The sequence below is a fragment of the Capra hircus genome, chromosome 15 (genome assembly GCF_001704415.2).
Source record: "Capra hircus breed San Clemente chromosome 15, ASM170441v1, whole genome shotgun sequence".
NCBI lineage: Eukaryota > Metazoa > Chordata > Mammalia > Artiodactyla > Bovidae > Capra > Capra hircus.
The window spans coordinates 17,913,399-17,985,487 of NC_030822.1; the positions used below are offsets into that span (position 1 = coordinate 17,913,399).

The following is a 72,089-nucleotide window of genomic DNA, read 5'->3' on the forward strand; positions in this document are numbered from 1 at the left end:
GCATTTTTGTTTTTTCAGATATATATGTAGCAGTGGAATTGCTGGGTCACATGATGGTGTTCTTATTTTTTGTTTTTTTGAGAAGCCTCCATACTGTTTTCCATAATGGCTGCACCAAATCACTTTTTTTTTTTTTTTCATATAACCAGAATGGTTTTACATTTTGAAATTGGGACCCCTGTCTAAGACAGGTGAAGAGGGAAGTACCATGTTGATGCACTGGATCAAAGCTCACAGTCCAGCTGAAAGAGCCTGTCCAGGAAATTGGCAATTATCTAACAGGAGGGGAGCTGGGAGCTTTCAGGCTACCAGCTTGGCAGTGAAAAAGCAGAACCAAGCAGCTCTGGGGGATGCAGGGACTGAGGTGAGGGCGAGGCAGGCAGTGGTGGACTGTACACTCACCACCTAAGAGATGCTGTTCCCCCACCGAAGGTGGGCATCAGGCAATTCAAAGAAAAAAAAAGAATCCCTCTGCTACTCAAAAAGTTCTCCTTCTGTAAAACCATTAAACTCGCTCTGTCTCTGTATGAGTTTCCAAGGCTGCCCGAAAGAAGTCACCAAATTCGGTGACTTAAAACTACAGAAATTCATTCTCTAACAATTCTGGGGGATGAGTCCAAAATTAAGGCATCAGCAGGGCCACGCACCCTCCGTAAGTTCTAAGGAAGACCCCTTCCTTGCCCCTTCCAGCTTCCAGAGTCTCCAGGCGTTCCTTCACTTGTGGCTGTAAAAACGCAATCTCTGCCTCCATCTACATAGGAGTTGCCCATTCTCCTCTCCTTCAGTCTCTTAAAAACTGACCTTGGAGTTCAGGACCCAGTCCAGGATGATCTCACCTGGCCATGCCACGCATGCATGCTCCGTCGTGTCTGACTCTTTGTGACCCCGTGGATAGTAGCCCACCAGGCTCCTCTGTCCATGGGATTCTCCAGGCAAGAGTATTAGTGCATTGCCATTTCCTTCTCCAAGGGATCTTCCCGACCCAGGAAACCGAACCCACATAAGAGGAGTCTCTTATGTCTCCCGCATTCATTGGTAGGCAGATTCTTTACACTGCGCCACCTGGGAAGCCAGATCTCATCTGGAGATAGCTGCAAAAACCTTTTCTCCAAATAAAGTCATCTTCACAGGTTCCAGAGGTTAGGATATGGATATATGATTTTAGGGACCATCATTCAATCCACTATACCCTTTAAAATGTGAGTTTTACTTAAACATAGATTTTCATAATATAATTCATTCCAGATCAGAAAATACAAGGATTATTTTAAATAACATGTTTAAGCAAACAATAAAAAAGCAAAACAACAAAAATTAAAATGACAATGCAAAAATCACTTATCAAACAGCCAAATGATAGAATAAGTATTTCCTTTGTGGAAAAAAAAAAGACCACAGTAGAGCTTTCTACAAGTGAGTGATTAAAATTCTCAAAAACTCAAAAGTATACAGAACTTTTTGAGTTCACATCTATTAACCTTTCACATCTTTAAAAGCTCTGATGAGGATTTTAAAGCCTTCAGTGTGCCCCGTAGGATCACTTAAAATAGAATCTGGCCCTTTGCCTTTATCATGAAATAAGAAGCAAAGAAATGGCCAAGAAGCTTGCCCACTGTTTTTCTTTCAGAAAAGCAAGTGCTAAGAAATTTTGAAAACTTATTTCTGTAGCAGGGATTACAAATTAGAGTCATGCCCTTTTACCTGGGGAAGGGAAAAAATTAATGTGCTTTAAACTAAAATTCTGATATTGAACTTAAAAGCAACAAGATGATTCTTCAAAGTTTCCCTAAGTCCAGACCAACCCTCCTTTTAGAACAGTAAATAAAATATTTTAAAATACCAGTAGATTTTTAGAGAGTAGTGTGCCAGAAGGTAAGTGAAAATGTCTTTTAAGAAGGTAAGAAGGTGAGAAACAAAAAGACATGTCCACACAAAAACACACACACAAATGTTCGTAGCAGCATTATTCATAGTAGCCAAAAAAGTGTAAACCACCCAAATGTCTGTCGACTAATGAATGGATCACTAAAATACAGCTTATCCCTACAACAGGATATTATTTAGCAACAGAAGGCAATGAAGTACAGATACATGATAAAACAGGTAAGAATCTGGATAACATTATACTAAGTGAAAGAAGCCAGTCACTGAAGATCACATGTTGTTATGATTCCATTTAGATAAAATGTGCAATGTAGGCAAATCTATGGACAGATCCGAAATGGCCAAGGGTTACTGGGCAGGATTAAGTTGGGTTGGGGGGGGTGGCGGATGGAGCATGACTGCTAATGAGTACAGAGATTTTTAGGGGGGGACAGAGAAGTTCTAAAATTTATTGTGGTGTTGACTGCACAGCTCCGTGCATATGCTAAAAACCATTGAATCATACACTTTAAATGGATGGATTTTATGGTATGTGAAGTCTATCACCAAAAAACAGCTGGTTTCTTTTTTTAAAGAAAGTGTCAATGATCAATTGTGTCAAACACTGCCGAGAGGCCACGTAAGGTAAGGATGAGAATGGACTTTGGGCTTTGGGCCTGTGTGTGTGTACGTGTGTATGTGGCAAAACATACATAGAATTTACCATTTTTAAACTGCTTTTAAGTATACAGTTCAGTGGCAAATATATTCACACTGTTCTGTTACCATCACCACCATCCACCTCCAGAACTTTTTCATCTTCCAAATGAAACTCTGCTACTACTGCTAAGTTGCTTCAGTCGTGTCTGACTCTGTGCGATCCCAAGGACGGCAGCCCACCAGGCTCCCCCGTCCCTGGGATTCTCCAGGCAAGAACATTGGAGTGGATTGCCATTTCCTTCTCCAATGCATGAAAGTGAAAAGTGAAAGTGAAGTCGCTCAGTCGTGTCCGACTCTTGGTGACCTCATGGACTGCAGCCTACCAGGCTCCTCTGACCATGGGATTTTCCAGGCAAGAGTACTGGAGTGGGTTGCCATTGCTTAGTCAATTACACAATGAAACTCTATACCTATTAAATAAGAATTCCCCATTGCCCCCTCCCCCAGCCCTTAGCAACCACCATTCTACTTTCTGTCTTCGTGTATTTCACTATTCTAGGTACCTCATATAAGTGGCACACGACTGAGCGACTTCACTTTCACTTTTCACTTTCATGCATTGGAGAAGGAAATGGCAGCCCACTCCAGTGTTCTTGCCTGGAGAATCCCAGGGATGGGGGAGCCCAGTGGGCTGCCGTCTATGGGGTCGCACAGAGTCGGACATGACTGAAGCGACTTAGCAGCAGCAGCAGCAGCATATAAGTGGAATCATACCATATTTGTCCATCTGTATCAGACTTACTTCACTTAGCATGTCTTCAAGATTCAGATTCAGTCACGTTGCAACATGTGTCAGAATTTCCTTCTTTGTTAAGGCTGAATAATATTCCATCGTCTGGATATACATCTTGTTTATCCATTCACCTATTAATGAACTCTGAAGTTGTTTCACCTTTTGACCCTGATGAACAATGTTTCACATGCTACACATATCTCTTCAAGTCCCTGCTTCCACCCCTTTTGGGGATATACCCAGAAGCGGGACTCCTAGATGGGACCACTGGATTTTAGTGGCATGGAAGTCATTGGTGACCTTAACAAGGGCAGTCTGCTTGTAGGTTCAAAGAAAGGACAGAGAGAGTGAAGATAGCAAGTAAAGGCAGTTCTTAAAAGACATTTTTTCAATAAAAGGGAGCAGAATAAAGGGAATAATAACAATAAATATCATTAACACTGCTGTATGTTATATATGAAAACTGTTGAGAGTAAATCCTAAGAGCTCTCCTCATGAGAAAAAAAATTTTGTTTCTATTTCTTTAGTGTTGTATCTATATGAGATGACGAATGTTAACTAAACTTAGGTTGGTGCAAACGTAACTGCGGTTTCGGGTTTTTAAATCATTATAATCAGGCTCAAACACATCCTTATTAATCAACATAGGAACCACTACAATCAATACATTTTTGCCAGTAAGAAATATTTGCTTCTTCCTGTAGTGTAGAAATCCATGCTATAGGATTCAACAAACTCTTGGAAAGCATTTTCTGCATCCAGCTGGCTATGGAAGAATTTTCCCTGCAAAAAGTTGTCCCTGCAAAATGCAGATTTCAGTGCGTCTCATCGATTTGCTGAGCATACTCAGATGTAATGGTTTTGCTGGGATTCGGAAAGCTGGAGTGGATCAGTCCAGAAGCAGACCACCAAACAGTGACTTTTTTGGTACAAGTTTGGCTTTGGGATGTGGCTTCCCTGGTGGCTCAGAGGTTAAAGCGTCTGCCTGCAATGTGGGAGACCTGGGTTCAATCCCTGGGTGGGGAAGATCCCCTCGAGAAGGAAATGGCAACCCACTCCAGTCTTCTTGCCTGGAGAATCTCATGGATGGAGGAGCCTGAGGGGCTACAGTGCACAGGGTTGTAAAGAGTCGGACACGACTGAGCGACCTAACTTTCACTTTTCACTTGGCTTTGGGAAGTGCTTTAGAGCTGCTTCTTGGTCCAACCACTGAGCTGGTGGTTTGTCACTGGCTGTCATATAGAATCCACTTTTCGTCACACATCACAGTCCGATCCAAAAATGGCCTGTTGTTGCGAAGAATAAGAGACGACGACACTTCAAAATGACGATTTTTTTCCCAGTCAGCTCATGAGGCACCCTCTTACTATTTAGGCTTTTTTACCTTTCTAATTTGCTTCAATGCTGAATGACCATAGTGTGGCTGACGTTGAGTTCTTCAGCAACTTCTCCAGTAGTTGAAAGAGGATCAGCTTCAATGATCCTCCCAACTGGTCACTGTCAACTTCTGATGGCTGGCCGCTACAATCATCTTCAAGGCTCTCATCTCCTTTCCAAAACTTTGCAAAACCACTACTGCACCGTACGTTTGTTAGCAGTTCCTGGGTCGAGCACATTACTCATCTTACAAGCTGTCTCTGCTGCTTTACAGCCCATTTTGAACTCAAATAAGAATATGGCTCAAATTTGCTTTTTGCCTAACATTATTTCCATAGTCTAATGTAAATATAAAATAAACAGCTTGAGAAATCTGTATGCAGGTCAGGAAGCAGCAGTTAGAACTGGACATGGAACAACAGACTGGTTCCAAATAGGAAAAGGAGTATGTCAAGGCTGTATATTGTCACCCTGCTTATTTAACTTAGATGCAGAGGACATCATGAGAAACGCTGGGCTGGAAGAAACACAAGCTGGAATCAAGATTGCCATGAGAAATATCAATAACTTCAGATATGCAGATGACACCACCCTGATGGCAGAAAGTGAAGAGGAACTAAAAAGCCTCTTGATGAAAGTGAAAGTGGACAGTGAAAAAGCTGGCCTAAAGCTCAACATTCAGAAAACAAAGATCATGGCATCCAGTCCCATCACTTCATGGGAAATAGATGGGGAAACAGTGGAAACAGTGTCAGATTTTATTTTGGGGGGCTCCAAAATCACTGCAGATGGTGATTGCAGCCATGAAATTAAAAGACACTTACTCCTTGGAAGGAAAGTTATGACCAACCTAGATAGCATATTGAAAAGCAGAGACATTACTTTGCCGACTAAGGTCCGTCTCGTCAAGGCTATGGTTTTTCCTATGGTCATGTACGGATGTGAGAATTGGACTGCGAAGAAGGCTGAGCACCGAAGAATTGATGCTTTTGAACTGTGGTGTTGGAGAAGACTCTTGAGAGTCCCTTGGACTGCAAGGAGATCCAACCAGTCCATTCTGAAGGAGATCAGCCCTGGGATTTCTTTGGAAGGAATGATGCTAAAGCTGAAACTCCAGTACTTTGGCCACCTCATGAGAAGAGTTGACTCACTGGAAAAGACTCTGATGCTGGGAGGGACTGGGGGCAGGAGGAGAAAGGGACGACAGAGAATGAGATGGCTGGATGGCATCACTAACTCGACGGACGTGAGTCTGAGTGAACTCCGGGAGTTGGTGATGGACAGGGAGGCCAGGCGTGCTGCGATTCATGGGGTCGCAAAGAGTCAGACACGACTGAGCGACTGAACTGAACTGAATAAATCCTTATCAAAAAACATAAATGAGAAATGTACATTAAAATGATGTATAACATAATCACATTAAGAATGTATCCCAAAATCAAACAGCAAATTTCAACAATGCAAAAACCACAGTTACGTTTGCACTAATGTAATATTATTATTTTGACCTCACCACACAGTGTATGGAATCTTAGTTCCCCAACCAAGGATCAAACCTGGGCCCATGACTAGAGCACCAAGTCCTAACCACTGGACTGCCCAATTAAACTTATTGTGGTAACCACTTCATGATTTATGTGAGTTGAATCATTATACTGTACACGTAAAATTTATACAGTGCTATATGCCAATTATATATCAATCAATAAAACTGCAAAGAAAAAAGGGAAAAATAAAATTCAAAGAAGTTAAAACTCATAATCAGATAAAAAGAAGCAAGCTAATGAACAAGAGATCTAAGTAACTTTCAAAACTGGGAAATTCGCTGTTTTCCCAATGGAATAAAATTCTGGTCCCCTGTACCTCAGAAGCTGTGTATAAAGGCTATTGGTTTAAACAAATAATATACTATCCTTGTAAAACCAGTATTTTCAATTTTAAGGGAAAGTATCTGATAACAGGGGGCTTTCCTGGTGGCTCAGCAGTAAAGAATCTGCCTGCCAATGCAGGAGACACAGGTTCAATTCCTGGGTCAGGAAGATCCCCTGGAGAAGGAAATGGCAACCCATTCCAGTATTCTTGCCTGGGAAATCCCATGGACAGAGGCGCCTGACTGGCTACAGTCCATGGGATTGCAAAAGAGTTGGACATGACTAAGCAACTAAACAATGACAATCTAATAACATGATATTCAGATTAAGAATCTTGAGACATTTCAAGTTATATATGGAGACTAAAGAAATCAAACACCAGTCTTCTATTTTTATTTACACATTATTTTATTGGAAAAAGGAAAGCAATTACAAATCAGTCTACTGCAAAATCAGTGCTGTATTAGGATAAATGTAATTCCAAGTTTTTAAAAATCTGATTAATTCAAAGCAGGAATAAACATCAAGCCATGATGGTGCTGAAGTTATTTTCAAAAGATAGCAATGTGTTCTTCCTCATGGGAACTTGGAAAAACTTAAATTTCTCAGTAAATTATCTTTATCTTTTCTTCTTATATAATTACAGTGATAGTTTTATAAAATAGGCCATGAGATGATATGTAAACATTAATGTCACCAAGACTTTTTCTTGTCAAATAAAATCGTATTTCTGCTAGAAACTTTCATTCTAGTCATTTTAAGTGAATAATCAGCTGTCAAAAGCAAATACATGTTTCTTTTAAATGATTGTTAAGCCCTAACCTTCATTCACCCACAGGAAAGTGGGATTAAAAGCCATTATTACATCATTTGCGATAGAAATCTGGATTATCATTTTGCAGACACAAACTTGCATTTGCACGTCTAGTGCAGGAGAATCTTCCATCCAGTGATCAGTGGGCACAGGTGTGAACACAGGCTTTGCTTCATAGGCGGACGGCAAGGTGGTGCAGGACCAGGGCCCCCGACCCTCAGAGATTAGCTTTCTCCCTTGCAGACAAGTGAGACCCATGCTGCACATAGGTGTGAACTGCGTTCTGGTTCAAAAGGGCAAGACCAGCAAGTTAGTTAGCTCACTCGGGCAGAGACTCAGCACTCTTCTGCTTTCATCTGTGCTCAAATGAAAGTAACAATGCAGAGTTTGTCCACCTTAGATTGTCTTATAAGCACATGCGCTAAGTTGCTTCAGTTGTGTCCAACTCTTTGAGACCCTATGGACTATAGCCCCTGCGGAGGAGGAGGTGACAACCCACTCCAGTATCCTTGCCTGGAGAATCCCATGGACAGAGGAGCCTGGTGGGGTTGCAAAGAATCGGACATCACACACACACACACACACACACACACACACACACACACGACGTCACATACACACCCACGACATCACACACATCACATACACACACGTCTCACACACACACACGTCACATACACACACACGACGTCTCACACACACACACACACGACGTGTCACACACACACACAGATGACATCACATACACACACGGCATGTCACACACACACAACAGTCTTATATGGCGCAGGCACACACACACACACACGACATCACATACACACACACACGACATCCCACATACACACACGTCACACACACACGACATCTCACACACACATGACGTCTCACACACACACGTCACACACACATACATACACATGACATCACATACACACACGGCGTGTCACACACACACACAACAGTCTTATATGGCGCAGGCACACACACACACACAAACACACACACACCCACACCCACACCCACACCCACCGACCCACACAGAGTCTTATATGGCCCAGGGCTTAAATGAAGAGGTTGCGCTTTCCAGGTGAGTTCTTTATATCTCAACTGAGATTGTGAACAGCTGCTTAAGAAACTGAATAGTTGTCCCTGAGCAGAATCACTGCAAGAGAAAACCCACTGTGCCTATCCATGACACTCATCCTCTGCCACAGCTGGGCTGCTCTGGGCTCACCTTAGGTTTCTCCTCATTGTATTTGTCCAAAAGAGCCTGGATGCGGGAGCCATATTCAGGATGGACATCACTGAAGTTCTTAACCTGAAAGCAAACGAACACCATGAGAGCATCACCCTAGCCCCCTCCCACACCAGTCCCTCATGTCTGCTCCACGGGATTTACTCCAGAGGGGAGGAGGGACACGTCCACAGGGGGCAGAGCCACACAGCATTTAACAACAGGGAGCAGGACTCAGGGCCTGATGTATACTGGCTGAGTAACCCTGGATAAGTCATTCGCCTGAGCTTCAGTACCCACTCCTCATGGAACAGGTGAGACAATCAAATCTCCCTCGTAGAGTTCAATATCCACTCCCATAAAAACAAATGCGTTGATTAAATCAACCCTGCAGAGTATTGTGAGAAAAGGCATTAGGAGGTGGGCTCCACTTAGAGCAGGTAAAGAGCTGACCTCGGAGGAATGCAGCAAGTTACGGTGATTTGTATTAAGAAACGGGCCCCGACACTGCCTGAATTTACAGTTAGCCGTATACACCATGGGTAAAATAGATAGCTGGTGGGAAGCTACTGTCCAGCACGGGGAGCTCAGCTCAGTGGTGACCTAGACGGGTAGGATGGGGCGGGGGTTGGGTTCAGGAGCCCAAGAAGGAGGGGATATATGTATACATATCCTTGACGCGCTTTGCTGTACAGCAGAAAGTAACACAACGTTGTAGAGCAATTATACGCCAATTAAAAAATAAAGTGAGGTGTACAAACACTGGCCTGTGCTGGCCAACTCTGCATACGTCGAGAAGGAATTCCGTACCAGGGGCTGATCCCCAGCAGACAGCAAGAGGTAGGATATCAAGAACCCACAGAGGCCAGGCAGCTTTAGTGTACATAAGAGAAGGCCAAGAGTTTGAGCCCAATTCTCTGCTTATAAACAGTCTTACTCATTCTTCTAAGGAAGATGAGAAAAAACCCACCCCACCTCTCTCATAGAGCAACAGTCAGGTTCTCTGCCTGAGTGAAACAGCAAGAAGTACTAGCATCCAGGGAATCAAAGGGTTATCTTTCATATACACACTCATCAAACACAGTTTATAGAGCTCGGCCTGCAGAGAAAGCGCCCAGCCTGCAAGGTACTTATCTCCAGACCTTAGAACATACTCCAGACAGCTGCCCTTATGAACAGAGAGGCTGCAGCCAAAAGATAAGAGAAGGGCAGCGGTTCCTAAACTTATGAGAGGCTGACCCTGGGGCAGCCAGGAAACCAACAGTGAGCAAACATCGAGCGACCATCAGAAATGCCCTGGGACACCTTTGCTCGAAAGGTCAGCCTGAGCTTTGGAAGCAGCTCAGTTTTTACCCCAGAAAACAGCATGTTTCTTGTTGCTTCTGAAGGCACGTTGGGTATCATAACATCGAGCAGTCAGGCAGACTTCAAACCACAAAGACGTAATCTATATTTCTTATCATCTAAAGTCTAAGCAAAATTGTGGCAGGACCCACATTTTAATACTGGATATTACTCTCTTAACATGGAACTTGTCTACAGTCAGATTGAATAGCATTAGGAGACGATTTGCCCTAAACTAAATTATTACACACTGGACAAAGAGTAAAGGATTGATGGATACAGTGCATCTACTGGAGGTAAGCCATAGAAAGAAAGGAATCAGAGGTTGATTGGGGATTCATACTAATTTTTTTTTAAGTTTGCTTAACTCAAGTGAAATAGAAATGACACTTCTTCTGGTTTTTCTCCCACAGCTGCACTCTCCCATCCTGCCAGCAGATGTCACTGTTCGGCTTACAAACTATCACTCACCGCTTTCTTCTGGATAAAAAGCTGTGCGTCTTTCAGATGGCCCGCAATGTTCTCACACAGGCGTTTCCTCTGCTCCTCATTCAGTACTTTCAAATAGAAATCCCGCACCTGCTCATTGAAAACAGAGGGTGGGGAATCAGATAACTATTTTATCACGAACAAAACTGATCCAAACCCCACTTTTGAAATGAAGACGCAAGATTTCTCATTGCTGTAAGAATGAAAAAAGGCTTTGCAATTTAAGAATAATTTAAAACTATAGATGAAACTGTCACATGCTGAGTTCTTCACTTTTTAAGTCAAACAGGAAGATAACAGGGGACTTCACTGGCCGTCCAGTGATTAAGACTCCACGCTTCCAATGTGGGAGGCATGGGTTCAATCCCTGGTCGGGGAACTGAGAGCCCACATACTGCAGGGGCACAGGCAAAAAAAAAAAGGAAGATAATAGCTCATGACTTCTTTTTAATAACGCGTTTTGTGGTCATTGCTTATAAATCTCTTATAAATAAAAGGCAGTGTGGCCTACAATTAAAAATGCCACCACACCTTATTACTGACAAGTGCAGAACGTGCTGTCATCAAATGCAAGCTTAGCACAAGACAACCTTTGTTCAGTTCACCCAGAACCAGAGAGGACACACCCTAGCTCATTAATTAGGTTCTTAGCTACTCGGAAGCCAAAATTTCTTAGAGAAGACAGATGTTAATAGTGGTGTTTTGCTTACAGTATACTGAGTTTACTTCTAAAATGAATATCAAAAGTTTAAAATTAAAAGTAAGTACATAGTAAGCAAAGTAATACATATATGAGTTCTAACAGCCTCTGCTTATTTCTGAAATCAGCCACTTCTCAGTTATCGCTCTGACTATTCAACATTTCATCCATTCATTGACCAAATATTTATTACTCACGTACCTATAATGCACCCAGACACTATTCTATGTACTGTTCTGCTGCTGCTGCTGCTAAGTCGCTTCGGTCGTGTCCGACTCTGTGCGACCCCATAGACGGCAGCCCACCAGGCACCCCCGTCCCTGGAATTCTCCAGGCAAGAACACTGGAATGGGTTGCCATTTCCTTCTCCAGTGCATGAAAGTGAAAAGTGAAAGTGAAGTCGCTTAGTTGTAAAACATCACATTACCCAAGGTAGCAAATTTATAAAATATCAAAACTTTATAGTTTTTATAAGTTACCAAATATCAGACTATAATACTACTTTTAAAATTTGAGCAAACTTTAAATCTGATATTAAAGTTTAAAAATCTTTAGACTTTTAGGTGTTAACATAATCCAATCAAAGTACTGCATGTGGGAAGATCTAAATAGTTCTTTAAAGAAGATGTACAGATGGCCAACAAACATGAAAAAAATGCTGAACACTGCTAATTATTAGAGAAATACAAATCAAAACTACAGTGAGGTATCACCCCACTCCAGTCTGAATGGTCATATCATACACTTTAGTGGCTCAGACAGTAAAGAATCTGCCTGCAACATAGGAGAGCCGGGTTTGATCCCTGGGCCAAGAAGATCCTCTGGAGTACCAAATGGCAACCCACTCCAGTATTCCTGCCTCGAGAATCCCATGGGCAAAGGAGCCTGGCGGGCTGCAGCCCATGGGGTGGCAGAGTTGGAAACAACTGAGCAATTAAGCACAGCACAGCACATGCCTGGCTAACAACCACCAATCATACACAGCTCGGCTGCTCACTACAGGAGGGCATGGACTCCACACACGAGACAGCTGTTCCATTTCATAACCAGATAAGGATGCTGAGCTAATCTACCCACTCCAACACGTTAACCACAGACCTTTAAGAGCAGGACCAAATTCCTATTAATGAAAAAGTGACATTTTTAATAGCCTGTATACAAAGCGAGAGAATAACTTTTTTTTCTTTTTAAGTGTACTATGTCTGCAGTTAGGGTACCAAACGTCAAGTGTGAAGTTCACTGTGATTCTTCAGGGGACATTGATGTGTCACAACCACCCAGATCAAGAGAGAGATGTCACTCACATCTCAGAAATGCCCCTACATACCCCTCCTCCCAGTCCCCTTTCTCCAACTGACCCCCCCAATTGTTTTTACTTCTATTATTATAAATGTCTTTCTTTACTTCTCTTGGAAATGTACACAAATGCAATCATGTGGTCTATATTCCCGTTCTATTGTTCATGTTTGTAAGATTCACCTGTGTGCCTGCTTATTGGAATACTTCATTAGTTTTCATTGCTGTACACTGTGGGAATATCGGAGAAGGCAGTGGCACCCCACTCTAGTACTCTTGCCTGGAAAATCCCATGGATGGAGGAGCCTGGTAGGCTGCGATTTAGCAGCAGTGGGAATATACCACGGTTTATTTATCCAAGCTTTCATTGATGAACACTTGGATGATATGAAGAAACTGTCGTACCCGTCTTCTGCTGCTCACATGTACACATTTCTATTTGGAATCTATGCTTAAGAGTGCACTTACTAGGTCAAAAGGCACGTACATGTTTAGCTTCAGTGGATACTGACAACTAGGTCTCCAGAACACCTGAACCAATTTACACTTATGTGAGAGCTGTTTCTCATTTTACAAATACCTGGTACACATTCCTTTTAAGTCTCGTCATTCTTGAGCATTTGTAGCAGCGCCTCTTTTTAGTTTTATTTTGTGTATTCCTGATGACTAATGAAATAAATGACCTTTCCGTCTGTTTTCCAGTCATTTGGATCCTTCTTTTATGAAGTGCCTCTTCAAGTCTTTTGCCCATTTTTTTCATATTCATTTGTCTTTTTCTTATTGCTGTGTGGGAGTCCTTTGTATGCACTGTACGTGTGTTGCTTGTTATTTAGAGGAAAGCAAACCGGCTTGCGTGCTCAGTCTCTAAATGGTTTCTCATAATGAAGGGGAGTTCTTTTTTTCTCTCTTCATGAGTGAGTCTTGATAACGTCTACTGCTCTGTCTGCCAGTTCAGTAATCCTTTCTTCAGTTATGTTTAATCACCGTTTTAAACTCATTTACTAAACGCTTACTTTAGTTGTTCGTTTTCCAGCTCAGTATGTCCATTCAACTTTTTAAATTTTATTTTATTTTATTGGCCGCACTGCACAGCTTGAGGGATCTTAGTTCCCCGACCAGGGATCGAACCTACACCCTCTGCAGCAGAAATGCAGTCTTAACTACTAGACTGCGAGGGATGTTCTCTCAATTCTTTTTTTATAGATTAAAGTTCTCAATAATGCTCCATGTTGTAATCTCTTTTCCATTTTCCTAAAAATATTATTTGCAGTCCGCACAGAGTCGGACACGACTGAAGCGACTTAGCAGCAGTAAAACCTGTATCTGACAATTTCACTGTCTGGATCTCCAGTAGGTTTGCTTCTATTGCCAATTTTGTTTTGTTTTTTTCCTCCCTCTTGATTTTTCAGATATAAGGTCTTAAGTGTTGGGTATGCCTGATAATTTAGTACTGAATGCTGGATATTTGCATATTAAAAAGAAAGATAATCTGAGACTCTATTTTCAACTCCAACTAATATGGGAACTGAGTTATGAATAAATATGTTGTCCCTGAATTCAATTTGAGAAATATTAGACACTTTAAACTTTAAACGGAGAAGGCAATGGCACCCCACTCCAGTACTCTTGCCTGGAGAATCCCATGGACGGAGGAGCCTGGTGGGCTGGCAATCCACGGGGTCACTAAGAGTTGGATATGACTAAGCGACTTCACTTTCACTTTTCACTTTCATGCATTGGAGAAGGAAATGGCAACCTACTCCAGTGTTCTTGCCTGGAGAATCCCAGGGACGGGGGAGCCTGGTGGGCTGCCGTCTCTGGGGTCGCACAGAGTCAGACACGACTGAAGTGACTTAGCAGTAGCAGTAGCAGACACTTAAAAGGGGAATATATGCAGACATTGAGAAGAATGACCAAGCGACTCTCACAGAAGACAAAGGAGCCATTACCTGAGTGACATTGTCATCGTTGGCACTGTTGAAGCGCTGTACATCCCCAGAAAAGCGGGTCCTATGTTCCAGGGCAGAAGGCTGATGCTCGGGAGCACTAAAGCTATTGGGGTAGTAATTTGGAGCCCCACCTTTAAAGGAAAACCACATACATTCAGTTGGGGAGATGAAAAATGAAATAAGTCTACAAAATAAAAAAAATTCAAGTGACAATTATATATGTATGTGTGTGTGTGTGCACACGCATGTGTGTACATGCCATGCACATATTATTTTTAACTCCCCACATTTAGCTATAAACACACCCAGATTCTTAGAGAATACTGTCATCTGCTCACATGTCCGTCTCCCTCTACATCTTACAGAAGAGATCTCAAGTTCCCTTTGAACACTCAGATGGTCCCATCTCTACAGTCTTCTGATGCTTACCAGGACAAATATATTTATATAAGTTTGGTTTGGCCCCCACAGAAGATGACACCCAAAGACACATTTCAAATTGGAGGGTTTCAAGTGTGCCGGGGCGCAGTTCAGACATGCAATCATGGGATTCCTGGGAGCTCAGAGTTCCAGCTCTGCTCTTTCAGTCACCAGGCACGCGGACTGAGCCCCAAGACACTCTCTGACTGCTGCAGGGTGATGCGGTGGTCAGTGCTGGATCCGGAATCTGGAAGTTCTGACTTTTCCATTCCAGCACATACGAGATTCCCATCATGGGACTCTACTTCACTACCTCTTAAAGGTGTTTAAGATGCTTGGGGTTTCTTTCCTTTATTGACTACGACTTTATTTAATTCTATTGGGCTGGCCAAAAGAGTTCGTTTGGGTTCTCCATAACATCTTACGAACTTTTTGGCCAACCAACCCAACAGCTGCAATTTTGCTTCTTTCTACAGATGCATTTTTAAAATATTTTTTTAACTTTGATATTTCTAATATGTCACCACTGATTTCTCTGGACTTAGGAAAAATAATGACAAATGCAATCAAAACTTGTATTAAGACTTCCAGAATAAATTTTGAGGCTCTTTTTTTCCCTTTTGGCATGTTTATTTTCCCAATCATACTCTGCTTCAGCTGATGTAAACAGAAGCTTGTGTTATCTGAGTACACGCTGCCTAAACAGAAAGGATGGCTTGAAAAAACATAGCAAGTGGTTTGAACAAACCAGTCTGGGTTTAGAATTTTACCCAGGTCCCTCCTAGAATAGACAATCCTGGGTGGCTACATCACACTGACAAAGGAATCAAAAGCTCTAGGAAGACAAGGGCACCATGCTCCCATGGAGTCCAGTTACCAGCCCAAGAAATTCATTCCAGGTCAGCCACGTCCATGTGGAAAGCAAAGTTCTCCAATAACGAGCCATCACAGTGATTTTCTGTACTAAGAATTAGCTCTTTGAAATGTGCCAGTTTGAGTAACTTTAATATTTTATTTCCAAATAAGCTCTGACCTTTACTCAAAGTCGGAGTTGTCCTCAAGTCACTGACTACTGGGAAAGATTAAGTTTTTTCATCGAACTGCAAGGGAACAGGTCAAACTTTCTACTTTTAAAATTAGGCAAAAGGGGTGTCAAGTAGTTTTTTCACATGTATGCCAATATAATAGTAAACAAGAATGGTAAACACAAAGCAATTACTTATTAATGACATCCCAAAATATACATGAGTCACTTTAATACAGCTGGGCTTCCCTGACAGCTCAGTCGGTAAAGAATCTGCCTGCAATGCAGGAGACTCCAGTTCAAGTCCTGGGTCGGGAAGATCTACTGGAAAAGGGATAGGCAACCCATTCTGGTATTCTTGGGCTTCCCTTGTGATTCAGCTGGTAAAGAATCCACCTGCAATGCGGAAGACCTGAGTTCGATCCCTGGGTTGGGAAGATTCCCCTGGAGAAGGGAAAAGCTACCCACTCCAGTATTCTGGCCTGGAAAATTCCACGGACTGCATAGTCCATGGGGATGCAAAGAATCGGACATGACTGTGCAAATTTCACTTAATACAGCCAGTCTCAACAACAAAAGAATCAAGGAATATTAATGAAAAACAATAACTTAAGGATAAAAACACAGAAGACAGATAGAGGAGTACCAATTACTTTGGGCAATTCTACACCAACACATCAAGCCTCAGAGAGCAGAAATACTGCAACCACCCAACATACTCAGTTAGTGAGCATATTAACTTGTTGAATACGTGGAAGAGGCTTAATGATAATAATCGTAACGAGATGCAAGGCACAAAATGATATATGTATAAGCTAATCTTAAATGTGTAACAAATATTCACAGAAGAGACTGGCAAGAAATACAGCAAAATCAATGTCAGTAATAAAATTAATTAATTTTTTTAAAAAAAAACAAAAACCTGCTCCCTACGTTGGATGATATTCTGCAGCAGCCAGGGTGAAAGATCTTTCTCCCTGCCTTTCACTGTGAGATGGACAGAAAGTAAAATATGAGGTGGGAACTCTCAATAAAACATATAAAATGAATTAAAGTAAGAAGCGTCTTCAGGCAGCTGAGACCTTCATTGCTGGGCAAGAAATACATGGTGGGTACAAGCAGCCATATGGGGCTTCCACAGAGTTGGAGGTCGCTAGGGCAGCCTGAAAACCCCTGGGCTGATGGGGCACCCCAACCCCTGCCCAGCAGTGCCCCCCAGCACCCTCAGAGCGAGCCACCTTCTGAGGCTCACCCTGGTTGTCCATCATGCACATGGGGCCGTCGCGCTGATAGTTGGCCACTCGCGCACGGTAGGGGCAGTTCACAGGTATCTGGAGATAGTTGGGTCCCAGGCGGTGGCGGTGAGTGTCAGGATAGGCGAAAAGGCGGCCCTGCAGTCATAAAGGGAACAGACGTTGACAACGTGCAGTAAGAGACAGAAGAGAAACAGCCCGTGAACTTCACTGGCAAGCCTCGAACACACAGCACCACAGAGCCCCGACTGTCTGCCCAGTAAAGACCAGTTTCTTCTCTCTCACCAAATGAGTGCTCCCTAGCTGAACGGTCCTTAATCCTCCACATCGTGCAGCCAAAGAGCCACAAATCTTCACTTCTCTTCTAGACCATAACTCCTTTTTCCCTCAAATGACAAGTTAGTGCCCAGGCTTGAATTATTTCTTATTCCTGGGACTTCCCTGGCAACCCAGGGGTTAAGACTCCAATGCAAGGGAGACAGGTGTGACCCCTGGTTGGGGAACTAGGATCCCACATGGTAAGTGGTGCAGCCAAAATATAAAAAAATAAATAAGAAATAAAAATGATTTCTTGTTTCCAAGGACACATTACACTGCAAAACAAGCTTGCTAAAACCCAACTAACTGGAGTCATGAACTAATTCCATTCCTCCCCACTCTCTCACTCCAGCGGAGGGGTCAACCATTTGCTCTTAATAAAAAGACGCAGATTTCTACAAAACCAACTGTACAGGAAATTATTTAAAAAAAAAAAACAAAACACCTTTTGTGTTGCAGCCTGGTTTATGTCAGATACATTTTGAGCTCTGAGACTTTCTAGATATTAACAAAGTACTACACAAAGAAAGCCATGGTATTGGATGATGGCCCTACGATGACACAAGGCCCTGAATCAAGATTAAACTAAATCACATATTTACCAAGGCAGGAGATTATGCAATTTCTTTCAATTAGTGCTGAAACAAAAACCTTGATGATTAACTCCATATAAATCTTAGTATCCAATTATTTAAATATTCTCATTATTCAAAGCTCTACTCACAAGCAGTTTTCTTTAATTGACTTTATTATTGGCCTTGAATCTGAAAGAATATTCATGCATGCGTGCGTGCTAAGTCACTTCAGTCATGTCTGACTCTTTGCGACCCCATGGACTGTCACCTACCAGGCTCCTCTGTCCATGGAATTCTCCAGGCAAGAAAACTGGAGTGGGTACCCATTCCTTTCTCCAGGGGATCTTCCTAACCCAGGCCTCGAACCTAGGTTCTCCCACATTACAAGCAGATTCTTTACCAACTGAGCCACCAGGGAAGCCTGAAAGAATATTCTTATATCACTAATTCTATGGGCCACCCAAAACACAAATCAAGTTGAATAGGGCAACTGATGTGATTATTTTGTACCAAATCACTCAGGCCAAATGCTTAGTCCAGTCTTGCTGTTCTGTCCATAATCTGCTCTTGGATGAGTGACTCTACCTCCCATAATCATGAGTCTAAAGTAATATTCAGGGACTTCCCCAGCTGTCTAGTGGTTAAGACTTCACCTTCCAATGCAGAGGGTGCAGGTTTGAACCCTGGTCAGGGAGCTAGTAAGATCTGATCTGCCTCTTGACCAAAAAAACCAAAACATAACACAGAAGCAACACTGTAACAAATTCAATAAAGACTTTAAAAATGGTCCACATCAGAAAAGAAATCTTCAAAAATATTAAAAATAAAGTAATATTCAGATGACCAGCCACACAACCATGAACAAAAGCACCTAGGGTTTGGATGCTGGTTGCCTCCTTCTGCCCAAAATGGACTAAGCTGTGCTCTAACTATACCAACAGGACAGAAGCTAGAGCTGAGCCATCAGCAGCTCCTGGATGTGGCCTCATCATATTGTTCTGGTTTGGGGTCACCTTGTGTTTATAAGGCATCCCCACCTACAGGTAGAGACCTTCCAAGTTAAGCCAAGAAATGCATACAGCAAGGCCACACCCTGACCCCAACTTGAATGAAGGCCTTACCCAGGGCCCTGTGCCCAAGCTCCTTGCTGGCTGGAGTGAAAAAACAGAGCAAAGCTCTCCCACTCCAGGAGTCGACTTCTCCACTCCTGATAAACTGTGACGCGTGGGAGGGGAAAAGGGCTCCCCCTGCATCACCAGGCACCCAGGGAACAGTCTCTGGGACTCACACTATACTACGGAGGGCTTTCCACCATGGTCCGGTTTACACTTGGTATCCCAAGGTTTTAAAATTTAAGAATGCGTTGCCTTTCAACATTATTGTTGAAAACACCGTCCATTACTGTACAACTACTACCACCTGGTCACGCGTTAGTTCCTATCAGAGTAATTTCCAAGCCCTCCTCACTGGCTCTCCTTTTCCAAGCCATCCTTCCAACAACGTCACCCTAAATATCCTGCCAAAAGACTCTTCCTGAGGCCCCATGCAGATTCTATTACTTACCTACTCAAAAAACCTTGGACAATTCCTCAATGCTCATCAAAAGGCGAACCAAGTACAATGGTTCGTCCCTGCTGTATGGCCTCCTGTTATAGCAGCCATGGCAGTCTATGAGTAGACAGGTATTCAACCCACAGCAGTCAAATTAAATTAAAAATGAATATCAGTTTATTTTCTATAAAAGGTTCAAATGTTCCCAATGTCAAAGCAAAAAAAAAATTATTATTTTAAAAAAACAAGGATACTTAGTTCACCTCTGTGGACAGTGACACCTGAACTGGAATCGGACGCTTACATAAGAAATAGCCGTCAGTCACTGTGATCTGATCTAGGGTAAAAACTTTAACCTTTGTAGCATGATCATAGTCTAAGAACACAAAACATTGATTTACTCTATAATTATTAAGCCAGTTATTTCCCCATTAATTTCTGATCCAGATAAGAATTTTTCACTCTTTGTACTCTTGAAAAAACATACTGGATAGAGGTGAAAAAATACTGATGCCTAGGAAAAATAAAAATGCCTAGGAACATTACCAGGGAAGGCAATGACAACCCACTCGAGTACTCTCTCCTGGAACATCTCATGGACGGAGGAGCCTGGTAGGCTGTAGTCCATGGGGTCGCGAAGAGTCGGACACGACAGAGCAACTTCACTTTCACTTTTCCTTTCATGCATTGGAGAAGGAAATGGCAACCCACTCCAGTGTTCTTGCCTGGAGAATCCCAGGGACTGGGGAGCCTGGTGGGCTGCCGTCTATGGGGTCACATAGAGTAGGACACGACTGAAGCGACTTAGCACCAGCAGCAGCAGGAACATTACCAAAACAAACAGTAAAACCCACTGCCTTTAATCAACGGAAACATAAACTGAGGTTGTAAAAATCATCTCTGGATCTCTTTTTACACGTGCCATCATTTTCTCTTTACATGAAAGAGAAAATGAATACAGTTATGCTGATCAAATGTTATAATCAATTAATGGTATTCCCCATCCTTGATTAGAGACTGAAAAAGAATATCCCACAAATACCTAAAGTGTTTCTGCTATAACTTCTTTTAACTTAAGAGCCTAAATATCCAAGTTACCATATTGAGGGACTCACTATGAAATTTGTTTTATCCTGTAACGCTCATTAAAGGATGTTTCATTCAGTCCCACAGGAACTAAAGACCCAGACCAAGGTTTAAGTGGTGTCCTAGTTAATTCTTCATATAACGATCAAGCCAAATTACACTCTGTGTGTGTGTGTACACACGTACACGTGCAAGGGCACATAGGCTTGTTCACACACTCCTGCCTCACAACCTCTCGATCAACTAGGTTTACCTGAAGCATTTTGTCAGGGCTGGGCTCGATGCCGGGTGGCATGTTGCTTGGGTCAAAAGCCAACTGTTCAACTTCAGCAAAGTAATTAACTGGGTTCCGGTTTAAGACCAGTTTACCAACTGGGATAAGAGGGTAGTCATTGTGAGGCCAAACCTAAAAATAATGGCATATTCACAATTACCAGACAACCAACAGAAGGAAATTACACATACAAATATCAGCTTTCAAATACAATGAAGCCAATGATGGTAAGTGAAAATAACATTTTTGAATCTAATAAATGGTAAGAATTAAGGTGAGTGCATTGGTTTAATCTTTTGCAACAGTAAACAGGAGTAAATATTGACATTTTCCCTGGGCAAAAGTACAGCATCTCATCAAAATTTGTTCCCTGCTAATAACAATATATCAGGCCACCCAGATGAACTCAGTAAAGTTATCAAATAGGAACTGGAAGGGAGATGCTGGTGCGCCCTCACTCACAGGCTAGGAAACTCTTAGGTGGCTCCAACTGTTTTGTACACAACTTATAAATGCTTGACTACAATTTTTTTTTAATTAGGGGTGAAGACACTTTAAAAAGAAAACAATTTAGTTGTCAACGAACTCACCTTAGTAAGATCAAATGGATTAAATGGAAAAGTTTCTGCCTCACTAAATGTCATGACCTGGATGTATAAAGTCCAGGAGGGGTAGTTGCCTGTGGCGATGGCATTGAAAAGATCGCGGAGGCCGTAGTCAGGGTCTTCGTGGGCAAGTCTTGCTGCATCTTCAACAGAAAGGTTTTTGATGCCCTGATCAGTCTACAGGAGAAAACAAAGAAGCTCAAACTGAAACTTATTGGCAAAGTTATCAAACTTCAACCAGTAATTCACTGAGGGATTATGAGTGACACTATCCAAAGACGGGATTTTCCTCGTAACAGTAACTCCCCTCTTCAAGTCTGACACAAGTATGAATTTATCAGTAAGAAATTCTATTTGCTTATCCTGATTCTTTTCAATGTCCAGGGAATCTGTCTACACATTTTATATTTAAAATTAGTCTTTCTTTCCCTTTATGGATTCTACATTATTTGAATTTTTTAAACTGTTGACATATAGTTCACTTTCAATTTTTCACTCATCTAGAAAATGCTACATTACTGTCTTCAGAAAAGCCAAAACAATTTTTGCTATAAAGTATATATAACGTATAATTTATCATTTTAACCATTTTCAAGTGTTCAAGTCAGTGGATTTCTCTGAGTACAGATTGTAAAATGGAGTTGTTGGGTCATATGGTAATTCTATGTTTAATTTCTTGAGGAATTTCAAAACTGTTTTCCAGAGTGGCTACTATTTGAATGTTTATACCCATGCTATTTCCGATCAGAAAATAAAAATCAAAATATATTTTAAAAGTAAGCAAGTGGTTAATAAAATTAAAGGACTTTCCTCCTTTTTTAGCATGAAGTAATTTTTTAAATTCCCTGTCTTATAATATCTCAAATCAACTACTGAGATTGTGCTTAGCTAGTATCCCTCCACCCCAACTCTCTTCCTTTTTTAACTTTTTTTTTTTTTAAATCATAGAATCACAGTTTATAGAGCTGAAAAAAAATTCAGTATAGCCACTCAAGCAGTTCGCCAACTATGAGCAACCAAAAGTCCTGGGTTGGCCATAAAGTTCATTCAAGTTTTTCCATAAGATGAACCCAACTGAACTTTTTGGTCAACCCAATAGTATTAATATTCTGACTTTCAAACAAGCCATTAAAACCCAAAGACATTAAGCCACTTTCACCTGAGCTCTTATTATCATCCCATCCTGCTCTTCAATAAAGTTCCCACCGCTATCTTATTTTGAAAGAGCCCCAAGAAGTTAGACACCACATAAATATTTCCTTTGCAAGCCACCTCTAGAAGGCTGGCCGATGTCTAGCACAGAAATCCCAGCTCTCTCTAGCCAGTGGCAAGATTTTTTTCAGCCTGTTAGATCTTCAGAATTAGAATATGGAAGTCACCATCTGCAGATCAGCCAGTGAATACACTAAATTGTACAATATTATTATTGCAATACCTTTCTGATTTTAACTGAAGCCCCTGGGTTTAGAAAGGCATGACCTTAGTTCAGAATAATCTAGACTGATGAGTCTATTAGATCCCATGCTACCTCAGAGCCCTTGGCTGAACAGACCCGTAAGCATCCCAATCTTTCCAGGGCCACTGGCAGCTGCCACTATTACCCAACCTCACCATGACTAAACTGGAGTTCAGAGAACCTTTAATAACGTGCCAAGAGATAATTATCTAGAAGAGGGAAGATGGGAGTTCGGATCGTTCTAACTGCCAAGCCACGACCACACTAGTTGTCCCAGATACAATCACTTAGTCTTGCTCTAAGTGGCATTACACTTCTTTTGGCAATTACAAGCCAGTGGGTCAACTGTTTCCTGTAACTGTTCCTTGCCAACGATTATAGATCCAAATCATAAACATAAACAGGGGTAACAGTTTTCCTGTTTGATATACCCACCTAAGTTGTTCAGATAATGGTTAAAATAGGACAGAAGAAAATAGGTCCCTGGGATATCATTAAGTGGGAGCCGGTATAAGTCATGAGTCCACTTCTGTCTCTGCTTATTTTAGCAGATGTATTTGGAAACAAGTTCTTAAGCGACCAGAGGTTTTTTAAATAACCTTCTAGAGTTCCCTGGCAATATTACTTATTCTAACCAATGCCAAAGTCATACTAAAAGAACCCATGAAAACACCTCAATTAAACGATTCTCAAAATATTCCCCAAAAGTAACTGATCTGATCTGACTGTATGAAAGGAAATGAAAAAAAAAAAAAAAAACAAAAGCAAATTTTGGGCTGGAGGAGTGGCAGTGGCCAGGCGGCCCAGCATACCTCCCCAGCTCCCACTGCTGCCGTGAGGAAGGTCAGCTCAGAAGTTGGGGAGGGGTAGGGAGAATGAGGAGCCCAAGAAGAGATCTGCAAGGCTGTCAGCTAAACCTGCTCCTGCAGGCTAACCAAGGGACTAAAGATGATTTACCTGCAGAAAACAGAGACACTAAAATATGAGGAGAGCCCAGCCTCTGATGAAGCAGGAAAGAGAGAAGCCAAGTCTGATTAACATCACACACCCGGTACTTTCAACGGTCCGTCTCCCTGCTTGTACAACCCAGAGGGATGTTTTTTAATCAACCATTTGGTAAATCCAAGTTTCTTAGTAGCTTTAGAAATAGTTTAAAGAAGGAGGGAATCTTGGGACTTCCCTGGTGGTCCAGTAATTAAAAATTCACCTTGCAATGCAAGGGACATGGGTTCAACCCTTGCAGGGAACTAAGATCCCGCATGCCGTGGGGCAACTAAGTCCATCTGCCACAACTCATGGGCCCATGCACCACAACAAAGACCCAGCACGGCCAAAGAAGTAAATAAATATTTTTTTTTTAAAAAGAAGAAAAGTATCCCACCTCATCCAATTTTTAAAGTCTAAATGCTTTTTTTTTAAAAAAAGAAAAGATCATTTGCTGGTTGGTTATTTTTCGGTACAACCAGAAAATAGTGGGGTACTGAATATGGGAGGCTTTGATTGTCTTAGGTGTCAGCTTAACAACTCCATAAATGGGGACAGCTTTTCTATCTACAAGGCATGTTACATAGCACTTTGGAGTTAGTTGCACACTTAATGTCTTGAACACTTTAAATCACTTCTCCTATGTTGTTTTTGGTAGAACTGTTCCCTAAATAAACTCCTTGATGTTGGCTCTCCTTATCAGAATCTTATGCACCCTGTAACATCTTTGGTTGCAGAAGTCCAGTTTTCCTAGTAACTTTGTTAACATGCTATGAATGACTGAAAATTCAAGTATGTAGTATATATGATATTAAATTGTGAATTAGTGGGACTTATGATATAACAGCATATTAACATTTGAAAATATTGGTGCTTGTATCCCGTCAAGGAAAATTTGCCTCCAAATTTTAAGCTAGAAAATCACCGAAATGTTTAGAAAAGAATCACAACTACATGGTTTCTTTAGATTTTTGGTACATACGTTACAATTGTGTACAAATTAAAATGTCTGTATACTGATCCTCAAAACAACCAATAAAAATCTCAATTATGAAAGAAAGAAATAATTTTTGTTTCCTGAAATTTATAACTGATTTTTCAATGTGTGGTGTTCATAATAAATCCTTTAAAAAATAGATGGATGAATTTAAAAGTGAGGAGAAATATTTTTGGAAAGATAGCATCAGATGTTGAAAATGAGAATGAGATTGCTATTACAAACAAGAATGTCCCAATTCTGTCTTAAAGCCCTTCTGGACCCCAAAAGTATCTGAACTCAGAGCAGCGTACTCAGGGCTATGAAAGGCAAAGCAAAAACGTAACACGTGACTGTTCGCTAACACCTAACTCTAAACTCCAACAAAGAACTCTAGGCTAAACCAGGTAGGAATTTCCTTTTACCTAGCTGGGAGGCTTCTATTATCTCTTTATCTTTGATCTAAAACCTTAGATCTTCCTTCTCCAGGGAAAAAGATATATATTAATATGCACCTGCCAGCACCAGAAATGTTGAGAGCCAGCACAAAATGAGCACTTGCCCAAATATTTATGGCAGAGCTCCCAGAGTCCAGAAAGAAAAAGCTAGACTATCGATAGCAGCTATGTGCTATTAGCCACATGAAGAGACCAAAGAGAGGCTACTTTGTTCTAATCGGGCAGCCTGAGTGTTTACTCAGGCAGTGGCCAGTAAGATAATCACAGTCCTAATCAACCAGATAGATACTTGTCATTCTTGGGGGCGAGGTACGGGAAAGGTGGAGAAGGCCAGGCCTTGATCCTTGCCCAATCCTCAGGAGAAGTAAGGAGACGTGGGTGGTAGGAGCCTTCCACCCCCTTTGCCAAAGGTGACCTGTACCTTATAATGGAATTTGCAATAAACTGCCTCTCCATTGGCATTAACCAGCTTGAAAGTATGCGATCCATATCCGTTCATGTGCCTGTGTCCATCTGGAATCCCTCGATCACTGAACAGGAAGGAAACCTAAGGAACAGGAAAATCAAGGGTCAAATTATTCACTTTAAATCAAAACATATTTTTAAGACAGTCCTAAGTTTCCAGAAAAATCTCTCAATGACATGGAACATACTAGCCAAGTGCTCACAGGAAGGGTTGCCATTTGGAAAAAATATCAAACAGAAGAATTTTAAAGCAGAAAGATTAAACAGAAATCACTAACGTCCTGACTCAAAATTCTATACAGAAAAGCTAAAACAAATCTGAAAACTAGCCTAATTTGTTCACATTCTAATTTAACATAAAATTTGTTTGGTACTACTTTCCCTTCATTTCCCTAATAAAAAGAGCTTGACTTCCTACAAGAAACTTTAATCCTTAATACTGTTAAATATCAATTGATAAGGGTTCTAGTATCATGCAAGGTCCATGAACGGGGAAAGATGAATAAAATCGTCATTATAAAACTCTTCAAGGACCAAGAAATCTGAGGAAGGCTCTCCAAAAGAAAGTCAAAAATCAACTCCAATAAAATATCCCAAACTGGAGAAAACTATATGAGGCATAATTAACAGTTCCTTATCAGGTGACATAGTGAAAAAAAGAGGCATTCCCACCTGATGCAGAGACTCGGGACGCAGGCTCCAAAAGTCCCAGACCATGTCCGGATCCTTCAGGTGTGTTTGAGGGTTTCTCTTCTGGCTATGGATAAAGGACGGAAACTAAATGGAAAAAGAGAGGAAAAAAATCCAAAAGTTAAGTTTAAAGGACTTATGGTGTCTTCAGTTCAGTCGCTCAGTCGTGTCCGACTCTTTGCGACCCCATGAACCACAGCACGCCAGGCCTATGGTGTCTTATACATTGCCTATTGCTAGGTTTACAGATTATCGTTTTGAACAATACAATTTTAAAATTTTAAGCTGCAAAACCCTAAAATGAAATTTACCCTCTACATGGTTTTGAGCAGACTGCCTCTTTTTATTCATTGTCCAAGTGTTGTAAGGAAACCTGGATCATTCCCATCAAATCAGTGAGCCCCAAAATGCCAAACTAAGACTAATGATAATTGTTGACCTTATAAAAAGATACTAAATACAGAAAAAAATGTAAAAGGCATTCCAGCCAATCCCAATCAATGTTCTCTTCTTTCTGCTTTTCCCAGGGCTTTTCCTCAAATGCCAATCTATACAGAGTATTTGAAATCAATTTAAATCAACAAATATCTGCAGAGTGTGAAATAATTCATCACCTACCAGTAGAGCATCCCTGATGAAGAAAATGGGGGTGTTATTTCCAACAAGATCCCAATTACCATCTTCTGTGTAAAATTTCACTGCAAAGCCACGAGGGTCACGCACTGTGTCAGCTGAGCCTGATTCTCCAGCTAGAAGATTCAAGTGGGGAAAATGAAGCCTCTACTACAGTACTCTGCATCCAGGAAGCCTCAAGTCATAAAAACACTGGGATCTACCCTTCCCAACTTCTAGAAGTATATTAGGTATTTAAGTGCCTGGGTTATTATTTCTACTACCCACCAGCTAATTTAGACTGAAAAAGTAAACAAAGAAATTAGCTGAGAGAAATAAGAAAGTATATATAATAACAGCTGAAAATATTATCCATTTACTGTAACAAGATAGCTTTGTTCAAACAGGTAATTAAAATTTAAATTAAAATAAGGGACGATAGCTTTGTTCAAACAGGTAATTAAAAATTAAAGTAAAATAAGGGAAGAGAATAATTATGAAGATTACGGCAGTGAACAGAGAATAAACAAGTAGTCAAAATTATGAGGTTAATATTAAGAAAATGAGTCAAGACGGAAATTTTTATTCTTAATTTCATTTCCTTTTGCATTTCACAAAATTATAAAAATGCACAAACACAGACTCATGCAGAGGCAGAATTAATCAGGCACTGTGGTATGCTGAGATGCAATTTGATAGCTCTAACTCTGACTAGCTCTGTAACATGAGAAAAATCACCCTCTCAGAAACAGAAATAATCCCACCATGCAAAGCATTAATCTATCTACAGATTATAAGCAGGATCAGTACAACACTAACCACGGATGGCACAGAATTAACCCTCAATAAAGGGCAGTTGTTCTCATGGCTGTGGAGCAAGACTACCACTTCATGATCCGTTTGAGGCAACCACTCATTGGAAACACTCTCTCCAAATGTCACAGAGTTGCAGGCGTGAGCTCTGCATAAGCATGATTTCCTAAGATCTCTCAATAAACAGAATTATAAGTAACTTTCTACATGTCTTAAAATATTTTTTCTACTGTAAAATGTTGCTATACTTTGGAGAAGGGCTTGTTTCCTATTGTCTGGTAAGTTTTTTCTGGAAACTAAGCTATAAATGCCTTAGATAAAATACAGGGTTGAGTCAAGCAACACCAGTAATGCAAATAGACCAACTTACCAACAGTGGAGAAGCGAACTGCAATGGGCGTCCTCTTTCCAATATGCTCAAACACCTTCGCCTTGGAGTATCTGGTAATGTCATGTGTGACCTCAAAGTAGCCAAAAGCCCCTAAAGAGAAAGACACAGAAATTGGCATCACAAGACTATCACTCAGGTCAACAGGCCAGCAACAGGTATCTGGGTGACAAGAGAAACCGGTGATTTAGCACTGGCCTTCTGGGAGCTTCCAATGATGGGAGAAGGGGAGATAACCCAACATAAAATGATGAGAGCAAAATGCAAAGCCCTGCGTCACTCAGGGCTAAGCTGAGAGCTACAGAGCCGGAGCCAAAGAGGAGTGGAGCCAGAAGGAACTAGTCAGGGTTGCCAGGAGAACAAAGGGTCTGAGAGGCCCTTCAGGTACAAGCAGGATCTAGGAGAGAAAGAACAGGGGAGAGAGGAGGAGAAAACACACGGAAAGGCTGAGCACTTAGGAAGCTCGCCACAGAGCCAAACAGCAACCTGAACAGCATATCAAAGGCATGACAGAAAAGCCCCAGAAAAAAAAGCTGGAGAAGATAGAACAGGAAATAAAGAAACTGGGAAGTCCAATACTTTGGCCACCTCACGCGAAGAGTTGACTCACTGGAAAAGACCCTGATGCTGGGAGGGACTGGGGGCAGGAGGAGAAGGGGACGACAGAGGATGAGATGGCTGGATGGCATCACCAACTCGATGCACATGAGTCTGGGTGAACTCCAGGAGTTGGTGATGGACAGGGAGGCCTGGCATGCTGTGATTTATGGGGTCGCAGAGAGTCGGATACGACTGAGCGACTGAACTGAACTGAACTGAAATGGGAGTCCAACAAAACTTCTTCCTTTCTATCAAGCTTTCTTTTTCCTATTGAGTTTTTTTTTCTTTAAGATTCACAATATTTAAGTAATTTATTTATTTATTGGCTGTGCCATGCAGCCTGTGAGATCTTGGCTCCCCAACTAGGGACAGAACCCAGACCTCCTGCATTGGAGCTTGGAGTCCTAATTACTGGACTGCAGGGAAGTCCCTCCTTTTGAGTTTTTAGCTTTCTTTTAAATACCATCTACATCTTCTGTTTCTGTAATAAAAGCAAAATAAAAGTTTTACAGAAGTTTTGGACAAAAAGGAAAAATCACTGCAAAATCACTACAGCACATTGACTTTGCACAGTTAATTCCAGTATTTATCCAGTTAAGTGCACCACCTTAATCCAGTTATAATTACAGTATGTCTATGTCTGTATTTCCATATTTTTCATTCTTTACTAAGATGCATAATGGAATAAAAGGAAGATTACTTTTATTTTTAGCAAAATAAAGTATTTTACATGGAAGGTTCAATCCAGGGAAATAACCATCATTTAATTACTGACTCCTCTATTGATGGACATTTTTGCCTTTCTCCAAGGAATGGAAATTTGGCACTTCTCTTAAAGGAACCCTGATCCTTTGAGAAGTAATTTTTAACCCAGGTGTTATGAAACAGTCCTTTCCCAGCAAATGAACACAGCTCTCACCTGCTCCTTTGGCATGCACGACTCTCTCAGGAATTCTCTCCCGGTCAAAGTGAGCCATTTCATCAGTGAAAACCACATCCTGGACGAGAAGGGGCCCTCGGGGCCCTACCGTCAGAACATTGAGTTTGTCTCCTACTGGATTACCGGCTCCAGTGGTCAGGACATCAGGTTTCTAAGTGAACAGGAGAGGAAAGGAGTGCAAGAGAGTCAATACCATCACACCCTCAATTTCCACTGTCACAGGGCACATCGTTTTGCACTTTTACATCTGCTACTCAAACTCTTTTTAAATTTCCCGTGTGAAAAGTACTGAAATGTTACAAAACATGCAGTTGCCTGAAATTTATAATTGGGTCACAGAAATCCTAAGAAATGCAAAGCAGGACGATATCTAGATAACTCACCAACCTGCTCCCCCTCTGTTCCAGGTACAGCCACCAGGCTCCACACAGGAAACCTCAGGTAGAGATTCCCCTAAAAGGGATTATATATCATATGTGTTTAACACTGAATGTCCAAACTCATAATGAGAGATGGTCCCCAGGGAAGCTATGCCTCCACATGCTTTACGCAGATTTTCCAAATACTTCCTGACCACCAGACATGTCAAGGCGAATCACCCTGTACAGTGCAGTATGCTTCCTGCAAGGTACCAGCCATCTGCAGCATCTCCTCTCAATTCCAAAAGAAGTCACTGGCTTTTGTCATCACCGAAAATAAACAGTTACTGGTAAGATGGATTACAGTATTAATTTTCTAAAGATGCCAAATGTCTATGAGATGAGATAGGTTGTTTTACTGTAATTAAAAATTAGATCCACCCATTTTTCCCATTTCTATTATATTAGGAGCCCTTCAGCTGTCTCTTCTCTAGGATGGGAGCAGCATTTTTAAGTCTCATGTGATCCCGGGCAGCTTCATCTTGCTCTGTGGTCACATTCTGCTTTTGACAGCAGCCAACTGCCTCTCCCATGACGTTCCCCAGCCCTCCCCTGGCTACCAGCAAGTTAATAAACTTTTCATGTGCAAAAAAAATAAAAATGGCAGGGGAGGGGGGCCAGTGGTGGTGGTGGGGTACTTCCCATAAAGGAAAAAAGAATGTGAGAGAACACCAAGCTTGGTGAAAGGAACGGTAAACAGGTCAGAGGGTCATTTCCATCTTTGCATCCCTAATAAAGGAAGGCTGAGAAATTAACGAGACCACATCACAAGGCTCCTCCTCAGGACCAGGTCAGGGTGATAAAGCCAAAAACGAAAACTACGCCCAGAGGAGGCAGATGCAGAGCCAGCTGGATGAGGAGATGAGCGAGCTGAAGGACTAAAGAATGAGATGGTCTCGCCTCGTGACAATGAATCATGGAATCTTAGTGCGGCAATGCTGGAATGGTGCCATCACCGGGCCTCCTGCCCACCCAATGTAGGAATCTCCTCCGTGACATCCATCCCCCGAGAAATGAAACGTGGGTTTGTAGGTCAGTAACATTCAGCATCTCTTCTAGTTTCCTGGTCTAACAGATCAACTGTCCTCTCTTTTAACACCTTTCCCAGCCAATGGATATGCAATTTGTTTTTAAAACAAGTGTGGCAGGAAAAGGTTCAACAGTCAGCAAAACAGAATGGAGGTCATGGTCAAGGACCAGGGAGGAAAAGACCCCTGACTTCAGGCGGTGCTTAGGGTAACATCAAGTAAGAGATACTGAATTTAAACAAAGAGAGTATTCACTAGATGAAAAGAATGACACGGTATATTCACTGAGATGGTGAGAATTAACAGTTAACGCAATGAAGCTTTACTAAATAAAGTAAGTGAAGGTGGAGCTGGGAAATGGACCATCAAAAGCAAAAATTTTAAAGTCATTTCTGAAAAAAAGCCAGTTCCATGCAGTGAGCATTGCAATTAACCCCAGAATAGATACAGTTTGTTTTCATTTTTGTTTAAATCAAACTTCCAGCATTCTCAAACATTTCGAATAATTTTGAACCTGATGCTAGGAAAGACTGAAGGCAGGAGGAGAAGGGGAAGACAGGATGAGATGGTTGGATGGCATCACCGAACAGATGGACCTGAGTTTGAGCAAGCTCTGGGAGTTGGTGATGGACAGGGAAGCCTGGTGTGCTGCAGTCTGTGGGGCCACAAAGAGTTGGACATGACTGAGTGACTGAACTGAACTGAACTGAACTTAAAGTAGAAAGCAGTGAAAACCAGCCCTCCTGGGCTACAAGCAATGACAAATATGTCCCAGAACAGCAAGACCTGGAAGACAGTACCTGTTTAGACGAGTACAGTCAGGTGAAGCCACTCCCTGCACGTGCTGAGAAAGCCCGAGGTGATGACAGGGGAGGGGAGTGGTAGAGGAAGAAGAGAGAAAAAAATGAAAAGCCTACCAACGGCAGAGGCAGCAACCGTCTGGCAGTGGTGATGAGAGCAACAGGTCAGCGGACTTCAGCCAGAGGCCGGGAAAGACAGGGCAGGAGGGAAAAATAAGTGGGGACTTGTCTGTTGGTCAAGGACGTAAGAAGCAGCCACAGTGCACCTGGGTCTCATTCGTTCAATAGCCTCAAGGCGGACCCTCTGCAGGCTGGATGGCAGGAGTGGGGCGGTGGGGGAGTGGATTTAGCATTAGGGCCCCTCAGGTGACTCATTTCAAGTCACTCATTCACCAGCTGTGGTCCCTGTCCTCCCGGTCCCCACAGACCACAGAGCCTGGCAGGATGTATCCCTGTGACCTGCACACACAAGGGTAGAGGTCTGCCCACTCGGAGGAGGGTAGACAGAGGCCTCCTGAGGACAGTGAGTGCCAGTAAAACCAGAAGAATATAACCACACCCCAGAGCCCGTGCCCCTGTTATTCACCAGCATCAAACAAAAGAAACAAGATCCCGTGACGCAAGCTCTGGGCTTTCTCTAGGGATATGATGGAGGGTGGTAACCACGGGTCCAAAGCTAATCAGAAAGGACAAACACAGAATCAGTACAGCCGATGGGACTGTACCTAGTGTCTCATTTCCCTTTGTAACTACCACTTCTCGAGCACTTGCCATATGCAAGGCTTTTTTCCCTAGCTATCTTCATTCAAGCCTCTCAACAACCAGTGAGAGGAATATCATTGCTTGTTTAGTGGTCGATGCCACATGCTCAGAGTATTTAATAACTTCACGCAGATTTCTGTGTGGCAGCACACAGAAAAGTATGGAAGGGCAAAGATATGTCTGCCAACTTGCTGGTTACAGGGTTTTTGTTTTTTAAATTTTTTGGCCACTCCACGTGAGATGTGGCATCTCAGTTCCCCAACAGGGACTGAACCTGTGCCCCCTGCATTGGAAGCATTAACCATTGGACTGCCAGGGAAGGGCCTGTTTTAACTCAGTGCAAGATCACTTTAGAACTAGAACTTTTTTACGGACAGAAGAGCTCTTCTGTTGATAGATAATTCTAAGAGCTCCCGCTCTGGGAAAGCTGCATCAGTTGCCTGTTAATGTGTTTAACATCTTTCTGGCTGCCAATTCCTCATGACAATCATACATGCTTCTCCTGGACCACTCTTCCTGCCCCAGCCATGCCGCCCCACAAGCTGGGCCAAGGGCATCTTCCTGTGCCCCACAGAACAGATAATCTCATTGCCTTAATGCTCTATGGTTTTTTCTCTCGAGACAGTATACTCTTTCCGCATCTAGAGCCCTGCCACAAGTGCACAACCAAGGCTGAGGATTCAACAAGGGAATGAATTAAACTATGGACTGATATGAAATTGCCAAGAAAGATTATTTCTAAAAAGGAGGAAGAGGTAACAATAGCCCATGTCTCTCCCTGTACCTTCCCTCCAAAAAACGAAAGGGAAATATCTCAACTTATAGCTTCCAATTCTTTTTCTTTTTTAATTTTTTATTTATTTTTATTTTAGATGATGCTGGGTTTTCAATGCTGTGCAGGGCCTTTCTCTAGTTGTGGCGAGTGGGGACTACTCTCTAGTTGTGGTACGCAGGCTTCTCATTGCTTTGGCATCTCTAGGTGCAGAGAAAGGTCTCGGCGTTCAGACTTCAGGAGTTGCAGCACACAGGCTTATTCGCCTCTAGTAGAATCTTCCCGGATGAGGGATGGAAGCCACGTCCCCTGTCTTGGCAGGTGGATTCCTAACCACTGGACCACCAGGGAAGTCCTGTAATTTCAAACTCTGATGAAAACCCATTAAACAACCTTGTCATAAAAACTGCTGCAGCAATTGACAACAAGTACTTTGGCCTGGTTTAAAGGCTCGCACCATGATTAGAAAGAGAGGTTTGAGATTAAAGTAAAATTCCACTTTGGCTTTGCTGTTTGTATGTTTTGGCTCAAACTAAGACAGGGATGAAGAAATTTTCCTGGGAGCGGTCAAGATGGCTTTCTCTGGTGAAATATTTTGTCAACATAGTTGCCACTGGTAAGTGCCCTCTGCTCACAGAATTTCCAAGAACTCGCTATGGTAGGCTTCTTTTTCTAAACTGAAAAAGAGGGGTCATACAAACTGTCCCCAGCTTTCAATCCCAATAGAGTCATAATGTCAGCTTTATATTCTCAGAGATCAGTATAGAATATACCTATCATTTTCTAGCAAATCAGTGCCTACAACACACCCCGTTCAGAAAACCAAAGACAGCCTCGGTCCTCAGGTTTCCTTGGTCCTCGAGTCGGGGGAGTTGGAATGACAGTGGGGTGGGGTTCCAGGCCTCCTGCCCTGATGCAAGGAAGCGGGGAAATATCCCCTTGTGGGGCAGTTTGGGAAAGGGACCCAGGCCTACAAGGGCCCCACGCTCTTCCCTTTGGAAGCCAGTGGCCACAGCAGCATCTACTCCTCTGGCAGTCTCCAGAGTTGCCTAAACACAAGGCGTAAATAAATTCAAATCAGGGAAACAGTCTCAGCAGGCCCTCTTTGCCAAAACTCCTAAGCCACATTCTCCAGTTAAGCCTCAGCTTATAATGAAGATGATGCAGGCATCTCCTGTCATCCCACTGATTCTTTCTTTGCCTCTCTCTGTTTAGGTGTGAAAGGCCTTATTAGACACACTCAAGCTTCAGAACAACAAATATCAGCTTGCTCTGCGGGCACTGTTCTACTCTCTACTCAGGTTATCACATTTAGTCCACCTCTCCAAGGTAAAGACTGTGATAATCTCCACCATACAGAAGAGGAAACTGAGGCATGGAGAAGTTATACAACCGGCTCAAGGCTATCCACCTAAAATGGGCCAGAAGCAGAGTCTGAACACAAGCAGACTGGCTCAAGGACCCAAAAGCATATATAGCGCCTCTCAGAGAAGCACAGCTTACATCTCCGGCACATATTCTACAGGCTGGGCAACTGACATGTGTTGGTTTACACACGTTTTATATAAATTAATTCTCACAGCAATACTGCAAAGTAAGGAGAACTGTTATCCCATTTTCAATATGGGAACTGAAAGGGGAAGGAGGTGAGGTAATCTGCCCAGCAGTCAAGCCTCAAGTTGAACCCTGTTTGACTGTAAAGCCTGACCCCTCGCTGGTTACTAAATCACTGTAAACTTCATTTAAAACCACCCTAAGGAAGAGACAGATGGACTTAAGAGACATATCAATCAATGCCATGTGTGAACCTTATCTGCATCTAGATTTGAACAAAGTGTTAAAAAAAAAAAAAAGAGACAGACAGACAATGTCAGGGATTCTCAAGACCTCCCCCGGGTGATTCTCTAGAACTCACAGAGCTCAGCATCTAGCCATCCTCCGGCCATCATTTATTACAGCATTTAGATACAAAGCAATATAAGCAAGAAGAGGCTCCTTAAGTCAAAGGAAACCAGCAGAAGCTTCCAAGAGTCCTCTCCCAGTGGAGCCACACAAGACATGCCTAATTCCCCCAGCAAGTCGTGGCAACTCACATGAACTGCTGTTCTGCAGGGGAGTTCGTTAGGGGGGAGAGTCGGTGGGACAAAGATTCATTATTGAAGCTGACAGACAAAAGCTTGGAGCTTCATTATACCATCTTTTCTGTTCAGCTCTGGTTTGAAATTTTCTACAATATAAAGTGTGGGTTGTTTTTGTTTTTTTGTTTTTCCATGAAGAATCAAAGAGCAATGTCGAAGAAAAGAAGTCAGGGAGAAGTTGAAACAAGGGACAGAAATAAAGGGCTGCACCATGCGTGAGTGGTTAGCCTGGGCAGGCTCTGTGTTCAATACTCTTCCTACATCAACATTCGGTCAAGACAAAGGACAGGCAAGTTCAGCACTGTACTCAAAATATACAACAGACCAGGTGATTAACGCTTCTTCCCGGTGGTGATTTAGTCACTAAGTCGTCTCCGACTCTTGCAACCCTGCAGACTGCAGCCCATCAGGCTGCTCATGGGATTTTCCAAGAACACTGGAGTGGGCTGCCGTTCCCTTCTCCAGGGGATCCTCCCAACCCACGGGTCAAACCCATGTCTCCTGCATTGCAGGCAGATTTTTTACTGAGCCACAGGCTCCTGCCCAGAGAGGGCTTATTGTCACTAGAAAACATGGAGAATCCTAACTTCCATGCAAGTGATTTACTCCTAAATTCTGAATTCAATAGGATGTGCTTTTTTTTGTCTTAAAACATCGGAAGCATTAGAGTGACTCACCTCAATACCACATCACACTAAGGGGGTTCTCTAGCACAAAAATCAGTGAACAGACAACACTGGGAAACGTTTCTGACTGCCTTAAAGTCTAAAAAACTATGCTTTCTGGGCTCCAAGTGGCAACTTCATCACCAGGATATGCTTCATCTTGTAAGCTGACTTTATGATTAAGCCACCAGGTGCCTCAGTATAAGTCAAGAGCTGTCGGTCATTCTAAGGGCAAGAGGCAAGAATGAATTCTTGTCCTACTTTACTCACTGTCTAAGTTAGTCTATGCCATCCACCTCTAGAAGTGCCATTCAATAAAAAATTGAATAATATATAATGGGAAAAAATGAAATCCAATAAATGGAAGAAAAAATCAAAATGTGTTCTTCATTAAGAACTAAACGGGCCCTGTTGGTACTGAACAAAGTATACTAAAGAGTCAGCGAGAGTGACAACAGGCCTCTCAACACTGCGCTAACTGCTACGGAATATGGCCTTAGCCTGACAGCAGTGCACGGGGAAAGGAACAATAAGATCTCACAGGCAAGCGAAGAACTCCCCTTCCCTGGTGGCTCAGGTGGTAACGACTCTGCCTGCAATGCAGGAGACCTGGGTTCGATCCTTGGCTTAGGAAGATCCCCTGGAGAAGGGAATGGCAGCCCACTCCAGTATTCTTGCCTGGAGAATTCCATAGACAGACCATGGCGTCCCAGAGAGTCAGACAAGACTGAGCGACTTTCGCAAACAAGGCCGTTGACGTCAAAGTGAACCCTGTGAGGGCAGTGGGAGCAAATGCCTGAAGAAAACTAAAAATGATTCCAAGGATCCCAGGGAAGACAACTAGTGGGTAGTTTTTTTGTTCTTTTTTGCAGATATTAATCCAACTTTATCAGTAATCACTTTTTTTTTTTAAGTAGGTCTGGATGAGCTCTATCAGCTGTTTTTTTTTTGAAACAAAATTTATTGAAACACAGCTGATTTACAGTGTTAGTTTCAGGTATACAGCAAAGTGATCCAGATAGATATTTTAGGTTCCTTCCCACTAATCATTATTACAAGATATTGTGTATAGTTCCTTTGTGCTGTACGGTAGGTTCTTGATGGTTATCTGTTTTATTTCTAGTAGTGTGCATATGTAATTCCAAATTCCCAATTTATCCCTGCCCCACCACTTTCCCCTTTGTTAACCATAAATTTGCTTTCTATGTCTGTGAGTCTATTTCTGTTTTATAAATAAGTTCATTTTTATCATTTATTTTTAGATTCTAGTGGACAGTTTTTATTCTAGGGAAAAAAAAAAAGTTGCCTTTTACAAGGAAGATAAATGTCAGACTTCAAGGTCACATGGTTGGACCGTTAAGCACAGACTGACTGAACACAGCTCCTCCCTTACCCTAATGGGAAATGTCTGCTTTTCAAGCAAGTTTCTTTTGTATTATTTTGTACAAGAGGAAACATGTCCCAGTAGCTGCTCACATTTTTTTTCTTTTCTTCTTGGTGAGTTCTCTATATTTCCAGATATGGTCAAAATACACTGCTACTGGTTTTCAGCAAATAGAATAATCCTACCGAGAATAAAGCCTTGAAAATACATGGAATGGCTACTGAAAAAGAGGTTTTCTCTGCTTTGAAAATGACTTTACTAAATAAGTCTGACAGCACTGAGAATTGCACTAGTCCTTTAACTTTTCAAAGAAAAAAAAGTAGGGAGTAAGAGGAGAGAAAGGCTCAAAAAATGAAGGATGACTGATCCCCTAAGTAAAAGATTCCTTTACTCTTAGCAGTAGAAACTACAGCAGTCACAGTACTAGAAAGAAAATGAACAAAAAAGGTGGTTTCCACAAGAAATGCAAACACACGTGCACAAGAAGTCATTCAGTCACCTCTTCTCCAGCCCCCTGAATGTCGGCAATGTTACGTCAGTGCAGCTATTACCAAGTTTACCCTAAAAAATACATAAACCCTCAAAGGTTCTGTCTTGGGACTCATTGATAGGAATGCATGGTCTAAAATCCAACTTCTCTTCCAAGTAATAATGAACTGTTTAAAAAGGAAAGGCTCGAAAAGCTCAAATTCTCCAGTTTTTAAGGGATCAGAGGCTACTAATTACCTTAAGTTTCCCATAGGAAGAGCCAATGGCATTCTAAGCAATAAACAAAGTTTCCATCAAGTTCCATTCAGAAGGACTGGAAATAACCTGGAGAACCACCTCCCTTCCCTAAACCTACTTTGAGAGAAAGAAAAATAAAGATTTTTAAGAAGATCCAAGTCATACCTATGAACGTATTTGATTTGTCACTCGCCTGGTCCCAATTCACTTGTCAGCAATGAAATATGCCCACAAGGAGAGACGCCCCATAAATTGTTTTCATGCTGGCTGATCTCGGTTCCAAAGGAGGAGACACCCAGCACAACGTTCAGCATCCGGTTTTTGAGGGAGGAGATGGCAGGGTGCCATCCAGCAGAAGTTCCACAACTTAAAGCGTTCACAGTCCAGAACAAATATAAACAAAGTGGGTGGTGGAAGGCAAGATACTGATGCAGAACTGCCCACTTATTTTTTAAAAAAGCACTTGCCAAGCAAATGAAGATTTGAAAAAAAAAAAATACTACACTTTACTGTCATACATTCCTAACAGAAAGAATATTTTAAAAGTCCAACATCCCTTTTGAAAGAGATTATGCCTGTTTGCCCATCAGCACATCGGAAGAAAATGGCTAGAGAGATTGTCACACATGGAAAGTATGTTTGGACACAGTGTAGAAGGGTTGGCAGCTGTCACCCAGCCTCGCTCACAGCGGGTGCAGCCATGTGACAGGGTTTTAGACAAAGGAATGCAGGCAGAAGTGACATACACCACTTCCAGCCTGGCATCTAAACCTCCCCCATACTCTCCTCCACGCTCTTAATCGTCTGTGACCAGACAGTGCTGTGGAGGGCAACATTAAGAAACCACGCGTTGCCACAGGAGCAGCCTCCTTCAGCCTGCAGCCTTGGGGAACTGTGGGCTGCCGAGGACTCGCTACCTCCTTCTGCAACCTCAAACCATTTTGGCTAATCACGTAAGAGAGAAATAAACTTCTTACAGGTTTATGCCATTATACACTTTGGGATGTATTATTACAGCATGTAGCCCATGCGTGACTGTACTTAAAACATGGGCTATGAATCAAGGATAGTAAAACAAACAATCCAATGTTTTAAAGGACAAAAAATTTGAACAAATCCAGTAAAGAAATACATATGTGTGTGTTAGTCAGTCATGTCTGACTCTTTCTGATCCCATGGACTGCAGCCCACTAGACTCCTCTGTCCATGAATTCTCCAGGCAACAATACTGGAGTGGGTTGCCCTTTCCGCCTCCAGGGGATCTTCCTGACCCAGGGATCAAACCCAGGTCTCCTGCATTGCGGGCAGATTCTTTAGCATCTGAGCCACCAGGGAAGAAATATTGTATACCAGAGGTCAAATAGGCACATGAAAAGATGCATCACTGGTCATCAGAGCAAGGCAAATATCACTTCTTATTCACCAGAAAGGCTAAACTTAAAAGAATGACAATCCCAAAGGATGGCAGGATGTGGACCAATGTAACTCTCAAACACTGTAGACAGAAGTGTAAAATGGTAAACCACATCAGAAGAAGGCTTAGGAATTTCTCATAAGACATTCACTTGCCTTACTCACTTACTTGGCAATTCTATTCACAGGTATTTTTTAAGAGAAATAAAAGTATATGTGCACAAAAAGACTTATATAAGACCGTTTATAGAAAGTTAATTCATAACAGCCACACACTGGGAATAGTCCAGGTGCCCAACAACAGGATAAGCACACGGTGCTCTAAGCAGACAATGGTGCTCTAATCAGCAGCAGTACTAGTACTCAGCAATACATGCAATGACAGGAACGAATCCTAAAACATTTTTTAAAAATCTTAAAACATATTTGCTGAATGAAAGCAGCGTTACACAAAAAGTTCCTAAATCAACGGTTAAAAAGCAAACTCATCAGTGGTTGCCTGGAGCAGAACTGCAGGAGAAGCAGGGAAAGATGGGAAATGGCACGAGGGAACATTCCAGGGTGATGAGAATCTTCTACATCTTGATAAAAGAACCGGATTCACAGGTGTTTATATTTATCAAAAAGCACAGATTGGTACACTTCATATTTGTATATTTTTGTATATAAATTTTGCCTTAAAAACATGAATTAAACAATGAATTCTGGTAATTTGCATCAAGTCTACTGACGTCTACAACATACTCTGAAGTGCCCCTCCAAAACACAGGTTAAGGGATGAATGAAGGGACAGACAGATATGGAATAACATGTTAAAAGAAATTTTTTAAAATGTGGTGGGTATATAGGCATATACTACACAATTTTTCTCACTTTTCTGAATGTTTAAAAATTTTCCAAAGAAAGCACTAGGAAATTACAAAGGGTATGGACAGATGCAAAATTCCTTTGGGAAGTGGGCAGCCTCCTATAAAAATACGCAGCTTTCACTCAGAGCAGCTCAAGTCAGGAGAAACAAGACACCAATGTGCCTGCCAATCAGGACAATGTAAACAGCGCACTGAGATGCATGGGCAGAGGAGACGGAAGTATTTCAACTAGGGGTCCCCAGATTATAGACGCGTGTTGCAGGCCAGCTGTTTCTCACATGGGTGACCATGTAGGGCAAGTCACCAGCAAGATCTTAATGATTTAACAACAGTTAATGATTCTCCCAAACAGTGACAAGGCAAGCTAGTCTCAACGGAGCCCTTCCAAAAAAATGAATTTTGTTTTATGCGAAACTCACTTGCCCATATTTTTTCCAATTCACCGAGGATTCATGAAAGCCTCTGTGTGAACCAAGATGCAGCAACCACTGGGCATACAGAGAGTCCTGGCTCTAGGAAGCAGAGTCTAATCTTGACTCTGCCACTGACTAGCCACTTGTCCTTAACTGATAAGACGCTAAGTCTCTCTGGTTCACTTTGCCTAAGAACTCATGAAAAGCCAAATACCCTAGTAGCACATAATAAGGAACAAAATGAGAAAAGAGATTTTCCAGGCCCTCTAAAGAGAATGGTAGCCTTCTCACAAACAGGGAACTATAAGGTAACCCATGAGCACTCAGCATTAATCCTAGCTCATGAACACTAACCCGGTCTTAAGGAAGAGCACTAAACGGGTACCCTGTCACTACCTAGACAGGTGGCATGAGGTGGGAGGGAAGTTCAGGAGGGAAGGGACATATGCTTACCTATGGCTGATTCATGTTGATGTATGGTAGAAACCAACACAATATCGTAAAGCAATTAACCTCCAATTAAAAATGAATTTTAAAAAGAAGAAAGAGCAAAGATGAGGAAAGCATGACTCTAGTCCTCTCTGCCATTAACCAGCCACCATGGGAACTGGGCAAGTCCCGAAGACTCTCTAGGCCAATTTGACAAAAGAAGACTCAAAACAGAAGTGCTCCCATCCCACTCAACCTGCTCACAGATGCCCTTTAACACTCTGCATCCTAGGGGTACAGGCCAGGAATGACTGGCCAACCACTACAGGGCTGAATTCCTACTCAGCTGTAAAGCTCTTGTTCAGATGTCACCTGCTTTGAGAAGCCTGCCAACCAGGTCAGTCACTCCCTTTACACTCAGCAGATAACCTATATCAGCGCCCTGGCCACGTTGGAAGGTAACCATCTATTCACCTGTCTTGTCTCCCAAACTTGACTTCGGCCTCACTGGAATTTGCTCCACTTGCCCCAGCGCTGTGCCTAGCACATGCTGGCACTCAAAGCATTGGTGTAAATAAATGCATTAATTAATCACTAAGGTCACTTTTAGCTCTAAAATGCTAGACGATGTTTTTAAGTGCAAAAGAAATCATGGGTATACAAATCTTTTTATTTAGCTGTTTAATGCTGTATGTGCGCTTCCCTGGTGGCCCAGATGGTAAAGAATCTGCCTGCAACACGGGAGACCTGGGTTCCATCCCTGGGTCGGGAAGATCCCCTGGAGAAGGGAATGGCAACCCACTCCAGCATTCTTGCCTGGATAATTCCATGGACAGAGCAGTCTGTCTGTGGGCTACAGTTCATGGGGTTACAGAGAGTCGGACACGACTGAGCAACTAACACACAAACAATGCTTTATGTTCAGTGCTGGGGACATGGAGATGATAAAAGACGTTTCCTGCCCCCAAGACACCCCCCACCCCAAATACGAAAGCTGGTAGTTATTGTTTGAGCGAGGGCAAAGCTAGAGCCTGCTCCTGCTTCCCCGTCACTTCCTTTCTTGCAGCTGCAGCTCTCTGCCTCTTTCCCCATAAGCCTTCACTGCTGCCTCAAACTGCAACCTCTGTCCCAGCTGGCAAAGGCGCAAAACTGTAAGCCAACCACCCACGACCTGCAGCCTACCACAAATCCTGCAGGACCGCTGCCCCCGGGGCCCAGAAACCTCTCCCCTCCCGCCCGCGAATGTAACAGCCCAACCAGACGGAAAGGAAGCACACGCACACCCCTAGGCCCCCCGCGATCGATGGTACAGCCCTCCCTTCCCAGAACCTCCGCGCTGGGGCAGCAGGGGCCGTTACTTGAGGACACCCAGCTTCCTACGCGGACCGTAGGGCCGGCTGGGAGAGCGCAGGGTGTACCTGCGCGGCCCTCTGCTCCTTCCAGTGTTTCATCTGGTCGCTGGCTGGATCCCGGTTGTCCGCCATGGTGTCTGAGCGGCGCTGCAGAACTTTGCAGGTGGGCTCGGCTCACGCGTCTCCAGCGCCGCAGCTGAAATAGGCGACTTCAGACTCCGCCACTCAGCTCCGCCCCCCATCCCGCCCCCTCGGCAGGGCCGCCACCTGATTGGCCACTTGAGCTCTAGGCGGAATGGGATTGGAAGCCAAATAGGGGCGGGGCTGAGGAGCAGGGACTCGGGGAGAGGAGAGGCTGGGGAGAGAGACGGGAAAAGGAACGGCACCTCCTCACCTCCGACCCCCAAACTCCAGATTAACTAATTTGGGTTTGGCCCCCGCGTACCCGGATGTGACTGTCTCCTCGGCTTATCAGTATCCTTCAGGGTGCCCTGGGAGGTAGCGGTTGGTGGTCTGCCAGTTTTTTTGAGGGAATGCTTAGGCCCTGCTGGGTGGGGCTTTGAACTCTGGTAACATGCTCTCAGCTCTTAAAAAACAGAGAAAAAGAAATCCACGGTTGAGTTCCTCTGTGCAAAATGAAGGTTTGTCATGCTCCAATGTTAATAATTTTGTTTACAACTGAAAGGATTGGTGGAATTTGGAATAAATGCAAATACTGGTTCTATATTTAAGTATGACCAGTGATCACACTCAAATGTCGCATAATTTTTTCTTTGTCAAAGATTAGAGATGACATGTATACACTGCTATACAATGACATGAATACATTTAAAAATGGTTAACCAACAAGGATCTGCTGTATAGCCCAGGGAACTCTGCTCAGTGTTATGTGGCAGCCTAGATGGGCCTGTAATCTGGGGGAAAATGGATAGGTGTGTATGTATGGCTGAATCTCTTTGCTGTCCACCTTAAACTATCACAACATTGTTGGTTGGCTATACGCCTGTATAAAATAAAAAGCTTTTAAAAATAAAAGTAAAAAACACAGAAAAGCGAAATATTTGCAAGTTCTAAATCTTAATAGTCTAAAATACGTAGCACAAAAACTCAGTCCTTTAGATTCCCTTTTTGGTTTAGAAGTTCCCCTTTTTGAGTGTCTGCTATGTGCTGGACACTGCTGATGGTTGCCAAACTCTACCACTTAATCTTCACAACAAAAAAAATATAAAGGTCAGTGAAGTCTCCCCACCATGACAGACTATAAACAAGCATGAAGAGGTTGGCTTGCTCCTGATGTAGAATAATTAACTAAGTTAAATAAGATGTCCACTATTTATTAACAGAAATGCTGCCTTAGAGTTTAGGAAATGTCTTCCCTAAGTCAATGTGACTAATTTTTGAGGTGTTTGAGCAATGCATTTTAATAAGTGAAATAACAATATATTTTGTGATATTCCAGAAGAAAATTGCTCAAGAGTTCAACAGTGCAAAAATGGCTTATTCTATGAAAATATCTTCAATTGGTGTCTTACTCTTGTCAAGACGTTTAAATTAGGTAAAGTGTGAAAAGAGACTTGGTTATACCCAGCTAGAGAGATTGTTTACAAAGTCTGAGACTTGGCATAATAAAGCTGGGGGAAAATGGTCCTCCCAGACCTCAATAGAGATCTGTACTCCTACTACTTCTCATCCTGAGGCCACGTTATTGCTCTTTTCTTCCACTGTGTGAACCTCCCACTCATAGGGCATCACACTTCCCTTCCCCTAGTCGTTTCCATCCTCTTCTGGTCAGGAGTTGCCTTATTCCAAATAGGCTGCCATTCTTTTCTTTTACTGTGGGTTCATATCACTTTTTATACTTGAGCTTGAACTCCGGGAGATGGTGATGGACAGGGAGGCCTGGCATGCTGCGATTCATGGGGTCACAGAGTCGGACACGACTGAGCGACTGAACTGAACTGAACTGAAATGAACTTGGTCTTGGAAATGTTCACATACTCTTGGGAGTCTAGTTCAGTCACATTTGTATAAAAAAAGGATTTTTGTGGTTAGAACTGGTAATCTAACCACTGTCTATAACATTATTTGCATGAGAATAAGTCTTTCAAGCTTAAATTAAGTAGAAGGAGCTAGGGAGAGCTAGCAAAAATTTTTTGCCAAGTCACGTTATGATCATTGGATCTATTAAAAGGCCCTAAGGAAGAAAAGAAAATACAGTACCCACAGAGAACTTTCAAGTATTTATGTACATGATTTATGGAATGATGTACATGATTCCCCCAGTGGTTCTATGTAAATCTCATCTCCCGTACCTGCTGATTTATGTCTCCTTATGTTAAAGGCCCTTTGTTTCCTGGGCCTCAGCTGCTCAGTGGTAGGACTTTTCTTTCTTTTTTTCTTTTGGCTGCACCACATGGCCTTAGTTCCCCAACCAGGGATCAAACCTGCACAGTGTCTTAAAGTGGTAGGATTTTTGATTCTTTCTCGTTTTCGCTGGGAATTGGATCAAATGCAATCTCTCTCCAGGTCATCACTTTGCTTATCTGCTTCTCTTGAAAAATAGGCATTTTGTTTGTTTGTTTGCTACTCCAGATTTACTCTCCATCCTTCTTGATTCTAATCTATACTCCAGAAATCTTGATTTTTATCATCCGCTTGGCCCCACGATACCCTGCCTTCTTCTTGAGTTCAGCCAATGGTGGGCTGGCGTGAGATCAGGGCTTAGGTGGAAAGAGGGACTAAATTATTCGTTATATTAGCGCCAAAGTTGGATTTTCCACAGAGTTAATGAAGCTTAATTTTAGAGTTCCTCACCTACACATGTTCCTTCCAAACTTTTGGGAGGAGTCCTCACAAAGTGCTTATGTGTACTTTTATGAGTCTGCTTAAAATGAGTGAGGTATTTAAGCACAGTTGATATAACCATCATCTTTTCGAATCCGAATTCCCCTTCACCACATTACCTTTCTTATCAAGTGTCATTGGAATGACTGTGGTTATGTTTGACATCCTGCTAAGGAGACATTGAGTTGGGGATTATTTACATGAGTTTAGTGGAATACAGTTGACTTGCAGTCTCTTCCGTGTGTACTGAGTTATTGTTCGTAAAGCTTCACAAGCTAGAGCGTGGCAGACTTATGTCTGACTCCAATACCAAGTATCTCTGTAGCCTTTCCTCTGTCTGGCAAGCATCACTGAGCCTTTGATTTCTTCTAATGCACAGAAACCCATGCTCAGCCTCTTGCCAACATCTGACCCTCTTTTCTCACCTCCCCTATCAAACTCCAGCACTTAGTTGTCTTGTCACTCGGTTTTATCTCCCATCACTGCCTTTCCTGTCCTCCTCACTCCACTAAGCTAAGATTCTTTTTTTTTTTTTGGCCATGCTGCATGGCTTTCAGGATCTTAGTCCCCCGACCAGGGATTGAACCCAGGCTGTGGCAGGGAAAATGTGGAATCCTAACTACTGGATCACCAGAGAATATCCTATAACTCATCGATTTAAAATGGCATTATCAATAGTAAAGTATAAAGTCAAATGAAAGTTTTCTAAACTATAAATAACAAACACAAATTTTGATAAACTATGCTAGAAGGAAGATTGAATTACCTTTCTATTCTCTCTATTGAAAATTTTTACTTCTTTTGGTGATCAAAAAGTATGCACTCAAAATGAAAAAAAAAAAGTATTTTAGAGATATGTTAGGCTGTTAATAAAGTATTATGCTTTGGGGGGGGTGGTTTGTAATGTTTTTATGGTACTTTTTTGATTAATCAAGTTTGTAAGTTGTGATTTTTTTACCATTGTAAACAAAGATTGATTTTTATACTTAAGTGTGTGTTCTTTTCCTTATAGAGACAGTGGAAAGTATACATATAAGCTTCAAATCCCGCAAAATTGGGATCCACTCTAAGCAAGCTCACTGCCTGCCTACCCTGCCATAATTCCTTGATTTCTTGGAAACAGCCATGTCCTACAGCTGTAGGTATGTTGCTGCTGCTGCTGCTGCTAAGTCGCTTCAGTCGTGTCCAACTCTGTGTGACCCCATAGACAGCAGCCCACCAGGCTCCCCCGTCCCTGGGATTCTCCAGGCAAGAACACTGGAGTGGGTTGCCATTTCCTTCTCCAGTGCATAAAAGTGAAAAGTGAAAGCAAAGTTGCTCAGTCGTGTCCGACTCTTTGCGACCCCATGGACTGCAGCCCACCAGGCTCCTCCGTCCATGGGATTCTCCAGGCAAGAGTACCAGAGTGGGGTGCCACTGCTTATAATTGGTTCCAAAACCCACTCTTTTTCTTTGCCTCTTCAGAGGCAAGAATGGCACACAGCCTACTTGCAGTCACAGATGTTTCCCCCTTTTTCTATACTCCTTTCATGAAAATTTCCACAATTGTCCCTTCAGAGTATACTGGGTTTTTTCAGGGATTCTGACTGATACAACTCATAAAAAGCAAAACAGTGTGATGCATTTTATCTTATTTTATTTTTAAATTTATTTTTTATTCAAGTACAAGTGATTGACAGTGCTGTGTTACTTTCAAGTGTACAGAAAAGTAATGTAAATAGTTTATATATACATGAGTGATATGTCACTCAGTCATGTCCAACTCTTTGCGACCCCATGGACTATAGCCTGCCAGGTTCCTCCATCCATGGCATTTTCCAGGCAAGAATACAGGAGTGGGTTGTCATTTCCTTTACCAAGGGATCTTCTCCACCCAGGGATCGAACCCTGATCTTCTGAGTTGCAGGCAGACTCCTTACCATCTGAGCCACAGGAAAGTACTTTATATATTATATATTATATATAAAGGACTTTCCTTTATATATATTATTATATATAATAATATATAATAATATATATTATATATACATACACATATATACATACATATGTATATATTATATATTATAATATATATTACATATAATATATATATTCTTTTTCAGGTTATTTTCCCCTATAGGCTATTACAAAGTATTGAGTGTATGTGTGTGTATATATATATATATATATATATAGAGAGAGAGAGAGAGAGAGAGAGTATATATATAGTATATATTCTTTTTCAGGTTCTTTTCCCCTATAGGTTATTACAAAATATTGCGTATAGTTCCCTGTGCTATACAGTAGGTCTTTATTGGTTGTCTGTTTTATATATAGTAGTATATGAATATTAATCCCAACCTTCTAATTTATCCCTCCCCATCCCTTTCCCCTTTCCCCTTTGGTAGCCATCAGTTTTTTTTCTTTGTGAGTCTACTTCTGTTTTGTAAATAAATTCATTGGAATAATTTTGTTTTAGATTCCAGATATAAACAATATCATATGATATTTGTCTTTGTCTGGCTTATTTCAATGTGATTCAATTTAAAGGACACTTTCTGAAAAAAAAGAAAAGGATACTTTCTGGAGATATTATAGTCCTGTATTGCTTAATACTTATCCAGCCAGCATGGTGTCCAGCTTTTGACCTTAGCACCCATTTACATGTTTTAAAATTATTGAGGACTCCAAAGAGCTTTCTTTTGTCAATGTTGGAAATATATAGGTGTATATGATTAGAAATTATAACTGATAAATTTTAAATATTTAAATATTATTTTAAAATAAAAACAATAAGCCCAATATATATTAACTTAAATGACATATTATTGTAAAAAATAACCATATTTTCAAAAAATTAGAATGTGTTTTACATTTTTGCAAATCCTTTACTGTCTGGCGTAGAAGACAACTGGATTCTCATATCTGCTTTCACGTTCCATCTGATGCAGTATCAGATCATGTAACTTTTGGAGTGTTTTCCTGTATACCCATGAGAGAATGACAGTGAAAAAGGCAAATGACATCTTAGTATTATTAAGATCATTTCAACCTCATTGACCCCCTGACAGGGCCCTCAAGGATCATCATATTGAGAATCACTTATAAAGAGAAATGGACTCTGATTTGGAAATCAAAATCCTTAGGTTTTATTTCTGACATCTCCTAGCAATGTGGTCTGCAGTAAATCAGTATTTAACTTTTTTAGAATATGGTTTCCATGTCTACTAAGTGAAACATCCAAACAGAAAAACTAGGACTATTACAAATATCAAGATTCTTCAATTTGTGACTTGTTTATGAAAAGAAATAATAGGTTTCTTCAAGTCACTTCAGAAGACAGCTAATGAGATGTCAGTAAGGTCCATGTTAATACTCATGGAAGCCAAGTTCCATGGTGTTGAACCTCACTTCTGAAGGCACATATCAGAAAAATAAAGAAGGAAAAAAATATAATATGTCTAATATGACTTACTTTTTGATAAACAGTATGCATATTGGAACTGTCAATATCAATGCTGCCAAACATCATTTAAGATAGGGTGTTATTATGAGGTAAGCTTCCTGGGAAAATTACAGCAATGGCTTCCAACTTCCATTGGCTAGGAACTGAAAGAATTGCAAATATGTGACCAGCCTCAAAGATACTTGACACGCATGTTTTAAGCTCTAAAACAGAAACTTGTGGACAAAACAGTGTTATTAAATACTGATGGCAGAAGTTCTCATATTTTTGAGAACTGAGTTTAGGAAAAACAATTCCTCCACTGCTTACTGGCTGGGCTGAACTAAGGGCAGGGTTGGCTTTGTAACTCTCCCCACCCTTTCTGGAGTGTGACCAGCCCATTGGGAAGCTTTATTATAGAACATCCAGTTAAACTGGCTCCCTGGGGGGTGGAGCTGAAGCTGCACTTTGTCAGCCTGAGAGTAGTGTGCACCAAGGACACATCCCTGCCTTTCCTTAATTCTTGCTGGGCCTTGGTCTTATATCTGGACCCCCACCCCCTCAACCCTGAAACTGCCACTAGCATGCAGGTGGTGATGGTAGTCGGAGCCAGGGAGAAGGAGCAAGAAAGAGTGTCAGAATGCACTGGAGAAGTCAGTTATTGTTGGGAGGGGCAACTTTAATACAACAGACATCTGTTCCATTGAGAAAAGACCTTTGTTTAATGTATGGAGCTTGTGGTATAAGTCATAAAATGATCTAACCTGTAGATGGTAGGTTGGAATATTAAAATCCTCATTCCTTACATCAGTGAAAGCTTTCACTGAAGAATTTAGTCCCCTTTGTAGTTCCCCCAAATGTGCACCAATTATTAACATTTAGATTTATAGCTTCAGAACTGTCAGTAGAGCTAGCTCTGAATTGAAAATTGAAATCTGCCTGCTGGTAAGCCCTCAGCTGTTTAACACTCAACAGGTTTTTCTTGGGTATCAATAAAACCTACACAGGCTCTGGGGTTCAGTAGTCTATAAATTATCATGGTTCCTGCCCTATGGACCGACCCTATCTTCTAATCTTTCTCAAGTTAGCAAAATCACAGTTTCAGGAATTAGTTGATCCACTGTTCTGAAAAGACAACTGGCTGAGTTGGAAGGAATTATCCAACCTCTACACATTAACAATTTTAAAATAAGGGATTAAAATCCAAAATGCATAAGGAATCCTACCACTCAATAGCAAAAAACAAACAAACAAAAACCAAATAAGCCAATTTTAAAATGGGCAAAGGACCTGAACAGACATTTTTTTCCCCCCGAAGAAGACCTACAAATAGCAAACAGGTATACAAAGAGATGGCTTCCCTGGTGGCTCAGTGGTGAAGAATCCACCTGCCAATGCAGGAGACTGGGGATCAGTCCCTGGGTCAGGAAGATCCCCTGGAGAAGGAAACAACAACCCACTCCAGTATTCTTGCCTGGGAAATCCCATGGACAGAGGAGCCTTGCAGAAGTCCATGTGGTTGCAAGAGTCAGACACGACTTAGTGACTAAACAACAATATAAAGAGGTACTCCACATCCCTAATCATCAGGGAAGTGAACATCAAACCAGAAAGAGGTATCACTTAATACCTTTAAAGATGGCTATCCAAAAGAGAGGAGAAAGTACATGTTGGAGAGGATGTAGAGAAAAGGGACCACTTGTACACTATTAATGGGAATGTAAATTGGTATAGCCATTATGGAAAACAATATGGAGGTTCCTCAAAATATTAAAACTAGAACTCTCATATTATTCAGCTATCCCACTTCTAGGTATACATCCAAAGGAACTGAAATTAGTATCGCCAAGAGATATCTGCAGTCTCACATTTATTGTAGCATCATTTACAACAGTCGAGATATGGAAATTACCTAAATATCTGTTGACAGATAAGTAGATAAAGAAAATGTGATGCACGCACACACACACACACACTAGAATATTATCAGCTCTTTATAAACACATACATATACACACGCAAAGGGAAATCCTGCTGTTTCCATCAACAAGGATGAACACTACGCTAAATGAAACAAGTCAGACACAGAAAGACAAAGACTGTACGACCTCACTGACATGGAAAAACTGTACAATCTCACTGACATGTGGCATCTGAAAAAGTCAAACTCGTAGAACCGGAACATAGCATGGGATTGCCAGGGGCTGGGGGGGTGGAAGAGATGAGGAAATGTTGGTCAAAGGGTACAAACTTCGTTATAAGATGATTAAATTCTGGAGATCTAATGTACATTGTGATGACAGTTAATAATACTGTTAATACACTTGAAATTTGCTAAAAGAGTAGATCTTCAGTATTCTCATCACGCATAAGAAATGGCAACTATGTGAGGTGATGTGATTAGCTTGAGTGTGGTGCTCATTTCACAACAAACACATACATTAAATCATATTAAATCAGCACTGTGTACACCCTCCATGTATGCAATCATTCTTTCCCAACCATACCTCAACAGGCTGGAAAAGATAAATAACTGAGGTCCTCATGGATTATTATATCTGTGTATCCGGCATTTAAAACTAGCTAGAAACGACTGGAACCCAGCTCTGTGCACTCCAGATTTTTCCTTTTTGGTGATGTTTACTTTCCTTCCCACTTCCCCACACACAAAAAAATCCTAGTTCCACATTTTAGAATCACACACAGGCAATCAAAGGCCATTGATTCCTGGCCTTATTGCAAAAGCAGTATGTTGTTTGTCCTTTGTGTTTGCCAAATGCTAGAGTACAGTTGTCGCATAAATTTGTCTTTCGTGAAACAGTCTGTTTTTAAAACCGAAGTTCAACAGAAAGCTGATCACATGAGAAGAATCTCACCTATAACCTTGATAGATGATAGATTTTAAATGATAAATATTAAATAATGGCATTAATTTTTATTATTTTATGTGTTTCAGAGAAGTCCCGTCAACATTTACCTTTCATAAACAGGTACTATTCAAGTTGGCATTTCAGATTTCCAAAAAGATATGGCATAACTTTTGTAATAGTGATTTTTTTAAGATGTATTTTTAATTAAACAAGTAATCCATGAGTACTTTATTGTGTTAAAACATTCAAAACTTACAGAGATAACTAGTTTACAAAGTGACTTACAAGAAAGTATGTAATAGTCATTTTTTTTAATATGATAGACTAAGGAAAAGTTGTGAAATGTCAATATATTTAGGAGTGGAAAGGCAGAATAAAGTTTCCTGTTTCTTTTTTCTCCTTTCAGGCATCCAGTGGGTTCAGTGTCCTTCAGCTTAGTGTACCAGCTAGAGTAGTTGACAACTGTTTATGAGAAAACTGTCAAGCAGTTCATGTTCTAGTTATCACTCAAAAAAATACCTTTAAAAAAGAAGGGGAAACACCATCAGTACAAAGTACTGAATGCTCGTGTGGAATCCAGGCAACACTCAGAAAGTGTATTTTGCAGGCGTAAAGGGGTTGGAGGGAGCAAAGAGAGAGCAGTGGGGAGACAGGGAAGAAGTGAAGAGTGAAGGGATCCGGCAGCAGCACAGCTCCGGCGTTGCTTGTACAGGCTGTCAAGCCAGTTACGGAGGAGACTGATAACACTCCTCAACCAGGGATAAGGAGAACAAAGTCTGCTTGTCACTTGCCCGAGGTCACACGAACCGGAAGAACAAAGCCGGATCTGATTTTATTCTCTTTATTATAAATCCCATGTGTTGGCCTTCCCAGGTGGTCCAGTGCCTATGGCTGCTCGCTTCCACTGCAGGAGGTGCGGGTTCTGTCCCTGGTTGGGGAAGATTCTACATGCCACATGGCATGGCCAAAAAAAAAAAAAAAAAATCACCCTGGCATTACTGCTCTATCATCGTTCCAGGCATGGCAGAGCTATATTTAATTCCAACAGCCCCATGAGAAGCATGCTGTTCTCAATTTCAAAATTAAGGAACTGCCTCCGACAGGTTAGGCCATTTTGCCCAAGGCCCCACAGTAAAAGAGAGAGTGCTGAGTAAACACGGGAGTGCACACCTCTGCCCTAGTATTTCAGTGTTTCTCGAACAGACCCTGAGAGGCTGTGAACCTATTTTTAGAGGCCTGAACATCTTCTTCAAGAACTTTAAATTTTTTTTCAAAGTAGTATTTAAGATGTAATAGAAGCATATTTTAGATAGCTTCTAGGTTTAGATAGATTTAGATCCTTTTTAGGTTCTTTGGCTGATCTATTGACTTAAAAGAGATGAACAGGAGAAGAACAGATTTAATTTCATACATACAAGAACCCCCCAAATATGAGACTCTTCCCCTGCAGCCCAGGAATAGAGGCTTATAGGCCATCCTTGAGCTAAGGAGAGGAGTGTAGGGGTCTGGCATCTGAAAAGGAAGGATGGCAATTCACAGAAAGATGGGAAGAGCAGCAAATGTTTGGTAGACAAATGTTTGTTGAATCATGCAGATAAGCCTCCCAATGAAAAAAGTTAGTGTTGCTAATGTCTCTCTCTCTCTGGTACAAGCCCCCTAATCTAAATTCTCTAATGCAGCAGAGAAAGGGATAAAAAGCTCTTCTTGAGTCTGTTGAGCCTTGATTGTTTTCGACTGGAAATCATCCACATGCCAGAGTGACAATTCGGGGTAGCCTGCCAGAAGCCCCACCATCAAGTCATGCAGTGACATTCAAGTGCAGGCGTTTGTGTTCACATTTATAATCATCATAACCTTCAAAGTCTTGGCAAACGAGGATTTGCCCCTGGATTGGTGTGTCCTCATGTCAAATGACAACTCTCCTTCACTTGTACCGAGAGTTTATTACCAATTATAAGACCATACTTCTATTCTGCAATGATAATTCCAACTGGAAAACTATGAGAACATTATTTGATATATCAAGACAGTTGCAGCTCTGGAGTTTCTATGTAGGAGAGACTTAGTGGCTCTGCTGAGTGCTAAGTTGCCTCAGTCATGTCTGAGCCTTTGCAACCCCGTGGACAATAGCCTGCTAGGCTCCTCTGTCCATGGAATTCTCCAGGCAAGAATAATGGAGGGCTTTTCATGCCTTCCTCCAAGGGATCTCCCCAACCAAGAGATCAAAAGTGCATCTCCTACATCTCCTGCGTTGGCAGGAGGGGTCTGTACCACTAACACCGCCTGGGAAGCCCTTTAATGACTCTAGTGGATTGGCATTAGGAGCAACAAGGGTTGTCCTGAAGCTTTATTGACAAGGGAATGGTTTTCTAAAAATAAAATTGAGTCCTCTACAGAGCATAGCTCTCTCCAAAAAACTCTTTTAACATTTTCATACAATGGTCATTTTTCAATTACTATGTAATATCTTTCACTCCTGCATTTGTTTAAAATAAAGTTCATTTCCCCTTAGCCTGATGTAATTCCTTTGCTCTTGTAATTCCTTTGTCTTTTCTGATTGCTTAATTTAAATGTAAGAAACTCTGGAAATTCTTAACCAGATGCAATGTATATGGCGCTGATCAGAGCTTTGCTCTCAGGAGTTAAATCAGCATTGAGTCTGGACTGCCGAATGACTTAGAAATAGTATAGATTTTAATAGCTAAAATCACAGTTCGCTATGTAGACCTTTTGATTTCAGAGCTATAACATACAAGGTTCCCCTTGTTATCCAAATTCATTCACCAGGCTCTCTGAACCCAGGGGCTGAGTTCATTTGGATAGCAAAGGATAATTTTATAAAGAATAAAACATGTCCCCCAAAGTTCTTTGTCCTTAGAAGAAGTCTCACCCATGGAACCAAGAAACAATACTGACCAACGCTATTCATTCCATGAGAAAACAGAGATCAACATTTCCTTCACAGTTTCTTTTTGTTCCTCTTTAACTTGTCTTGAAAACAAAGAGTCATTTGGTCCTGAAGTGAGAGAAGAAACCATTTATATCAATGGCATTTAAAAATAGTATATCTAGAAATGCAATTAAAATTAAGGGCAATAGTGGCAAACCATATACATATTGAGATTCAAAAGGTGAATATTTTACCAACACAAAGAGGAGATTTTAGCAATTAGGTGAACCTTTAGTGATGAATGATTGCATGAAAAAAAATTGCAAGCTATGAAGACACGGTCAATTTGAAGAAGTCTACTCAGCCTTGGGCTCCCCAGGTGTCTCACTGGGAAAGAATCCACTTGCCAGTGCAGGAGTAATGGGTTTGAGCCCTGGGTTGGGAAGATCCACTGGAGAAGGAAATGGCAACCCACTCCAGTGTTCTTGCCTGGGAAATCCCACAGACAGAGGAGCCTGGTAGGCTACATGAGCCCATGGGGTCTCAAAGAGTCAGACACAACTTTCTGACTAGACGACAACAATTACTTAGCCTTACCTGGTAGAGGGGAAAACAATTAGTATTTAAGAACTTAACTGTCCTCTTTCATCTGTAAGATTGTTTGGGGGAGGCATAACTTATATCCATGAATTATAGAATACAAATGATTCTATCTTTATACCATACCCACCCCGTTGCAGACAGTGACAGGGATATTAAGTCCAGGGTTTAGCAAAAATATTATCGAGTCCTTAACTAAGTAAAGGGATCCTGAAGCTGAGTTTGGGGGCAGAAGAGTGAGCTGCATGGTGAAGCTAAAGGGATTTTAAGCTGTTGAGATCCAGTGACACAGAGGTCAGAAGGGAAGAGACCTGGAAATCACCAAGGAAATTTTGAAGAATAAGAGAATCTGATTCCGTTTTGTTATAGGCTTGGATAGCACTGCTGCATAATCCTCCTTGCCCCTTTCTCCAAATCCTCATCATACATTTGATTCCACAAATAACATCTTTTTTCTCACGGGGGATAATAGGAATCAAGAAAAACATAGTCACATGCTGGGGTCATAAGCAAGAGAGAAGTAACAGCAAAAGGTGTTATCCTCCTTAAACCTGGGCCAGAGGGATCCAGCTTCAGACCCCAAGCCATTCTAAAGCAGAGCTAATCCCACTACAATGTGAATGCAACCCCAAATGGGGATTTTTAGGTTTTCAAGCAAGGCTGAGATTCTACAGTTCCAACAAGCTTCTAGGTAATATTGATGCAGCTGGTCTGAGGACCACACCCTCCTCCTTCCCAGACCATGCTCAGGTACCCTGCCCAAAGGAATCCAGCCCACGCTTAGGACCTGCACAAGCTTTATCTCTGGGTCCATCCTCCTAATGGTAGCCCATCTTGCTGCTGTGCATGCCAATAGGACTAAGGTTTGCCCACAGAGTTGCTATCTGAGGGCCAGCACACAGAATGGCTACACATGAAACCTTTCCATGGTGTGAGATAGTGGAGGAGGGGCCGCAGGAAAAAAATCATTGGAGGATGGACAGGGAGCAGAGGGATTCAGTTGGCAGGGTTCAGGTCTCCCCACACTGCCAAATTCCAGGGGTGAATCAGAAGTCCAAGAATTCTAAATTGCAATTCCAAATGGCAACCTGAGACTTCCCTGATGGGGAAGAATAAGTGGGTAAGAATCTGCCTGCCAATGCAAGGGACATGAGTTCAATACTGGTCTAGGAAGATTCCACATGCCGCAGAGCAGTTAAGCCTGTGTCCCACAGCTCCTGAGCCCACACTCTGGAGGTCCCCCAGCCACAACTACTGAGCCAGAGTGCTACCGCTACTGAAGCTTGTGTGCCTAGAGCCCGTGCTCTCAACAAGAGACGCCACCACAATGAGATGCCCCTTCACTGCAACGAAGAGCAGCCCCTGCTCACTGCAACTAGAGAAAGCCTGCGTGCAGCCACAAAGACCCAGCACAGCCAAAATAAATGAATGAATTGCAACCTGGCCTTCTGTGTTGTTATGAAGACATATTTGTCAAAGTAGAAGGACAGCATTTTACTTAATAGTTTAGTATTTAATAGTTCATTAAATATTTAGACAACTGCCATGTGAGCTTTTCTTATTATTTCTGCCCTGCCCTGGGCTTTGCCAGTCTTAGGGGCAGGTTCCTGCAAAGGCACAGACCTCAAACCAAAACAAGAGTGGTGTGGGAGCTGGATCCAGCCCGATGGAAATTTCATGAGAAAAGTGCCCATCTTGGCAAGGAGGGGCCTTGGGAGGCTTGAGGTAACATCTGGGTTACATTTAAATGTTTGGAAGTTATCACAATATGATAAGGCTGTCCTCAATAAAGAGGCGGGGACCTCATTCCCAGAAAACTGACAAGAACCTTAGAGAATGTGTGCAAAAGGCAAGTAAGACCTTAGCCAGCTTATTTCATCTGTTGAAGTATGAGAGAAGTCAGTGACCACTCAACGAATTAAATAATATCTCAAACATTGAGAGTATTGCATCATTTTTCATTTTCCAGCTAACAGAGAAATGGCAAAGGCTGGAGAGAATTTCCAAAGATATTTCAGTGTTTCTGTACATGAACTTTCAACGTGAAGGGTTACAGTCAGAGTACAAAATTACAATCACACTTTTATGAACACAGAAAATCGCTGTGCTGACATTCTTTTCTTCACAAGGCCATAGGAAGTCCTGACCAGTCAAATTCAGAACATACTTGATTTTCTGACTTAAATTATTTTGTGTTGGAAAATAGTTGATTCACAGTGTTCTTTTAGTTTCAGGTGTGCAGCAAAGTTCACATATAGAACACACGTGCTTTTAATACCCGTCAGATTTTCTTCCCTGTTGGCTAAATTCAGTGTTATTGGAGACCAAGATCAGCAAGTTGGTTAGGGGCAGCATGAAGCATAAACAGCATTGACCTAGGAATTGGAGATCTCTGGATTTTGGTCTCAACTCTAGACTCTTCACAGCTTGTATAACCCGGGGAAGCCATTAAGCCTCTCTGTGGCTCAGCTTTAATCTGACTCTGTAGGCTTCAGCACACATTCTAGGGCACTTCTGAACGCATTCTTTATTTTTCCTCTTACCGTACGGCTCTTGATATTATTTTCTGCTGCTGGAAGAACCAACATATCACAAAGAATGAAAGAGGAGACTATACATCAGATCTCATTTTTACTGGTGAGAACACGGAAACTAAATTTCAAAAAGAATGTATATCAGTTAAGGTCACTTAAATAGAAAGGGGGGATTTCCTGACGTGGAATCAGAAAGTCCAGGGCTAGGCAACATTCTCAGGGGCACCTCTTCCCAGGTTCAAATTCAATGATAGGAAATTGCAAGATGTCTCAAACACCCCCTCAGCTTTCTAGGATCTTCTTTTAATTTCCCAAGAATCCCTTGAGGTAGGTATTATTATTCTGTTTAGTGAATACAAATATCTACTTCTTGAAGTTATGACTTTAAAAGAAAACCATGCATTAAAAAAGCCCTCAGGAGAAAAAAAAAAAAAACCCTCAGCACAATCCCTGACACGGAGTTAGAGCAAGAGATGTCAGCTATTTAATATATATTTACATATTTCATACTTTACTAGACATAATAGATTACATATATTCTATTATCTACACTAGTGGGTTTTAAATTGTGCTCCAAGGAAATAAAAGGTTGCACAAACAATGAAATATTTGCCACCAATAATGATAATTACTGAATGAGGAGCTCATTTCTTGATTTCTTAAAATGTATTTTGTATATTTATATGTTCCATGCAAGACTTTGCTTGAAAAATGGATTTCACTGCTAAAAATAGATTTAATTACCTCTGACATATTCCAATCCATTAATTTTACTGATGATAAAACTAAAGCACAGAGAGATAAAATTCTTAAATTCTCACCTTAGAACATCTTAATATATCTGTTAGGATGTATTCAGCTGCACATGTGTAACAGATAGTACATGTTAACTGGTCTAAATAATAAAAGGAAACAATCAGTCACATAATAACAGGAAGGCCCATAAACAAGCAGGGCCTGTTTCAGGGCTGGTTTGATTCCCACAGCTCAGTGGTCAAAAAAAGAGTAAGAAGACCAACACCTCAAAACGCAAAACTATGCACTTGCGAAGTTTGTTCTAGCAAACGTAAACTAACCCAGTTTCCCGTCATCCTAGGTATAGAGAATAACAGAAGCAATGAGTTGGAGATAGGAAATATAGCAGGACGACGTGTAGTCTATTTTAATTGGAGCCCAGCTTTTTTAAATGTAAGACTATTTTGATGAAAGAAGCAGTGTCCTGATAACTGGACAGCAATAGAATTTCATTCTCCAATTATAATGGCTATCAAAGCATCTCTGCAGAAGGTGACAGCCAGAGACTGGAGAAGGTAGGTCACAATGGGACACACAGGGGTCCCACCCACGGGTGTCCACAGGGCTCTAGATGCTCCAAAGTTTAGCGCTTCACACAGCAGCATGGAAAGCACAACAAGAACATTTTATGTGACCTCAGGGACCTTGTATCCTCATTATGCATGATTACCAGCCAGACAACTTCCTTAATGTGAAACTGGGATTAGGCAGCTAATGCACAGGCAACCTAAATTCAGAAATGGCCCCATGCTATGCAGCAAGCCAAGCTAGTACTAATCCATGTGTCATATAGCTTTCTTGTTGATGTACATCCTATGAGATGGATTGTGTAACATTCCTCTTGTATATTCCCCTGGGGTATGTTAAATTACAAGACATTATTCATGGATATGGAGAAGGCAATGGCACCCCACTCCAGTACTCCTGCCTGGAAAATCTCATGGATGCAGGAGCCTGGAAGGCTGCAGTCCATGGGGTCACTGAGGGTCGGACACGACTGAGCAACTTCACTTTCACTTTTCATTTTCCTGCATTGGAGAAGGAAATGGCAACCCACTCCAGTGTTCTTGCCTGGAGAATCCCCGGGACGGGGGAGGCTGGTGGGCTGCCGTCTATGGGGTTGCACAGAGTCGGACACGACTGAAGAGACTTAGCAGCAGCAGCATTCATGGATAATGTTTCAAAGTTCTGTAGAAATGAGGTAAAGGGTCTTACATCTAGAAAACTAGATTCGCCACTTCAATATCATTATAATTTAGAGTTAGATGATCAGAGAAAGTGTTAAGGAATATAAAAAAATCCAAACCTGGAGGTAAATATATTTGAGTTCCAATCTCAGCTCTGTCCCTTCAACTGTGTCACTTGGGCTACATTTCATAAATGTAACATTTGTACTCGCTTCCTAGGGTTGTTGTGAGAATTTCAATTTATCTGTAGCACTTACACGACACCTAGAACTTCATAAATTAAATTACATAAGCCAAATAAAATCATCAAATTAAGATGTAGCAGGGTACCGGTAGCAGTAAAGATCTAGGTTATTGAAGGAGACGTCCTTTCATGCTAATTCTGGTAGCCATCTGGTTTTCCTCTGAGGAATCTCCTATATCCTGCCCTTGCCCCCATCCACATGCTTCAGGATAACTTGATGCCATCCCAGCTGCAGGGCTGGACTCATGACTAAAACCTAAGCAATCAGGTCACTGTATTCCATCGGCTGAGTAATGGCTTTAGGGATGGGAACATGACCCAGTCACGTATAATGACGGTTTTGCTGGGAAAGCTGAAAGAAAGAAGCCTAACCTTATTCTGTTAGGTCTTAAGCTGGAAGATGCCTTGTAGCTTTTGGCCGTCGTCTTGGCCCAGATAAGGGGGTGGGGCTTAGGGAAGCAGGGGAGCCAGTACAGAGGCAGCAAGAAACAGACGCCTAATGACATAAGTGGACACCTAAACTCACCTGTGCTAAAACTATCGTTAAATCAAACAATAAGTTCCCTTGTTGGCTTACATTACTTTTGCAATCAAAAGAGCCTAAACTGATATACCCAGAGATACATATTTTAAGATTTTGTATTAGGAAATAGACTGGTAACTCATCCAGATGGCACTAGTGGTAAAGAACCCGCCTGCCAATGCAGGAGACATGAGAGACACAGGTTCAATCCCTGGGTCAGGAAGATTCCCTGGAGAAGAGCATAGCAACTCACTCCAGTGTTCTTGCCTAGAAAATCCCATGGACAGAGGAGCTTGGCAGGCTACAGTCCACAGTGTCTCAAAGAGTCAGACACAACTGAAGCAACTTAGTATACACACACCATATAAATGAATTAGAGCGGGGGAGGCATAAGATCACTTCCATGGATGCAACAAAAGGAGGGACTTGATAAAATTCAATATCCATGGATGATTTTTAAAAAATAATAAATAAGGAATGCTTTAAAATAGGAATAGAAGAAATCTTCCTTATTCAGATAAAAGGTATTGGGGGGAAGAAGGCAAATAATTAACTGAGTAAATCAGTTAAATCTTTCCTCTGGAGGTTGCAAAGACAAAGGCATTTCCTATCATAGCCTCTGCTTAACTTTGTTGGGTATGCTGGAGGCCCTAGCTTGTGCAATAAAGGAAGAAAGGAAAGACAAAATACAGCAATTGAAAAAAGAAGGGGAAAAAAATGTCATTTTCAGATTATACAATAATGGAGAAAATCCAAAAGAATCTATTCATACCTTATTAGGGCAGTAGGAGATCTTAGCAAGGTTCCTAGGATACAAAGTCCATACAGAAAAATCAACAGCATTTTAATACTCCCCCAAAAATTAGAAAATGAAATTTGAAAAATGATACTACAGACAACAGCATTAATAATATTAAGTACCTAGAAATTGTTTTTAAAAGGCATAAGACAGATTTCTATAGGAAAAATGATAAAATAATATTGAGATACATTGAAGAAAGTCTGATTACATGAGGAGTTATACCATATTCATTAACCAAAACTTTCAATGGAATTTGGGCAGTTTGTTTTGTTTTGTTTTGTTTTTAGAACTTGACAAGCTAATTTTAAAACATATGTGATGATGCAAAGGGCCAAAAATCTCTAAGATATTCTTAAATAAGAAAAGTGACCAAGGATTTATTTCAACAGATACCAAGATATCAAAGCTATGATAATTAAAACAGTGTGGAACTGATACAGTCATAGACAAAGAAACCAACAGATGAGAAAAGGATATCCTAAAAAAAAAATAGGACCCACATACATGTGGAACTTGATTAGACAGAAGTGGCAATACAGGGCATGGAAAAAGGACTGTATTTTTTAATAACGATGCTGAGACACTTAACTATATATGGGGGAAAAAATTAAATTGAAAAATACTGACCTCATTGGTAAACAGGAAAATACAGTTTAAAAATCACAAGGAGGTAGTACTCCATACTCATCAGAATGGCTGAAATGTAAACATCTGAAGTACCAAGTGCTTGAGGGAGTGAAGTAACAGATATTTTCCTACACTGTTTATGGGAGCATGAATTGGTTCAATTACATTGGAAAACAGATTGGAATGATCCATTAAAGGCAAACAAATTGCACACCCTATGACCCAAACATTCAATTCCACTCCAGGAATGTGTCCATGTTCTCAAGCATCCAGCAACAGTAGAAGAGATGGGGTTTTTTTTAAGTGTGATATATTTGTGTAATGGAAGGTTGTCATTGTTCAGTCACTCAGTGTGTCCGACTCTTTGCAACCCCATGGACTGCAGCACGCCAGGCTTCCCCATCCTTCACTATCTCCCTATATAGCAATGAGAATAAACAAGCATTAGCTATCTACCACACAAGCCAGTGTTCAAAATAGTCAAGAAGCCAGACAACAAAAATACATGCTGTAAAATTACATTTTAAAGTTGAAACTAGGCAAAACACAAAATGTATTGTCTAGAAAGTTTACAAAGGTTGTAAAATTATAAGGAAAAGCAAGGGTGGAATTACTATAAAAGAAGTATGACGGAGAAAGAGCCTTTGGGGATTCTGGGGACTGTCAATATTCTGTTGGTGCCGTTCAGCAGGACTTCCTGGGATGACAGAAATTCTCTACATCTGAGCTGGCCAATACCATAGCCTTTAATCATGTGTTGCTGTCCAGCATCTGAAATGTGGCTAGTGTAACCAAAGAGCTGAATTTTAATTTTATTTCATTTTAGAATCTAAAACTATTTCATTTAAAATTTAAATAGCTACTTGGGGGAGAATGGGTACATGTATATGTACGGCTGAGTCCCTTCACTGTTCACCTGAAACTACCACAACATTGTTAAAATTGGCTTCGTGTGTATGTTTGTGTGTGTTACTTGCTCGGTCGTGTCTGACTCTGCAATCCCATGGACTGTAGCCCGCCAGGCTCCTCTCTCCATAGGATTCTCCAGGCAAGTATATTGGAGTGGATGTGTGTTAGTAGCTCAGTTGATCCAACTCTTTGCGACCCCATGGACTGCAACCATCCAGGATCCTCTGTCCGTGGGATTTTCCAGGCAAGAATACTGGAGTGGGTTGCTATTTCCTTCTACAGTTGGAGTGGGTAGCCATTCCATTCTCCAAGGGATCTTTCCTACCCAGGGATTGAACCCGGGTCTCCTGCATTCCAGGCAGATTCTTTACCATCTGAGTCAACAGGAAAGCCCTGATTGGCTATACCCCAGTACAAAATAAAAAGTTTAAAAATGGCAAGCCCCTAAAAATAAACTTTAAATAGTTATAGGCTGTCAGTAGTTACTGTATTGGATCAAGTTTTCGTTGGGAAACAGAGGGCTTACTCAAAACAGCATAATTTGAGGAGGGCTCATTTAAAAGACGGTAATTACAAAGGGGCAGGTGTAAGGAAGCACAGGAGATGCTTTCGTAACTGGAGTTAGTGGCAGCCACGCTGTTACCGCCCTGGGCCTGAAGGGACAAGGGAAGGGCATAATCCCTGGGGCTGAAGGGACAGAAAATTAAGTAGAGTCTACCAAGTTAAAAGGAGTGGAAAGACACAGCCAGCCTGAGATGACCTCCTATTTAGGAGCCAAAGGAATAGAGGCCCAACTCCCAGTGTCTCTCCGAAGGGTCTCCTGCCGAGGCTTCCCCTCGGGCACACCCAAGAGACAGCCAAGAAGGCCAAACTGCTCACTGGTAACACAGGTCAGCCTCCAGGCAAACAGCAGATAGAAAGTAGATCTGTGGGGATAAACAGATCTCCAGCAGGTGGCTCTTTTTTCAAAAAAAAAAGACAAAAAACACCTTTTTATTTTATACTGGAGTATAGCTGATTAACAATGTTGTGATAGTTTCAGGTGGACAGAAAAGGGACTCAACCATCCATATACATCTATCCATTCTCCCCCAAACTCCCCTCCCATCGAAGCTTCCAGATAACACTCAGCAGAGTTCTATGTGCTCTACAATAGGTCTTTGTTGGTTATCCATTTTAAATATAGCAGTGAGTACCTATCCATCCCAATCTATCTCGTCCCCCCATCCTTCCCCCTCAGCAACCATAAGTTCATTCTCTAAGGCTGCTCAGCACCTCAATCTTGACCTGCTTGCTTCATGATTATTTATTACACTGTTCCTTTATTTAATTTATTTATTTAGGCAATGCTTGTGGGATCTTTGCTCCTTGACCAGAGGTTGAACCCGGGCCCTCGGCAGTGAAAGCTCAGAGTTCTAACCACTGAATTAACAGGGAATTTCCTGTATTTTTATATGCTATACTTTTTTTTTTTTCTGGTATGGGACTACAGTTTACCAAAAAAATACAAAGAGAAAGAGAAGAGGTGGGGAGGGGAAGAAATGAGGAAAGATGAAAGATGAGTAAGAAAGAAAAGAACCAGGCCTGACCAGCTAGCACCTGTGTTATGCATTGGATTTAACTAAACTGAAAAATAGTAATCAAATATCTGAGTAAATTCACTTTATCAAATATTTTTCTCAAGTCAGTAACACAGCAGAATTTTTACAGCTGTGTATAGTATTTCTGAACCCATGATGAGCCTTAGACAGTAGCTTCTATCTTTAAACATTAATATCTTTCTGTTTAAAGTAACCGCAAATTAAATAGACATGTAACATGCCCAGAAATGTTGCGGACAAACCCCACAATTGAGCGGAATTTTTATTTTGTTTGTCTTTCTATAATAGTGGGACTGCTCTTCAAGGTTCTGGGTAAAACCAGAGCTGTGAAATGGAACTGCGGTTTGTTTTTAAAGACGTGTGGATCGGTTAGGAATGCTTTGGCTGACAAAGACAATTGGTTAACTGTGGTTTAACACATAGAGATTGTATTTCACACGTTTAGACAAACGTCTGTACTTGAGCAGCTGCTGGTGACGGTTCAATGACTCAGTCATTCCTGGGCTGGCATCTTCTGACCTTTTCCTTCCCATCACAAATGAGTAAAAAAAAGCTCCAGGTATCAAGTTGAAGGTACTTGTTGAGGGGCGAGAGGAGGCTTTGGAACACACCAACATTAACCTTTTGCTTTTATCATAAATGCAAAATCTGGGGCTTCCCTGGTGGCCCAGTGGTTAAGAATCTGCCTTGCAATGCAGGGGATGTGGGTTCGACCCCTGGCTGGACAACCAAAGATCCCACAAGACCCAATAAAGATCTGCACTCAAAGAAAACTTGAAAGAAAGAAAAGAAAAATCTTTCTAAACCCCCAACAGACTACCACCTACAACTTAGTGGCTAGCACTGTGCTACCTGGCCACTCCTGGATGGAAAGAGGTTGGGAACAGGAGTTTTTCTCTTTTGCAAACTTTGTAGGGAAGCTGACAGGGGATGAGGGAACAGCTCAGCCTGTTGAACTCATAATGCCTGAATTATGTCTCCTGTAATGTCCAAAATACCTACCATGAAAATGAGAATTCTTTGGTTGTAGGAATAATTTCTAAAAGGCCTGTATATGTACATGTTGCCTGGAACGGTGGCATATCACCAACACGTTATGTCCCTTATCCTATCAGCAATCATTTGCCTCTGAAGATTTGCTAGGAGTTGCTGAGTTTTCCAGCAAGGGCTAAAAGACTAGGGAAAGTAGGCTTTATCATAGGAGAAATCTATCAGGAAAACTCTAGACACTGAGAGTGGATCATTAGTATCAATAATCAGGAGTAGGCACCACATCTAACCAGTGCAGCAAATAGGGCAAGAGGCAGTGAGAGAGAGAGTTTACCCATTGTTCTTTGCCTAGAGTCATTCTCAAAGTCAATTCCTAAAAATCAAGGCAGATCCTCTCCAGTATGTGCCATTAAAGGTGATCCACTGCTCCCTCCAAGCTGCTGAGAACCAATGAGACATGGAAAATGGACATCATTAAGGTATGTCAGAAGAGAGACACCGACCTAGATTTGTTCCCTGGTGGCAGGGTATTCATTAGGAGGACAGACTCCAGAGTTAGACTCGCAGGGACCAGATCCTAGCTCTGTCAGCTCCGCGACTTAATCATAGGGTGTTCAGCAGGATTAAACAGTTAGTACAGGTAACTTACTTGAAATCATGCATGGTGTGTAGTAAGTGCTATATAAGAGCTGGCTTCAAAAAATAAAAATAAACCCTTTCTCCTTTGATCCTATTTGCATGATGCTTTAATATATGTATTTTTTTTCTAAGTCTTTTCCTTTTTTTCTTATAAGAGCAACAGAGGTTTACTCCAAAAAACTTAGAAAAGAGAAAAAAAGATAAAAATTTGAGTCAGTAATCTCCCTCCTTCAGAGAAAACCATTACCAATTATATTTGATCCATGTGTATATTTTCAGTTATAAAAATTAGGTCTGCTTTGCATACTGCCCTGTAATATGACTTATTTTTAAAATGTAATAACATATTAGAAACATTTTTCCATACCTAGAAATACATTTGTACATCTAGTATCTTTTTAGTTGTCACAAGTTATTCTTAACAGAATGTTAATGGGTGTTCCATGATTATTATCCTTACCAGTTCTCTGCTATTGGGCACTGATATAGTTTGTTTTGTTGATTTTCCCTGTTGTAGATGGCACTCTGTTGAGCATCCTTAGAGCTACTTTCTCGTGCACATCCACAATAATTTCAGTAGGATAAATCCTCAGACGTGAAATAGCCAGGTCAAAAGTTATGCTTATTTGTAAGGCTTTGATTGGGTATGCTTTGGTTATCTCCAGAAAAAAATGCATCCAAGTGTATTTTCATTTCCTGACCCTTTGTGGGGAGGTGTCAGCGCATAGTGAAGCATGCGGGATCTTACTTCCCTAGCCAGGGATGGAACCTGCACCCCTGCAAAGGAAGCTCTGAGTCTTAACCACTGTACCACCAGGGAAGTCCCTCCTTTCCTTACCCTTGAAAGCACTGAGTATTATTATTGTTTGGTTTGCCATTTTTCAGCAATACTTTCTAAGATCCCCAAACCTGATATTCTTTGATGTAGTACCCACAACACATATGCGTGATTTCTATGAATTATTTACCTTTAGCCCATGGCCCCTGACCCTTTATGTTAACTTTGCCTCAAGGACTTCTGTGGTGGGCTAGATTTTTGCCTTGGTGGTATTTACAGTTCTTTATGTCAAGCTCTGATTTGTTTGTTTGGGAATAGAGCTCCCAGATATTTCTGATCATCATCTAAGTGTGAGAACCACTGCTTTTTTCGATGTTTTAATATAAATAAATACATTGACTACATTCCTAGGTTAAAGCAAGACAGATGGTGTGATCACCAACATCATGGCTTGGAACTAAAACTGAAATCTTTCAACACTCCTCAGTGTGCTGTTTACTCAATTATTCAACATTTACTCACCACATAATAGATTCCTGACCTATGTGCTAGGCATACAATGATAAATAATAATAATCCCAGCTCTCAAGAAGCTTGGGCTGCAGAGGCAGATAGGCAAACAGACAAATCACAATGGGATGTGAACTATGCCGTTGAAACATATTCATTACATGTCAGCAGGGCATAAATTGCTATGTGGGGAAAACTGGACATTATATAACTTATGGTTCATCTATTTACTTCCATAATACTTCCTAGAGTTCTGCCTTGTACTTTTTTAAAAACATCTTTTGGCTGCACTACAAGCATGTGGGATCTTAATAATAGCTCCCCATCCAGGGATCAAGTCTGTGCCTCTTGCTCTGGCAACTCGGAGTCTTAACTCCTGGACTGCTGGGGAAGTTCAGGCCCTGTACCTTCATTTTCCAAATGTATTGCTTTCATTGTAGTAACAAAGTAATACATACTGATTTTGGAAGGATCAAATAATATAGACAAGGCCCCCTCCCAAAAAGACACTTTCAAACTGTAATTTCACCTACCTTTTTTTTTTTTTTTTTTTTTTTGCCACAAAGCTTGTGGAATCTTAGTTCCCTGACCAGGGATAGAACCTAGGCCCTGCCAGTGAAAGCCCCAAGTCCTAACCATTGGGCTGCCAAGGAATTCCCAAACTTTAGTGTTCTAGGTTGCTTTCTGTTCTTTTTGTTTTTTTAAACAAAAGTAGGATCAAAACATTATGATCCACCTTTTCCATTGACTATATGGTAAACATATTTCAAGATAAAAGATATATTTCTACAGCACTATTTTAAATGGCTCCATATTCTACTATATGGATAGTTTATTATTTTAGCAATCTGCTACTGTTAGACATTTATAGTGTTTCTATCTTTTTACAATCACTACAATACACCTCATCCATAAGATGGTTGGATGGCATCACCAACTTGATGTCTGAGTTTGAGTAAGCGCCAGGAGTTGGTGCTGGACAGGGAAGCCTGGTGTGTTGCAGTCCATGGGGTTGCAAAGAGTTAGACACAACTGAGTGACTGAACTGACTGAACAATACTATGATGGATTTTTTTGTTGCTAAATATCTGTGCTCATTCCTATTTCCTCAGCACAAACTTAAGAAGTGAAGTCACGTAATATTTGAAATGCTACACCTGTAGTTACATTTAGAGACAAACGGCCACATTAGATCTCTCCCAGCTCGGTTGCTTTTTGCCCTCTTGGATTTTAGTCCTAGCTGCTGTAAATTAAACATGATCAAAGGGGCATGTACCATGGGCCAAAGTTCAGCGGCATTTACTGCTGTAGCAGGCTGGAGGGTATCACGTTGCTATAAAACATAGGAAGATGATTAGTTCTGAATGTAATGTTTTCTTGAAGCCTGATTGGCAAGTTGCCTAGGATAACTTGAAGGCTACCTCCCCACTTGTTTGGGTTTCTTTTTTCCCAAGATATCTTTTTTCTGATGTCAGTGTTTGTATCTCAAACTATCTAAGTGCACCCTTGGCAAGATTCTGCTTGGGCTACATTTAACTGTGGCTTGCCAAAACCATGGGTATATTTCCTGCTGTAAACTTGTACATGATCTTTGTCCACTCCAAGCTGACTGTCAGCGTGTTAACTTTGCTCAAATGAAGAGCATCTTGCTCTCTGGGGCTCATCTTTTTATTAAAAGAAAATAAGAAGCAGAATGATGAGGTGGGAGATTCCTTCACTGAGAAGTATTGAGCCAGGGATTCTGTAGCAGGCACTATGTGGGCATGAGGGTGAAGTGAAATGAAGGGAAGTGAGAGTCACTCAGTCGTGTCCAACTCTTTGGACCCCATGGACTATACAGTCCACAGAATTCTCCAGGCCACAGTACTGGAGAGGGTAGCCGTTCCCTTCTCCAAGGGATCTTCCCAATCCAGGGACTGAACCCAGGTCTCCCACATTGCAGGAGAATTCTTTACCAATTAAGCCACCAGGGCATGAGGGTAGGATGATTCCAACACAGCTTATCTGGCTCTTCTAGTTTCCAGGGTAGCTGAGGTATTACTAGATGTAACACAAGACCCCAGTTATAAACTATGAGAAACCACCGAGGAGTCAGATTACAGAGAACTAAAAGACATGATCCCCAAGATTACACCCTAAGAGTTCCACTGGGTCCCCTTAAGCCACCAGTTTCCACACTAAGTCTGAACAAGAGCAAATTTTATTCCCTCTCCAACACTCCACAAAGGCAGATGAATTTCAACTGCACAGCATTCTGGAAAACGCAAACCTGCGAAGATGATTTAAAAAATCAGTGGCTGCTAGGGACTGGGGAAGGAGAATAAAGAATGAATAGGTGGAGAACAGAGAACTTTCAGGGCAGTGAAACTATTCTGTGTGATACTAAAGTGGTGGATACATGTCATTATACGTTTGTCTGAACCCACAGAATGTACAACACCAAGAGTGAGCTTTAATGTAAACTATGAACTCTGGGGGACGATCCTGTGTCAGTCCTGTCACTCAGTCATGTCCAACGCTTTGTGACTGCAGCACGCCAGGCTCCCCTGTCCTTCACCATCTCCCAGTCTGCTCAGACTCATGTCCATTGAGTCGGTGATGCCACCCAACCGTTTGTCTTCTGTTGTCTCATCTTCTGTCGTCTCCTTCTCCGCCTGCCTTCAGTCTTTCCCAGCATCAGGGCCTTTTCAAATGAGTCGGCCCTTTGCATCAGTTGGCCAAAGTATTGGAGCTTCAGCATCAGTCCTTCCAATGAGTATTCAGGGTTGATTTCCTTTAGGATGGACTGGTTTGATCTTCTGGCAGTCCAAGGGACTCTCAAGAGCCTTCTCTAGCACCACAGTTCAAAAGCATCCATTCTTTGGCACTCAGCCTTCTTTCCGGTAGCTATGTATGGATGTGACAGTTGGACCATCAAGAAGGCTGAGCAAGAAAGAACTGATATGTAAGTTCATTAATTGTAACATATGTACCTCGGGGGTGCAGGACATTGATAATGGAGAAGGAAGGCTGTGTATACACAGGGGCAGGGCGTCTATGCTGCTGCTGCTGCTAAGTCGCTTCAGTCGTGTCCGACTCTGTGCGACCCCATAGATGGCAGCCCACCAGGCTCCCCCGTCCCTGGGATTCTCCAGGCAAGAACACTGGAGTGGGTTGCCATTTCCTTCTCCAATGCATGAAAGTGAAAAGTGAAAGTGAAGTCGCTCAGTCGTGTCTGACTCCTAGCGACCCCATGGTCTGCAGCCCAGCAGGCTCCTCCGTCTGTGGGATTTTCCAGGCAAGAGTACTGGAGTGGGGTGCCATTGCCTTCTCCGAGGGCGTCTATAGGAAATCGCTATACCTTCCTGTCAGTTTTGCTGTGAACCTAAAATACCTCTTAAAAAAATTCTAAAAAGCAAAAGTGGATGATAGCAAAAACAGAGTCCCTAATCAAAATTATCAAATCAATTGTTCCTACAGAAATTTGGAAAGGTTATAACAGATTTTTACATGAGTGGAAGAGTCGAATGATGTTGACTCTTGTTATTAAACTGCCAAAATCGATGCTAAGACAGTCACAATCTGAGTCGTCACTTTATACAACTGTCACTTCAGCAATAAGGAAGAATAAAGAATATTGATTCTATTTCATCTGCTCCCTGTAAGTGCAGATTTTGCGTGGGGGTTGTAAGGTAATGGGAAGAGCTATTTCACTAAATTGTTTTTCAATTGTTGACTAAGAGTTTGTGGTAACTCATCCCAGTCACTGGCCTAAATGATGTATCTTGTTACAATCCTGGTTTCTTTCTAGCTAATCCATCCTATCTTGAATCTTCTTTGCCTGAGAGAGAAAGAGTGTTTTAAATGTCCTACACTGTAGCATTTTGTAACTATTTACAAATCCTTTGCCATACAGTCTTAACAAGTAAAATGTGTTACAAGGAGATAGAACTTTCTGGTTTTGAGCAATGTGTGTTACATAATTCAGTATAACTCAACTGAGTTTAATGCAACAAATATTTATTGAGTGCCTATTCTGGGTTTAAACTTTGCTCTTGGGTGGAAGGGGCAGGGTTTGGAGCAAGAGGTATAAATCAGAGTTCTTTATTTCCAGAAATAGGCAATGTGGTTGGAAAGAAAAGACATATACCCATGAAACAATTCAATCACATTATTGGGCATACATGATAAGTGTCATTCATCAATCTGTTCCCCAAAAAAATGTTGACTGTTTTCCATGTGACTAAGTAGTTTCTGGGGATACACAGTTAAATGAAATAATCTCTGCC

The 72,089-nt window shown here is 41.6% G+C and overlaps 1 protein-coding gene across 1 annotated transcript; it reads right to left on the reverse strand.

Annotated features, from left to right (window-relative positions):
• Positions 6,949-43,273, reverse strand: CAT (catalase). The gene is made up of 13 exons (XM_005690077.3): positions 43,118-43,273; positions 29,861-30,032; positions 28,324-28,434; positions 27,147-27,277; positions 26,511-26,615; positions 25,795-25,920; positions 21,485-21,676; positions 20,874-21,026; positions 17,090-17,228; positions 14,394-14,524; positions 10,431-10,538; positions 8,616-8,699; positions 6,949-7,661 (listed from the first exon to the last, which is right to left on the reverse strand). The coding sequence occupies exons 1-13, from the start codon at positions 43,181-43,183 to the stop codon at positions 7,596-7,598; spliced, it is 1,584 nt and encodes a 527-aa protein (XP_005690134.1). The 5' UTR covers positions 43,184-43,273; the 3' UTR covers positions 6,949-7,595.

Coding starts and splice junctions, on each gene's coding strand:
- CAT (XM_005690077.3), bottom strand. CDS start 43,183: ATGGCGGACAACCGGGATCCAGCCAGCGACCAGATGAAACACTGGAAG. Junction 27,278..28,323: donor AGTTCGCTTCTCCACTGTTG/GTAAGTTGGTCT, acceptor TGAATCTTCTAG/CTGGAGAATCAGGCTCAGCT. Junction 21,677..25,794: donor ATTGCAAATTCCATTATAAG/GTACAGGTCACC, acceptor TTTCTCCTGTAG/ACTGATCAGGGCATCAAAAA.